The following is a 72,089-nucleotide window of genomic DNA, read 5'->3' as shown; positions in this document are numbered from 1 at the left end:
ACAGCAGGACCAACCCCAGTCAAATTTGTCAGGGGCTGGTCCTGTTGTTTTCTAATCCTCTTGAAGAGCGAAAGAGAACGAATGTCGCCGTGAGGTGCTCTATGGGATCTTGCAGATCTTTCTTTCCTTCGGCGTCGGTCCATATAGCCGTCCTTTTCCTCAACAAAAATTTGAGGGCAATGTTTACAAATCGTATGAGTATGAGAATTCGATTAGATTATGTTTTTGATGCAAGCCTCTATGATAATATCCTCCCATCGACGCTCACCTAGGGGCAAGACACTGTGCAAACGAGAGCAACTCTGAGAAATTCGGAGTATTATGTTTCCAGTTCAAAACCGAATTAGCGACATTTTTTCTTTTACTTGCGCTGCTGTTGCCTTGCGTTAAACACAATGTCGGAAGTGGGGCGTTGTATTGTACACCTGGTATTCTGTACAGCGCCCCACTTCCGACATAGTGTATAACGCAAGGCAAAAGCAGCGGAAGTAAAAGAAAAATTGTCGCTAATTCGGTTTTGAACTGGAAACACAATAACTCTTTTTATCGATGATCGACGAAATTTGTTGAAAGACATACCAAAATTGCAATTTTCATTCAGCACACGCAACACTTTGCAGTTAGACATTGGTGCCAGACTACACTTTGGTATAAATGAGAGAAAACCTGAGAAACTGAGGAATCCTGAACAACACTTCGAACATAGATTTTCTCTCGTTAAGGTCCCATTATACGTGACAAATATTTGGCCAAACAAGCCCAACAAACGACCAACACAGCCTAAATCATAGCAACCTTGGATAAATGTCGGACTTCAATGGCAAATATTTGTCATAATGACAAACAGTCTAATAACACCTTATTAAGCGCTCACTGTGTAAAAAATGTCTTTTTTTTCAGATATATGTCGACGAAGATCATGATCTGACAAAAGTGAAACAGCATGTATATCACACGATGGAGTCGTACTTCGAAGAATGTTTTCAGATCATTGATAATGATTGGACTACTGCGTTTTTTCTCACTAAATCGTAGCACCAGAGAATTAATATAGAAAGCATCAGTGATACAAATTTGTCAAACAAGGTCTAATAAATAAATATTGCTGCTTGGGATGACCTGGATAAATACCGTTTTTTAAAACTGATGACAATTAAATATCTACTGGCTCATTCAAACCTGTTACGTATGTACGATCACAATGAGCTATTTTACGAACCGATAACAATGTTGATGATGATATTGCTTATCCAGAGAAATCTTCCAACCTGGCGGAGTGAAGAAGACAAAGAAGACCTGTTCCGCAAACGTCAAACTGCTGCACACTTCAAAAAGTATGCACACAACCTTGAAATAAAAATAAATACATAGTTGAAAATCTAAATTATGTTTAATGGCGTACAGCTGCATACTAAAGTGCTAAAACTACACCTAATATAGTTTAGAAATAAGTTACATGTTGTGGCAGCAATTGCGATTACATAAACCATAAATGAAACAATTTTCATTATTTTTGAATTTTATGGCAACCAAGTGAGTGAGAGCTTTTTAGCGTGAACCGAGCACTTTTGACGTTTGCGGAACGACTGCAGCGGTCGAAACCACCGCAACCCCGTTGGATTTTTTCTATTTTACCGCAGTACTTGCTTTCAGTCCTGCAGAAAGCCGAATTGAAAGATTTCCATCCTGGGCGCAGTGAAGCCACATGCACAGATTTACCTACACTGGGAAAAAATCTTCATTCCTTCTATGTGTCCGTGACATGGATTTTTGCAATGGGGGTAAACAAATACAGTATACGTCTATAGAAGTTCTGTCGGTGCAAACGGTTTAACTGCAATGCTTTTTAACTGCAAGTCCGGTAAGTGCAACAAATTTGCAGTTATCGCACCGCCAAACGTCAAAATGGTGCGCCATGTTAGCCCAAATGAACAGTCGGATCACGTTCACGGTTATTTTTTGCCATTTGACAACTTGTTGACATCTGTCAGTCGTTGCAGTTACCGAATTTCGTTCGCTAAGTGAAACGTAAACATGTTGCAGTTATCGAACGTCTACTGTAATAACGAGCCTGGATAAAACAAAGAGGAGAAACGTCAAAATTGGAACAGACGATCTAGTGTCATCCCCATAGTTCCAATCGAGCAGGAGACCTGTCAAAACGACAAGGATTCTCCACTTTGGTATACTCGAGACACTTTAGTTGGTAAGATTTAAAGTGTCTCGAGTATATCAAAGTGGAGAATCGTCTGTTCCAATTTTGACGTTTCTCCTCTTTGTTTTATCCAGGCTCGTTAGTAAGATTGTTTTTTCTCTTCTGCTGTTTGACAGCTATCATCAGGGCGTCAGCGCCCTTCAGTAATTCCTCCTACAGTCAGTACTACAGTCCGGATTCGCTGGTTGGGTCACGACTGCGCCCCGATTAGCGAATCGTGTTCGTTCGTTGGGGCAACTGACAACTGATCAAAATGCTCTAGACACACGCAAGTGACGAGAAATACGTCACGGAACACTCACATACTTGCGTAAACGTTCTGTATACAGGAGCTGTGATGCGACGGCGGTCAGACGTCAAACTCGTTTTGACATCTATTTTGACATTGACAGTGCTTTTTAGTTGGGTTTTGCCCCAACCAGTGAACATTCAACCATCGAGACAGCCCATCTAACGAGCTCTCAACGAACGAATCGTCACTGTATATAATGTGTAATTAACGAGCCTGGATAAAACAAAGAGGAGAAACGTCGAAATTGGAACAGTCGATCTAGTGTCATCCCCATAGTTCCAATCGAGCAGGAGACCTGTCAAAACGACAAGGATTCTCCACTTTGGTATACTCGAGACACTTTATGTGTAATAAAGAATAAATTTCGTCATTTACGCTTTAAACCTACTTTGTTCATTAATTTATAAATTCTGTTCAATGGATGATTGAAATGCTTTTAGTCTTTTTTTGACATAGATTTTGATTGTTTGTAAAAGTTTAACAAACTAACCCGTGAATAAATTTAGTTTTTATAAACATAAACGAGAACATAAACAAAATTTGCCGTAAAAGCTTAAAAGCAATTCAATCATCCATCGAGCAAGATTTTCAATTGTTTACGTCGTTTTCCTATTACACTGCATCGTTTACATCGTTATTGAGTACGTCGATTTTTTTTACATCGGAAGAATTATAATACGTTGGATCTGTTTATTTCGTTAATCGCCGTTGTGTACATCGTGCTGTGTAATATCACTCGACCGATGTAACGATTTGGTTGCAGCGATTTCGATGTAATATTCAACAATATTTTTTGCTGTGCAGGTATAGGAAAATAACGTGACATAGGGGGGAGGGGGGTCTAGAAATTCAATAGAGGTAATAAACTATAGAGGAAGAATGTCGCTGGCGTCGCTACCGGAACATCTTTTGCTGGCGGGGATTGGCAGGGATATAAATGTCAAAGCGAAAAAGTATGCAGTTTGACAGGTATACCTATAGATACCCGGGATGTTTGCGAAAGAGAACAAAGGGAACAACAGCGACATTCGTCCTCTATAGTTTTTTAACTCTATTAGAAATTCCGAAAAACGATGGACGTAATAAATGAATCTTCCCTTAGGAGAAACGGGAGAAACATTGATTTTCACGTGCCGGGGACGTACACAAATTACGTCACGCTATTAGGGGGGAGGAGGGTTTTTTGCAAAACGTGACAACCCATACAAAAAAAAATTGAGGTCCCATACAAAAAGTGTGTAGCATGCGTTTGTGAACCACTGTTAAGCCAAAATCATAAATGATAACCATAGTCTAAAGGCCATCCGCCTTGGACCGACCAATGTACTCAAAATGCATAGCAAAGTAATTACAACCATATGTGACGACAAAAACAAACCCATCGCTATGAGCCTCTGTACGAATTTGCCCTGTCCTGCTCACTCCCACAGAAAATTTGAAAACACCGCGCACAGTAAAAGTCACATTTGACTTTTACTGTGCGAACTGTTTTTCTGTGGGAGTGAGCAGTACGCCAGATTCGTGCAGAGGCTCATTCTCCTTTCTGCCGTACCTCTCCGCGTGCGGTCCGTACCCAAGCGCATTCGAAACGAAAGGTTTCAAATTGCACAATCGGGTAGGTCCAGCAAGTGCGCCTAAAATGCACTGACCTAACAATTTACACGCTAGGGCAATCACTCCAGTCGTCTCCTTTTAGCATATGTAAGATATAGGATAGGAATAATTCTGTCAGCCTTTATAAGCCAAAAGGAAATCAATAAAGAATCAATCTTTGACCGAGAACCTACTTGGGTAGTCGTTTGGTCCGAACCGGAGGTTACTTCTCGAAGCCCTCCCTAGTTCGGATCAGTGGCGTAGCAAGGGGGGTGCGAAGGGTGCGGTCCGCACCGGGCCCCCGAATTCAGGGGGCCTCCAAATCAAGAAAGGTTTCTAACACTAGTTTGAATAAAGTTCTCTAAATAGCGAAAGTTTCCTATAAGTATAAGTTCAACACTTCGGCAGAACTGTATGTGGGGTCCCCTTCGTGATCATCAAGATTTTTTTTTGGAATGGGGCACATAGGGGCCACAAAATTACAAGAAAAATGTGTTAGAAATTAAAATTGGATTTTGCGAAATTCATTGCCGATTTGGAAGTAAAATTTATGAGCATTGTGGAAACGTCCCTGATATCCTAATAATAGGATCAAATATAGTTTTTGACTTAGCTTAGAGAAGCAGCTAATACTCAGGGGCCGCATTTATGAAAATTATGATCTAAACACAAGTCAAGCCAAAACCGTAATCGTGAAAGTCTCCTAAATAAAGACAAATCAATCAATCAAAACCGTAATAACAATAGTTTGTCGTATTTTTTTTTTTTTTGCTTTTGTGTGAAAATAAGTGCAATCAACGTATTCCAACGATTTCATCAAGAACAATGCTTCGTAAGAAATCCTTGAAAGGAATTCAAGAAAAACCCTTTGAGGCATTAAAAAAACCTTGCAGAAATTTCTGACGACAAATCTTGAAGGAATTTCTAAAGGATTCCTCTAAGAAATTTGCTCATGGGATTATGTGGGGTAGCCCCAAAGAAATCTTTTCTTGAAATTAAAAAAAAAAACTATTTATCAAATTCTTGGGAACACATATTACTGAAGAAATTGCTTCAGAAATACTTGGAGGAGTTCCCGAAGCAATCGCTGTAGCAACTTTCGATGCAAGTCTTGAAGGAATTTTGCTTTTGTGTGAAAATAAGTGCAATCAACGTATTCCAAAGATTTCATCAAGTATTTCTTTCCAAGTATTCCTTGAAGGGTTCCTGTAAGAATTCCTTCGGGCAAGATAAATACTTACCTTGCCTTCGGAAATATGTATTGCGATTTATCAAGCAGTTACTTCAAACACTTCTACAAAAAAAATCTTAGATTTACTTCCGAACTTTTTTCATGGATTGCTTCAGAAATTCTTCTAAGCATTGATTTTGAAATACTTGAATTGATTCCTTTAGGAACACCTCCAAGAATTTCTTCAGGAATTTCTTCAAAAATTTGTTAAGGGTTCCTTTAAATATTTCTTCAAAGATTACTTTGAATTGCGAATTTCTTCAAGCATTCCTTCAGAAATACCTCTTCGGATCCCTTCATAAAGTCCTTCAAGGATTATGTCATGAAATCCTTTAACGAAACCTTCAGATGAACCTTAAAGAATTTCTCCAAGGATTCTTTTAGAGACTTCTCCAAGAAGGAATCTTGCAGGAGTTCCTCAAGAAAAATATGTATGATGCATGATATGTATGATTCATGAATTTCTGAGATCATGCTTGATCAGGTATGGCTCCTAAATGGACCCTTGTGAGATTTTCTAAAGGAATTTTAGAATTCCCGAAAGAATCCTTGTAGAAATGCTTGCAGGAACTTTTGGAGGCATTTTCAAAGGAATCCTCGAAGAATCTTCTAGATGAACTCTAAGATGTATTCGGAAAGAATCATAGGGTATGAAGTAGTAGTAGAAGTACTAGAAGTACTATAACGAATTATGTGAAGGATTCTTGAAGATATTTTGAAAGCAAAGGGATTTTTGGAAGAATTTATTATGAAATGCCTATATTATTTTTCAAAGAAATCAATGGCATTAATCCCTTAGAATTCCTCTCAAATTCGTTGATGCAAATCAAAAACCAATTTTAAAGAATTCTTATAGATTTCCGTGGAGAAATTTCTGCTGGAAGCCTTGGGGGAATTTCTTTAACATCTCTTGAGGGAATTTGTGCAGGAATCCATTGGGGATGAATGTGTTCGCCCTTGTAGGATTATCTGAAGGAAAACTTTGAGAAATCCCTGAAAAAATCTTTGTAACGTAGCTTGAAAAAAATCCTTCGAGAAGAAGATTAAGTCTTTACTAGAATTTCTTTAAGAATTCGTGTGGAGCGGACCTGGTGTGGTGGTTAGAACACTTGACTATCACGCCGAGGACCTGGGATCGAATCCCACTCCCGACAAACTCACAAAATGTGGGTTCTTCATTCGGAAGGGAAGTAAAGCGTGGGTCCCGAGATGAACTAGCCTAGGGCTAAAAATCTCGTTAATACAGATAAAAAAAAAAAGAATTCGTGAATGAATTGTGAAAGAGGAGTTTAAAAAATGCCTAAGGAATCTTTGGACGATTTCATACAGCAATTATTGGAAGAATTTTTGAAGAAATCATTGAAATGCTTGAACAATGCTTCGTAAGAAATCCTTGAAAGGAATTCAAGAAAAACCCTTTGAGGCATTAAAAAAACCTTGCAGAAATTTCTGACGACAAATCTTGAATGAATTTCTAAAGGATTCCTCTAAGAAATTTGCTCATGGGATTATGTGGGGTAGCCCCAAAGGAATCGTTTCTTGAAATTAAAAAAAAAACAATTTTCAAATTCTTGGGAACACATGTTACTGAAGAAATTGCTTCAGAAACACTTGGAGGAGTTCCCGAAGCAATCGCTGTAGCAACGTTCGATGCAAGTCTTGAAGGAATTTGTAAAGAAGTCCTTGAAGTGATTCCTAGATGATTCATAAAAAAATATCTAAGAAAAAGTTCTTGGAGTTTTTTATTTGGAACAAATGCTTGATGAAATCATTAGAAAAAAAACGTGATGGCAATCTTAATGAAATTGGTGTTATCGCTAAGTAAATCTTTAATGGTATCAATAGATGAAAGCCTTGGAAGAATACCTAAGGAATTTATAGAAAGAATTCCAATAACATTTCTTGGACGAATTTCTGTGAGATGTCTTGAAAAAATAGATTTAGGTTTTCATTTTTATTTTTATTTAGGTTTTTATTTTTGAAAATATCTACGGCATTTCGAATCTTCACCGGCTATACCTAACAATTACTTATGCAATTCTTTAAATAGTTCCTTTCGAAATTCATTTGGTAGGTACCTTGAAAATTCTTTAGTCAATTCGTTTGTAAATTTAGGCGGCAATTTTAGAAAATTTCTCTAGTAGTTCCTCGGAAAATTCCTTTGGTAATTCCTCTAGAAATTTCATTTTATAACTCCTGCGGAAATCCGTCTATTGTTACTTTTGAAATTCTATGAGATACACTCTTGCGAAATAGAAAACCAAGAATTTACAATGGAACGGCCAAAGAAAATTTAAAAAAAAAATATTTAAGGAATTTCCAAAAATCTAAGGAAGTTTACAAACAATTTCCTAAGAAAAATCCTAAAAATGTTGGAAGGCATACCAGTAGTATTTCTTGGGGGAATTTCTGTGAGAATGCTTTAAAAAAATATTTGTATCAGCTGAAGCTTTGGAGAAATTGTAAAGAATTATTGGATAAACGAATAAAAAAATCTTTGGAAAAACTCCTGAAGGAAGTTTGGGAGCAATTTCAAAAGGCCTCTTTGAAGGAATTCCTTTAGAATTTTGAATAAAACATTGATAGAATTCTTAAAGCGATCCCTGGAAAAACCCAAAAGTAATCCTCTGTAGAGCTCTTGGAGAATTTATTGAATAAATTAAGCAAGGAATGCTTCATCCGAATTATGAAACCTTTGCAGAGGTTCCTAACAAGATCTTTGAAAGATTTCTTTAAGAAATATTTAAGAAATCCTTGTAAAAAATCCCGTTGGAATTTTTGAAGCGAATCCTGAAGAATTGTATTGGAAGATGGAAATCGTATATGAAGTCTTCAATTTGCATCAATCACTTTAAAGGTGCTTCTAGGCATTCTTAAAGAATTCTTGAAGAAAGTGGCAAAACAATCTTAGGAGGAGTCCTTGGAGAAACTTATTTGAAATTACATATTTGATTTTATCTTATCAAATCAGGCATCTGTTCCTTTACTATATAAGCATATATGCTCCTGTTTTCATCCTACTGCAAACAAAGGAATGAAGCGCTTGTTTGTTTGAAGTAGTACAAATTATATCAAAAATTACGTAATCAATCGGTGCCGTAATCGCTTTGTTTTCGCATAAGATGAATTTGGGATTGTAAGATTACTAAGGCACATTGACCCTACCAGGAATCCTCAAGAGTTTTTTTTTAAACAAATTTTCGGAGGAATTTCTGAAGACATCATTCGCGAACCCTGGAGAAATTTCTGATTGAGATGGGTTGATGGAAACTTAGAATGGTTTTTCAAAAGGTTTTTTGAAAGATTTTTAGGAGTCTTATCAAAAGTCGCAATAGAAATTTTTAGAAGAGTTCCTGGAGGTATGCTAGCAAAAATTCCTTGGGGAAACTCCTAGAGTAGATGGATATTTCAGAATATCCAGAAGGATTTTTGGAAGAAAATCCTACAGAAGAAGAATTTTCTTGGAGGAACTCCTGTAGGGATCCTTGGAGGATTTTTTAAAATTATTATTCAATGGATTCTTTGGAAATTTATTGGAGGAATTCTAGGATGAATCTCTTAATAAAACTTTAGAGAAGTTCCTTGGAGAATCCTTGCATTTTTTTTTCGTGTGAAGAATTAGCTTAAGCTAAAATTCACAAATAAAAAGAAATTAAAAAAAAAAAGATTTTTTTCGAAAAAAAAAAGCGTCGCAATAATTCTTGAAGGAATTTCTAAAGGAATCCTTGGAAGACATTCTTAAGAAATCTTCAAAGGAACGCCAAGATGAGTAATGAATGCTTGAGGAAATGCCAAGATAAACTCATGGATAAATCTATGGAAAAATGCTTGAAAAATATCTGATTCTGAAAAAAATCATTGGCGAATTTTGTTCTAGAATTTCTTAAGAATTCATTTTGAACACATCCTCGGAGACAACACTGTAAGATTTCCTGAAGGAGTGTTTAGAGAAATACTGAATGACACCCTTGCATTAACCACTTGAACGATTCTTGAAGAGTAATTATTATTCAATTAATTACAAAGATTTTGTTTAAAGAAAATGGTAAAGCAATCTTTGAAGGAATTCCTAAAGGACTACTTGATGCCATTCCTAAAATAAAATGTTAAAACACTTCAACATAATCCTTAGAAAAAAAAAATAATCTTACGCCAATGATGGAATTCCGGGATGTACTTATCCTTGCAGAAATTCCCAAAAAAAAATCATGAATGAATACAGAAATTAATTTTTAACCTTCCGTCATTTAGTTGGCCACCACTGCCAGCATCACGCTAATGCTGAGTACAAAAGTCGTGATTTTTTTTTCAACGTTTTGTACAAAATACAACAGCGTGATCATTTGAGGGTGAGAATGATAGATTTATAATTGTAAAATATGTACATCTGTTATTTTCATGGGGGCCCACAAACTTGGTTCCGCACCGGGCCCCCAAATTCCTAGCTACGCCACTGGATTACACAGTTAAAATTCGAGAAAATATTTCAGACCAAATTCAACCTCTTGAAAATTTCAATATTTTTTCAATTAATCAGACGACACAGACAAATCGCAAAGAAAAATGTATTTCGGAACTGAACTTAAAGGACACACCTCATTACGTTAAAGACAAACTGAAGGATTTATGTACCAAATATAACGACATATTTGCTTTACAGAATGACATGTTAACTTGCAATAATTTTTACAAACAGAAGATTAATTTAAATGACCCGACACCAGTTTACATAAAAAACTACAGAACACCCGAAGCTCCTCCTCTCCTCTCTCTCCTCTTCTTGGCGTAACGTCCTCACTGGGACAAAGCCTGCTTCTCAGCTTAGTGTTCTATGAGCACTTCCACAGTTATTAACTGAGAGCTTCCTCTGCCAATGACCATTTTGCATGTGTATATCGTGTGGCAGGCACGAAGATACTCTATGCCCAAGGAAGTCAAGGAAATTTTCTTTACGAAAAGATCCTGGACCGACCGGGAATCGAACCCGTCACCCTCAGCATGGTCATGCTGAATACCCGTGCGTTTACCGCCTCGGCTATATGGGCTATATACACCCGAAGCTCATAGAACCGAAATAGACCGACAAGTTAATAAAATGATAGACGAACAAATTATCCAACCATCAATTTCACCGTACAATTCTCCTGTATTACTTGTCCCAAAAAAAAATCCGCAAATAACGATAAGAAATGGCGTCTTGTCGTAGATTTCCGACAGTTAAACAAAAAAGTTATTGCTAACAAATTTCCACTTCCTCGAATTGACGATATACTAGACCAATTAGGAAGAGCAAAATACTTTTCAACGCTCGACCTTATGTCAGGTTTTCACCAAATCGAGTTAGAAGAGGAGTCAAAACAATATACATCATTTTCTACTAATTCTGGGCATTACGAGTTCAATCGCTTACCGTTTGGACTAAATATCTCACCTAACAGTTTCCAACGCATGATGACGATAGCCCTTAGTGGACTACCGCCAGAATGCGCATTTCTTTATATCGATGACATAATAGTCGTTGGTAGTGTACTGCGGTAAAATAGAAAAAATCCAACGGGGTTGCGGTGGTTTCGACCGCCGCAGTCGTTCCGCAAACGTCAAAAGTGCTCGGTTCACGCTAAAAAGCTCTCACTCACTTGGTTGCCATAAAATTCAAAAATAATGAAAATTGTTTCATTTATGGTTTATGTAATCGCAATTGCTGCCACAACATGTAACTTATTTCTAAACTATATTAGGTGTAGTTTTAGCACTTTAGTATGCAGCTGTACGCCATTAAACATAATTTAGATTTTCAACTACAGTCCGGATTCGCTGGTTGGGTCACGACTGCGCCCCGATTAGCGAATCGTGTTCGTGCGTTGGGGCAACTGACAACTGATCAAAATGCTCTAGACACACGCAAGTGACGAGAAATACGTCACGGAACACTCACATACTTGCGTAAACGTTCTGTATACAGGAGCTGTGATGCGACGGCGGTCAGACGTCAAACTCGTTTTGACATCTATTTTGACATTGACAGTGCTTTTTAGTTGGGTTTTGCCCCAACCAGTGAACATTCAACCATCGAGACAGCCCATCTAACGAGCTCTCAACGAACGAATCGTCACTGTATTTATTTTTATTTCAAGGTTGTGTGCATACTTTTTGAAGTGTGCAGCAGTTTGACGTTTGCGGAACAGGTCTTCTTTGTCTTCTTCACTCCGCCAGGTTGGAAGATTTCTCTGGATAAGCAATACAAGGAACTCGAGTTTTCAACGCAACTGACGCTATCCCTAGATGAAGTAAATGACGAAGATGAGACAAATCGCACATCTCAAGAACAAGAGGAGGTATCTTTTTCAAGTAATTTCAATTTTCCAAGAATATGTTCACAACTTCTACAAAAGAAAACAGAAATTTTAGTATATTGCCAAAACTTCAATCGCATGAAAAGTGCGTCTAAGATTAAAGAGATCCACAATAGAATTCTAACATGTTCTTTCTCAATAATTCTGGGAACGGAAACCAGTTGGGATGCAACTATTAAGAGCGAAGAACTATTTGCAAACAACTACAATGTTTTTAGAGATGACCGTGATTGTCAAATGTCTGAGAAGAAGTCAGGTGGCGGTGTCTTAGTCGCTGTATCAGCAGACTTAAATGCAGATATTATAAAAATCACAAAATTTAAAGAGTTCGAGCATGTATGGGTTAAAGTTCGCATAGCTGACGAAACACATGTTTTTGTTTCTGTGTACTTCCCCCCAGAAAATGCTCGTAAAATCATATTTGAAAAGTTTTATCAAACTGCTCAACACATCATTAGCACTTTTCCTCCCGAAATTAAAGTACACATTTATGGGGACTTCAATTAACGTGATATCGATTTCTTCCCAGATATTGACAATGAGAGTATCCTGCTTCCAATTGTTGGTGAAAACGAAGCTTTGCAATTCATATGTGATACATCAGCAAGCTTGGGTCTAAATTATATTAACCATGTGAAAAACCAGAATAATTGTTATTTGGATCTTTTAATGACGAACACTGATGAAGACTTTTGCGTAGTAGAATCACTCACACCTTTATGGAAAAATGAATCTCATCATACCGCAATTGAATATTCTTTATTCATCCATGAACACAACAGACCCGAAAATTGTGATTTTGAAGAGGTTCATGATTATCAATCAGCTAATTACGAAAATATAAGTAGAAAAATGAGTCAAGTAGACTGGCAGCATATTTTGAGGAATGAAGAAAATGTTGAAACTGCCGTTGACACTTTTTACAAAATACTTTTTGAAATAATACACGATGAAATACCTTTAATAAAAAGAAGACGGCACCGTAGCTCAAAACATCCCATCTGGTTTACCAATGAGATTAAAAATCTAAAGAATCGTAAGCAAAAAGCCCATAAAGCGTACAAAAAACATAAAAGTAATGAATATTTGACTAACTATTTGAATATTTGTGATCAATTAAACCTCGCCATCGATATCGCATCTGAGGATTACAATGCAAAAACTGAACGAGAAATAAAGTCATGCCCAAAAAACTTTTTTAATTATGTAAAAACAAAATTGAAATCAGACAACTTTCCATCGGAAATGCATCTTGATGAAAAATCTGGCAACAACTCCGAAATAATTTGCAATCTCTTTGCTACTTTTTTTCAAGATGTTTACACCACTTTTTCGGAGGAGGACCGGGACCGTGAATATTTTTCATTTCTTCCGGAATTTTCAAAAGACATACAAATGACCCAAATTAAAGTACATGATATTATGGATACACTTAAAAGTCTAGATGTTTCTAAAAGTGCAGGTTCTGACGGGATTCCACCTGTCTTTTTAAAATTTCTATCAGCGGAACTAACCATCCCGTTATTTTGACTTTTCAATATGTCGCTGCAATCTGGTGTATTTCCGAAAACATGGAAAAGCTCTTTCTTAGTACCTATTTTTAAAAGCGGTAAGAAATCTGACATACGTAATTATCGTGGAATAGCTATTATCTCTTGCATTCCCAAAGTTTTCGAAGCAATAGTCAATAAAACTTTATTTCATATGGTGAAGAACAGAATAACTAATAATCAACATGGGTTTTTCAAAGGACGCTCAACATGTACAAACTTACTCGAATTCGTAAATTATTCTTTAACTGCAATGGATAACGGTAATCGCGTAGAAGCCCTCTACACAGACTTCAGTAAAGCATTTGACCGCATTGATATACCAATGTTACTGTTCAAATTAGAAAAAAATGGATTCGAACGAAGTCTTCTAAAATGGGTAGGATCATATCTAACTAGCAGACAACAAATTGTTAAATTCAAAGGGTCAAAATCAAAACCAATTCAAGTTACATCAGGAGTTCCTCAAGGATCTCATTTAGGCCCTTTACTGTTCATTTTGTACGTTAACGACATTTGCGTTATCCTTAAACATGTAAAAGTCCTCATATATGCCGATGACATGAAACTCTACTTAGAAATATTAAACGATGAAGATGTGAACATTTTCCCAAGTAGCACCTGCAACTAAAATGGAAATGATCATCGTTGCAAACATGTTGCAACTGAGTTTTCATGAAACAAACAAAATTAAAACCTATTAAAATCCTGTTGTTAATGCCAAACTGAGGTATAACATTTTTATAACAACTAGCAAAATGAAAACAAATGTCATCATTAGTCGAAACTTGCGAAACCAATTTGTAACTGAAGTATAATCTGATTGTTTCAACGAATCTTAGTTACAACCGTTTACAAACCAAATCAACCAAAACATTGATTCTGATTGTTTTAAACATGTTGCACCTGGGACTTATTTAGAACATAATGAACAATTTTGACAGGAGAGATAGAAGTTCCAAAATGTGCGGCAAAATGTTTTTGTGATCACGCAAAATGTAAAATGCACTATAAAAACCAAAATGTTTCAAAAATAACGAAATCATGTACAAATAAAATGTAACCTTTTCTTCATAAATTTATCGACATATTCAAAATTTTATAAAACCACTTTGTAAAATAGAAAAAAAAAATCAGATTGGAAGTATAATATTGACCCAATAAAAAAACTCTGCCTCATTTTCGCAGTACTGAACGACTGGTACCTACCACTGGGAAGATTTGAATATATGGGGTTTTGAGAAATCTAACGTAACGTACAAAAATATTAGGAGTTTCCCACGTAAAATTTTACAATGGGTTTACATTTTTTACAAAGAACGTGAAATTTTCGGTACGTAATAATTGGCCTCTTGTCGACGTAAATGGGAAGTACACGTCCAAATGTCTGCTTTTTTGGTTATTTATTTCCTACACGGATAATTCAAACTACCTTATTTTGGGTCGATTTTACCTTAAAATGGGTATATCAAATTGATTTGTTACCCAAAATTAGCTTGTTTTTCCTCTCTCCCCCACAGATGTTGTCGTAAATAAACAGAGATGCGTCTATCCAACGGGGGTCCTTGAGGCCAATAAGCCAATTTTGGGTAAATGTAGATTTACCCAAATTTGGGTTGAACGAAGGGGGTCTTGGGTTGAATTTACCTACTTTTGAGTATATTTTTAGTTGGAGGTAAAGGCAATTTACCTTGCTTGAGTTTAATGGATTCACTCAAATGTTGACTTATTGGACTTATAGGATTGCGTCAAAAGAATCCAATTTTTGATAGTTTGGCGGTTCCGTGTACCGCGTGCAGCATTGTTGTACTTTGTCAATACGGATTCCCATAGACATGATTCAGAAAATAGTATCTTTCTAAATTCTAAAATTAATTTTCAGCACTTTATGGGTGCATTAAATAAGCTGCTGAAATGCACTCCGCCAAAGCAATATGGCGAGTTAATTTTACCACAAATGCCTAAATTTTCACTCGCAAAATGATAGGTAGACTTAGGCGCGTTGAGAATGCGGAGCTAAAATGCGTAACTTACCGATAAATCTGGAACGGCACACAAATTGACGATCTCGGTCAGCCTTATTTGCGGTATATTTATGCACACAATTTATTTATCTCATGAACGAAACTGTTGATGCATAATAACTGGCAGTGACGAATATGATGACTAGCTGACTAGTTGTCGAATCGGTCACCATTTTTTAAGTCGACTATAAGTTGTATCTTGATTATAATTCGATTGCGAATTAAAACCGTTTGTATAACGAATGGATGTTTTATATTGGCTCCACCTCTTGCGCTTTTTTGGTTGCAATTTAGTCGTTAATGAGACGATTGGTTCAAATGGCATAACTTTCAATATAGTTGCATACAAATTACAGGAACTTATTAATGTCCAAGTGTGTTGCTTGGGTTCCAAAATGAAATTTATATATTCTATGATTGGTGCATCAAGAGTCTACTACAACTAAATGTAAAAAAATGCAACTCTATAGAGTTAAGCAGAAAACGTAGTACATCCAATAGGACAATTTTTCTAGGAAATCAATCTGTGGAAAGATGTACAAGAATAAGAGATTTGAGAGTGTTTTTAGATTCCAAACTAACATTCATAGACCACTATAATACAATTATCAATAGAGCAAACAACATGTTGGGTTTTATTAAACGGTTTAGTTATAATTTTTATGATCCTGCTTGCGCACATAGAGCGTTCCGGAAGTCCGCGGTGATATCGTCACTAAAACGCACTATTTCGCGGGTCGAACTAAAACAATTTTATTACGGAAAACAAACGTAGTACCGAGCGCGGCGGTGGTGTATTTCTAACTAACTAAACTGTTTACAATCTGCTGCCTCTATCCCGCAGAGATGGATAGGGAGCGAGCCGATCGTGAATCGATCGGTAGCCGTACACATACGGACAATAGTATGCGACGGTCAGCTGTTGCTGGTGATAGCAAACACGGAGAGTGAGTGACCACATACTAGGGTGGCACTCGCAACATAATTAAAATATTAACTGTTGGCGCAGACATAGCCGGCCGCCTTGAAACCTACGGATTTCAAATTGGTTTTCTGATTCGCTATTCTAATTCACTTCAATTGAATTCAACGGTTCAGATGCTGCTCTTCGTCGGTTCCGGTTTCGGTGGAGTTGACATGGGATGTTGCCGGACCACTTCTTCGGTCGCCCTGCGCTACACGGCATTCGGACGTTCCTCCTGAATTCGGTCTCCTACTTCGGACGCTACGTACGGAGGACTTCAAGGGATCCTGTTGACTTGACGACAGGGGTTGGATGGTACGGTGCGGAACGGGTTGATTTTCCTGGTACATCGATTGACGACGCACTTCTTCAGGGATGTCCTGCGGTTGTCCTCGACCGCGAGGGAGGGGATTTTCACGCGTTGCTGCAGATGAGAGGGTGCTTTTTAAACTGAATTTGTGAACACTAAAAAGACTTGCCTGGAACGGAGGCCCTTGTGGCCTCCGCAGCCGCTACCAGCGGCGGTGACGATGAAACGGATGCTTAACGACCAGATCGACTGCCGAGGGTCTCCTGACGGTTGCGGTGAACTCCTACCGCTTCGAGGGTGCTACGATCCGGTGGTCACAGTGCCGATCGTGGAGTTGGCCAAACTTCAACAGACGCTAAAGATTGCTGGATCATAGGAGGGTGTCAGGTTGTACCTCGACGAGACGAAAAGGTAAGCTTCGGTTGAGTCGGTGGACCCAGAAACAAACGGAATGCTCCACTACTAGGGGAGCCTCAATTGGACGGACGAACTTCAAAGGACTTCAACACAGCTACCATCACCAACGCATGCAGATACCTCAAACTTGGAGACAAGGACTGGTTGACTTCGGAGGTTGGAATGTCCCGGTGACCCGGGACCGGGTAGAACAGCGGCTATGGGGTATGAAACTTTCGGTTACTTTTTGGAATTGAATTTACATACAAAAACTTACTGGAGTGCGGAGGCCACAAGGGACCTCCGCGAGTGCCGAAGCACCACCGGTGGAGGCGAGTTATGCCCCTTCGTTGGAAGACTCTACGTTGTCCCTGATCGGGATCACGCAAGTCTTCGAGATTAGTCTCCGAAAGACCCCAGTGCTGATCTGTACTTCTACGACTCGGATGTTTCCGTCCGAGCCTCGGAAAACCTCAGTGACACGGCCGAGGTTCCACTTCAACGACGGAAGCCGTTCGTCTATCAACAAGACCATTGTCCCAACTACGATGTTGTCACGTTGTTGCCTTGTCCACTTTGTCCGGATGTGCAAGTCGGAGAGGTACAGCATAGTCCGCTTCTTCCGTACCTTAACCACGAGGCAAACGAAGACTGCTATTAAGCATTTTACGGGAGGACCACGGGACGTCGGATAGGAAACCTGGAACGGATCGCAGTAATCCACTCCAACCTTGAGGAATGGCGGTGCCGGAATCACTCTCTCCGGCGGCATCAATTGTTCCTGGCATCGTGGTCTCATTCGGAAGCATGTGACACACTCGTGGAGGACCTTCCGTGCGAGTTTTCGAATGTTCAGTATCCAGAACCTCTCTCTGGTGCTGGCGATGACGACCTGCTGCCCGGAATGGAGCATCTTCAGATGGTAGTGCTGGATTATCATCGAGGCGAGCGGATGACGGTGGTCGATAATCATCGGGTGCTTCCGGTCTTCCGAAACTGGTGCGTTCCGTAGCCGGCCGCCAACGCGGAGTACTCCTTCTTGCAGCTTGGGAGTCAATATTTTTGAAGAATCTATAACCTGATCCTCCCGGGACAAACTTGCTATCTCCTGCGGGAAGCATTCCGCTTGAGACAACCGCACTAACTGGCGCAGCGCATCCTCATACTCCTGCGAGTTGATGAACTCGGTCTTCCTGGAATTGCGGTCCACTCTCAGCGAGTTGTGCCTGAATCGACGTATCCAAGCAACCAGCCGGACTAGGGACGAGCGCAGCGAAAAGATTTCGCTGGGAGGGACTGCTTGCACCGGCAACGCTACGACCTTTCGTTCTTCCAATGGTGCTGGATCTAAGAAACCGTACCATTCGGTGGATACCGAGTCCTTGGCGAAACCGATCCATCGCGGGATGCTGATGGATTCGAGTGGTCTCAAATGTTGCTTTTTCAGCTGCGGGCTTGTAGCGAATCTTCTCTCCAAGTTCGTGAACCTCCTTTCGGCGCTCTTCCTGGAATCTCTCAACTGTGCAATGATGCTCTGCTTCCTCAGCAACGGTTCTTGGTCTTGGGACTCCGCCGTACAACACAGCGTGGTGGTAGTCACTGGCACGGACGCAGTAGCTTCGGAGATTCGACCAGACACGATCCAACCAAATACCGTGTTTTGGAACGTTGGTCCATCTTCGCTCAGTCGGAATCTTCCCTCCTGCAGCAGATCGAGGTAGTACTCGGCACCGATGATCATGTCGATGTCCGACGTTTGGTAGAACTCGGGATCTGCTAATACGATGCGATCTGGTAGATTCCACCGACTTACGTCAAAGCCATCACACGGTAGTGGAATCGTCAGCTTCGGCAACACGTTGAAACGTATTGCTTCCTCGAAATTGGAGATGCTTGCGAAACGTGGACTAACCGTGCCAGTCACACACCTTTGAGAAACGCTAGCTGAACCTCCTATCCCTTTCACTGTTAAGTGGTTAGGGAATTCCTTAAGGTTCATTCGTCGACAGAACTCGGATGTGACGAAACAATACTGCGAGCATGAATCCAGCAACGCTCTGGCCAGCATCGTGCTTCCGTCGGCATCACGAATTCGAACAATGGCAGTGGATAGCAGGACTTGCCTTGAGGAAGGTCTTATTTGTGACGGAAGGGAGACAGTGTTTTGCAATGTGGGTTGTTGGTCTGTGGCGAGTTGTGGGTTTTGCGAATGTGTGTGGATGATGGACAATGAAGTGGATGGTTCGTTTTGGTGGTGTGTGGTGCATGCTGTCTGGTGTGTTGGTGTTCCCGGCTGTGCTTGCGCTTGAGATTGACTTGGGGGTTTTGTTGACGTCTGCGGAACGGAGGATATTTTAGCACTGTTTGCTTCGGAGTGAAGCAGGGTATGGTGTTTTCTTCCGCATTGTCGGCACAATCCCTTGCTGCAGCTCCTGGCCAAGTGTCCCGATGACAGGCAGTTTATGCACAAGCCGTTCTTTCTAACAGCATCATATCGCTCCGGTATCGTCATCTTCTGAAACCTTCCACACAGAAACGCTGGATGGAATGACTCTGAACAGAAGCAGCATCGCCCGGTGCTGCTGGTCGAAGGATGGCTCACACTTATCTTCGGCTTCTTCATCTCGACGACGGAGTTTCTACTCGGACCGACGGATTGGAGAACAGCGCAGTGATTCTTCAGGAAGGTGATAAGATTTCGGTATGTAGGTACTTCCTTCGAATTATGCGCCGCTTCCCAGAATCGCAGGGTAGCACTTTCAAGTCTCGAGCAGACCATGTGCACCAGAATCGTGCTCCAGCTATCGGTGTCCTGGTTCATCTTCTTCAACATCTGCAGGTTGTTCTCGAAGTCGCTGATGAGCTGGCTCAGCGCTTCGTAGCTCTCTCGTCGCATGGACTCGATTCGGAAGATGGCATCGAGATACGCCTTCACGATTAGCTTTCGGTTGTGATAGCGATCCTCCAGCGCGTCCCACGCTACCGAGTAGTTGGCAGCGGAAAGCTCGATGGAACTGACTTCCAGGAGTGCGTCACCGGACAACGATGATCGGAGGTAGGTGAACTTATCCATGTCCGTGAGCTCCCGGTTCCGATGAATCAGGCTTTGGAACGCGTCCCGGTACGAAACCCAATCACGCAGAACGCCGCTGAACGATGGGAGCTTTATCTCCGGAAGCTTCACCCTCGAGAGAACCGGCTGTGCAGCTGGGACCGCAGAACTTGGATTGGCAGGTCTCATCTGATTCTGCCACTTCAGCAACGCAGCCTTCGCCTTGCAGTAGCAGTTCTCCACGCTCCTCGAAACAACGGCGCTTTCAGCTTCCCGTTTCTTCGCCGTATATTTGAGCCTCGCTTGACGGTCCTGTTCCGACTCCTCTGTATCGACCACTTCATCTTCGTCGGCTTCATCCAGAATCACGTCAATCTTCTCACGCACTTCGTGAAAGTCATGGAATGCACTTTCTAACAGCTGCAAACGAACTTCCACCTCATCTTTGTCTTCTTCTTCTTTGAATTCACGCACAAATGAAGCCACGGAGTCCAAACTGTCCCGTATGCGCTTCTCTCGCTTCAGCAAACCACGCAAATCGTCCGTCATGACTCACTAATTAATCACTGAAGTCACTAGTCAAAGAATGTTCACAACACTGAGGAGTTCGTTTGCACTGTGCACTAACACCGCACTATACGCTGCCGCACAATTCACTGCCACACTGTAATACTGCACTTGCTGCTGCTGACTGCGAATCGACTCAACGCGCCGCGAGACGAACCACCCAAATTGACAGACACAGCGGAGGGGAACCCAACCAGCGAACGATCCAAGCCAACCAGAACCAGCGGAATCCAAGATCGATGAATTACGAATACCACAGGGACCAGATCCACTTTATCCAAAACACAATTTCGCATGCAAATATAGCTTTATTGCAATCAACCGCCAGTGCAATGGCTACGCTACTCACCAGTGGCCTTTCTTCATGCAATTTGCCACCGACCCAACATGCAATACTGTACTTCCCTGTGTTTCTGCAATCCGTCCTGAATGGTCTTGCTCGATAGGGTTGAATCCTGGTTTCGTACACGTCCTGTCCTCGTTCCGTAGTCGGTCGTTGCCTTCAGAAGAGATGCACCGATCTCTGATTCGTCAGCAACCAGCACACACAAAATCCACCATTCGATTTCTCCGCCGCGCCGCAGTGCGATGGCGATCAATTCTCGGTACTCCACAAAGCACTTTTTGTTCGGCCAACTTGGCACTTTCACCCGCGAAACGGAGCACAAATCGCGTGAAATCAGTTCACACCGCGTATGATCCGGCTCGAAGGACCATTTATGCTTGCGCACATAGAGCGTTCCGGAAGTCCGCGGTGATATCGTCACTAAAACGCACTATTTCGCGGGTCGAACTAAAACAATTTTATTACGGAAAACAAACGTAGTACCGAGCGCGGCGGTGGTGTATTTCTAACTAACTAAACTGTTTACAATCTGCTACCTCTATCCCGCAGAGATGGATAGGGAGCGAGCCGATCGTGAATCGATCGGTAGCCGTACACATACGGACAATAGTATGCGACGGTCAGCTGTTGCTGGTGATAGCAAACACGGAGAGTGAGTGACCACATACTAGGGTGGCACTCGCAACATAATTAAAATATTAACTGTTGGCGCAGACAGATCCATATACTATAAAAACGTTATATATCGCCTATGTGCGTTCAATTTTAGAATACTGTAGTATAGTTTGGTCACCATTTTCAGTAACACATGAAACACGCATAGAATCAATTCAAAAACAGTTTTTACTTTTTGCACTCCGCAAACTAGGCTGGACAAGGTTGCCTCTACCATCCTATGAAGCACGATGTATGCTCATTAATATTCAAACACTTAAGCAACGCCGAGGATTTGCAATGTTATCGTTTGTTAATGATATGGTTTCGCAGCGTATCGACTCGATGGAACTTTTATCAAAATTAAACTTTTATGCTTCTTCTAGACCACTACGGAAACGTAGCATTTTTTCCACCAACCATCATCATAATGATTACGCAAAATTTGGCCCTTTAAACCGAATTATGTCTATATACAATAAACATTGCCAAACCATAGACTTTACAATGACAAAAACAGAACTGAAAAAACAATTTATGTTAAATCGTAATATAAATTAGTTTAAGTAAAAACAATATATAATAAGCTTAAAAATGTAACGAAACGGTCTACTTCTGATTGACGTCAATAAATAAATAAATAAATAAATAAATAAATAAATAAATTTCCCATCATTTGAATAATATCGAATGAATTTTTCAACGCCTAAGAAAATTTAATTTAAAACTTAACCCAGCGAAATGTAAATTCTTTTGTGCCGACGTAACATACCTAGGACACCATATTTCAGCAGAAGGCATCCAGCCTGATAAATCAAAGTATTCATCAATTCTCAATTACCCAATACCCCAAACTGCCGACGATGTTAGAAGATTCGTCGCATTTTGTAATTATTATAGACGATTTATCCCATATTTCTCAGACAAAGCAGCTCCATTAACCGCATTACTCAAAAAGAAATCCATTTTCAATTGGTCAACTAAATGCCAAAACTCATTCGAAACTCTTAAAAATGAACTCCTACGCCCAAGAATTCTTCAATTCCCAGATTTCAAGAAACCATTTATTTTAAGCACAGACGCATCAAAATTAGCATGTGGTGCGGTGCTCGAACAAGAACATGATGGCATAAGATTACCTATAGCATATGCCAGTAAAAAATTCACAAAAGGTGAAAGTAATAAATCAACAATCGAACAAGAGCTCACTGCAATCCATTGGGCAATTTCTTATTTCAGACCATACCTTTACGGTCGAAAATTTACAGTCAAAACAGACCATAACCCACTAGTACATCTATTTTCAATGAAAGCTCCATCGTCTAAATTAACAAGAATGAGACTTGATTTAGAGGAATTCAATTTTGATATCGAATACGTTAAAGGAAGAGAAAACGTAGGGCCCGACGCTCTTTCACGTATAGATATTGATTCTGAAGTTCTTAAAAATATGTTAGTTCTACCAATGCAGACCAGATCTTAAACCAGAAGGACGACACAAAATGAAATTACGAAATCAATAGCTGACAAGACTGATCACCTTCAAGCTTATGATTCAATTGACAACACTGATGCTTTTAATTTACCTAAGCTAACTTTCCAAGCCTCCAAAGAACATTTGAATATAAGTATATATTAAAACAAAAAACCTGAAAGGAATTATTGCTCAAGGGCAAATATTCCAACAAAAGGGAATGATTTGTTTATATGAATGCATGAAATTATTAAATGAAATGGCCAAATATTTATGCATTCATAAAAAGAATTGCGATCAGTGTAATGGATCCAATCTTCAATAATGTTTCCCGGGAACAATTTAAACAAATATGCAATGAAAAATTAAGTGACGTCACAGTAATATTATATACACCAGCAAAGGTGATAACGAAAAACGATGAAATCAATCAACTTATAGGGTGCGGGCACCGGTTTTGGCCAGTCTAAGGGAAATCATTTTTATAAAAATAACCAATAATCCTATGAAAACAACCAATGCGTCAAATGAAAGGTTTCAATCTATATTTTGAAGGAAAAATGCAGAAATCAAGCCAATACTTGATTTTTGTATTAAAAGTGGCACTGGCCAAAATAGAAGCTCTGCCGCAGTTTTGGCCATATTCTTAAGTTTGGTTTCTATTTTGGCCAATCACGTGTATTTCTTATGGGAGTGGCCAAATTAGAAGCACCCTGGCCAAAATAGATATATGGGAGCTGATTTTTTAAGGAAATATATTTTTTTCATCCAGTTTTTAATCAAAATGTGTGGTTTCCACAGCTGTAATCATCATATTGTATTAGGATCTACTAGTAAAAAATAAATTTACGCCGATTTAGATATCAACAGGGTCAATACCGCACTATGGCCAAAACTCCGGACTGGCCAAAACTGAAGCTTCTACCCTATGTAAAGGAAAACCACGATACCCCTTCGGGAGGACACGTAGGTATTAACAAATTATTACAAAAACTTAGACGTAATTTTTATTGGAAAAACATGAAAGACAGCATTTCCAAGTACGTGAAAAACTGCACCTCAAGTAAACTAAATAAACATACAATAAAAACTCAAGAAAATTTCGAGAAATCAACGACTCCAACAAAACCTTTTGAATTAGTTTCAATTGATACCGTAGGACCACTTACTAGATCAAATAAAGGAAATCGTTACGCCTTAACCATACAATGTGATCTAACGAAATATATAATTACTGTACCAATAGTAGATAAACAAGCGAGTACACTAGCCAAGGCCTTAGTGGAAAACTTTATTTTAATTTATGGTTGCCCAGAAGCAATCAAATCCGACATGGGTACTGAGTATAAAAACGAAATATTCCAACAAATCTGTAACACGCTAGCAATAAACCAAAAATTTGCCACAGCATATCATCCAGAAACCATAGGAGCTCTCGAAAGAAGTCATCGTTGTTTAAATGAATACCTTAGGCAATTCATCAATGAGCAACATGATGACTGGGACGCCCGGTTACCATATTTCACATTCTTTTACAACACAACACCACATACTGAACACTCTTATGCTCCATTTGAACTTGTTTTCGGAACTCAAGTAAATTATCCACCAAAGCTAAAAAAATATCACTATAGTCGACCCAATGTATAATTACGAATCATACTTAAAGGAATTGAAATTTAAATTACAAACAGCAGCTCTTAAAGCAAAAATTTTACTAGAAAAATCAAAAGATAAGAGAATTGCGAATCAAAAACAAAAATCGAACCCATTAGAAATCCATTTAGGAAGCAAAGTTTGGCTAAAGAAAGAAAACCGAAGAAAATTAGACCCAGTCTACTCAGGACCATTTATTATCACTAACATTCAACACCCAAATGTCACAATAAAAAAATCAAATTACAAATGAAACCCAAACTGTACATAAAAACAGAATTATAAACTAAAATCATTTACGTTATTTTCAATTACACACTCATTTTTCAAATTTCACCTAATATTTTTCTACTAAACATAAACAGTGTTAATTTAAGAAGGGATTATATTAAGACAACCGAGCCTAACCTCTAAAAAATAATAAACGAAAAAAAAGTGAAAAAAGAGGAAGGTCATAAATCTAACTTTGATTTATTTTTTTTTTTACTTGTTCGTTTATTTGGGAGGCTCGGGCGCCACAACTTTGATTTAGAAGTGAGAAATTCGGAAATTAGATACAGTCATGACCCGATGGTTGGGGGTTTAATAGTTGGGTGACTTTTTAGTTGGGGCTCCGTTAGTTGAGCTGTCAGCCAACTAAAAAGTACCTGGATGTCATAATTCAATGTCAAAATGAAAATGACAACCAATCTGTAATTTCGAGGGGCGAGCTAATGAGTTTTTGGTTTCTTAAACTTTACTGATAATCGAAAAGAATTTCTATTTTATATTTCTTAACAAAAAAAAACAATATGTACAGTGACCCCACACCGATGAATCACCTTAAATTTTGTACACTATTTATGAATCACCATGTTAATCAAATGGAGTGATCCATAAACTGTGGTAATTTTTGCCGATTCATAAATTGTGGGGTCACTGTACAATTACTTCGAACAAATGCAAAACATTGGCAATCTTTATTTTGTCGATCAATGAAAGCGTTTTGTGCTTGTACTTTGGTCCGGGTGGTTTCCAAAACATCTATATTTACACTTCACCGACTAAAAATGGGTGAAAATAATTATTTTTCGCATTGGCCATATATGTATACTGCAAAACGTATCAGTTTTGCTCTAAATGTAAAACAAATTGAAAAATTTTATTTTTTACTTCCAACCTAAACATGATTTGAAAAAACAATGCGCACGCCCCTTGTGCTGCTGTCACTTCACCCAACTAGCGAATCGAATTTGTTGGTTGGGTGGAGGTTGTGGCTCAACGAGCGGGTTCCGACTGTATCATTTAAGGATACATAAGTAAGGACTGTTCATTTTATAAAGAGGACACCTTATTTGTGTGATATCTTTTTTATTTTTCAATAAAACCATTATCGGTTTTTTGCATAAATTTTCATAGCTATTCTACAGTGTAGGAAAAATATAACATTATACAAATTGTCCTTAGTTATGGAACTGAAGCGGTTTTCGTTAAAACTCAATAAAACCCCATTTCTCAAAATTCTACACAACTTTCCACATACATAACTTTAAAATTTTCATGAACTTTTCAATGTGTTGGGATCTAATACTATTCTTCTAAAGGTAGACTGTAATAGTTGGTCAGTAATAATGCACCAAGCATTAGGGTAACCAATATAATTTGGACCCCCATATATTTTGGACCCCCTGAGTCGTATTATCACAAATTTCACAGATTTAATGAAGAGATGGCGAAAATTTTTAGAATCATTCGCTAAATTAGATTGCTCTGCACGGGCAGCAATCATTTCCGCACTGGAAATAGCATTATTTGCCTTGAAATTCATTTTTATCAATCTCGTCATCCGTGTCAGTGTCGTACCATGTTTACAAAAGGAGATTGCGGTGCTGAGGAAACTTGCAGATGTAAACAAAAACGTTTATCATTCTAGCGCATTAAATTCGCAAAGTTCGTCTAATCAGCCTTTGTCAATCAAGTAATTAGGATGTGATCCAGCATATTAAAGTGGCAGATTGGCAGAAAATAGTTTCAAACGGGTTTAAACACCAGGTGTCCAAAATACATACCTAAGAGGGTCCAAAATATATTGGGGTGTCCAAAACAGTGAAAACTGGTGCTTCAAAAATAAGTTATTTTCATCAAATTTTCAGCCAGAAATGACCTTGTGGACATTTTTAACGGACAGTGGAGGCTTTAACGATCATACGAACATCATCATAATGTGTAACATTCTCTGAATATGTAAGTTTGTGACTTAAATTCAAACTAATGTCCTCTAGGGGTCCAAAATTCGACCGTTACCCTATAGGGGTAACAGACGCAATGTGGAAAATGGAGAAGATACCGCCGCAGCATCCTGTAGCATCACCAAATAACATCCCGATTAAATATTAAACACAAAGCCGACGAGGTGATGCGTGTGCGTATAGCGCATTTAGTTCACCACTGGACTATCGCACTAGTTTTCACGAGTGCGAAAACGCAAATAAAAGTGCACGATTGCATCAAATCAACTCGGTGTCTTCAGAGCACTTGTTCACCATAGATTGAAGAAATAGTGCGCCGAAAACATCAACCTGATTTGATGCAATCGCGCACTTTTGTTTACGTTTTCGCACTTATAAAGTCGCAGTTCGCAGTCCAGTGGTGAACTAAACGCGGTATATTATAGTGAAACAATGTCGCGAAAAATGATATTACGATTTCTGGCCACCTGAGTTGCCATTGTGCCAACTGTTGTTTTGATATGAACGGCCTGAAGGCTGCTGCGATGCTGCTGGGTAGGTGACAGTATCTGTTCGATTTTGACATTGCGTCTGTATCGCGGGTATCTCTTAGCGGCCATATCGCCGCCGCCCAATGTGGATTTATTATGAGCGCCGCAATATTTCGAATTTTCTCATTATTCCTTTGTTTTTCAAGTTCGAGTAAAGTACAATTCCGATTAGAATACCAAGCTTGATCGTATTATTCAATATAAGCGAGATTTCGTCTTTAATTTTAGGACCCTATTGAAGAAGGTTCAAATCGGTCCCTCTGGACGGGTTGAGATTAACGGATCCGGTCGAACAACTTTTGGCGTCCCCGTTCTGTTGGAAAAGCCCGGTCCGGCGGAAAATCCCTACCGGTATTGAAACAAGGGAAAAATACGGAATTAAGAAGTGAGCGCGGCTTACAACGTGATTAGATATTGTACGTGCAGTTGAAACCCGGAATTTTCGACTAGCGAAGTTGGATTTTTCTCCAAATCCGTGCGTCGGACCTAACTTCGGAAGTGGTGCGCTGTATAGCGGACCAGATTTGCTATACAGCGCACCACTTCCGAAGTTAGGTCCGACGCACGGATTTGGAGAAAAATCCAACTTCGCTAGTCGAAAACTCCGATTTTCAACTAAATTCAGAATATGTGAATAAATAAAAGATAAAACGCGTTATTTTCATGTCTACTTGAGGACATTTTTCCGAAATGAAAGATTTTGAACTTCTTCCTATTTTTTTGTGAAATAGCGTTTTTTACCCAAATATGCGTAAAATTTGCTCAAAATTCAATAACTCATATATGGGTAAATATTACCTATATTATTCGTAGACGCATCATACCCAAATATGGGTAAAGCGCCCTTACTCATAAAATGCGAATGTGCACTTTTCGACGATTATGGGTAAAATTTACCCATATTTGGGTAACCTGACCTTAGCGTGAAAACTAGAAATCCTCTACATAGAGATAAGCGGAAGTTACATATGTCGATTCGGCAACGCTGTTCATTTTGTTTACATCAGCTGCCAACACTTGCTGCAAAGCTAGATGTTCAAACTTTGTGCGTGACTTCGTAGTGGTTCAAGTTGTTTTGTTTACATTTTCTAATTATAATAGATTTTTTTTCAAAATTTTGAGAAAAAATAGCGGAGCAATCGATGAAATCTGAAATTTATTGTAAAGTGTTAAGCTAAACATATCGGCTAAACTTTCGTCATACTTTTGAAAGCAGAATTAATTAAATTCTATCTTTTTACTAAACTTACATATACCGTCAATTTCTCGATATTAAAAATAAATAATTTTAATTTATTTAGCTCGGATTGCAATACCGTTCAATCGACGCCCTCTTACGAACGATCAGCCTGTTCATTTGGCTCACACTTTGACAGTTCTCTCTGCACGATTGGCTTACAATGGCCGCCTCCGCAGATCTCTATGTAGGATTACTAGTGAAAACCATCAACAACGAAGCGCGAAACCGCTGAGACTCCTATTACACGATTATTTTCAAAAACCATTAATAGGTAAAAAACCATCATTTTTTTTATTTACACTCTAAGTTCAGTTTCCCTATATTTTATTTAATCAAAATAAATCTAGATTGAGTTTAAATAAGGGCGAAAGTAACATGAGAGAGTTCTCTTCATCGACTCTCTCTTCTTCAAATTAAAGTGACAAGATGCAAATTCAATCGAACTTTTTTACACTAAGACCACAGACAAACAGACGTAACACTACGAACATTTTTCGATTCAAATCATAGTCCCGAAAACATGTTCGCCCAATGCTAAAAGGACTGAGTTTGGCCGACCATGAACTAGGTGGCGGTAGTGGGCAATCGTCAAACTCGAACAAAAACGATGCGAGCACCACGGGTGGGCAGTTGGCCAACTATCAAATCTTTAAATAGACCGTTAATTCGGTGTACGATGGGAAATGTCAGAGTGTTACGTCTGTTTGTCTGTGCTAAGACGCTAGATTGCATCGCAACCTAGCGATTTATGACCAAAAAATTTAACCATACTTGCATCTTGTCACTTTAATTTAAAGAAGAGAGAATCGATGAAGAGAACTCTCTCATGTTACTTTCCCCCTTATTTAAACTCAATCTAGAAATATTGTTCGTGCAGTTGAAAATCGTTTTTTTACAGGGGTGATACACAAATTATGTCACACAAAAATCGACCTTTTTCAACCTCCCCTCCCCCCTATGTCACACTTGTGTTGGGCGCCGCTGCTTTGAATTGGAGAAGGCTTTCTTTTCGGTCTAGATGGTATCCGAACTAGGGAGGGCTTCGAGAAGTAACCTCCGGTTCGGACCAAACGACTACCCAAGTAGGTTCTCGGTCAAAGATTGATTCTTTATTGATTTCCTTTTGGCTTATATAGGCTGACAGAATTATTCCTATCCTATATCTTACATATGCTAAACTGAGACGACTGGAGTGATTGCCCTAGCGTGTAAATTGTTAGGTCAGTGCATTTTAGGCGCACTTCGCACTTGCTGGACCTACCCGATTGTGCAATTTGAAACCTTTCGTTTCGAATGCGCTTGGGTACGGACCGCACGCGGAGAGGTACGGCAGAAAGGAGAATAGCGATGGGTTTGTTTTTGTCGTCACATATGGTTGTAATTACTTTGCTATGCATTTTGAGTACATTGATCGGTCCAAGGCGGATGGCCTTTAGACTATGGTTATCGTTTATGATTTTGGCTTAACAGTGGTTCACAAACGCATGCTACACGTTCCGCCTTTAAGAGAATAATGAAACGGAATGAAATGAAGTGTAATTATTCTAGCAAATCTTCTCCAGAAGTCTCAATTTTACATTTTTTTCTTTTTCCATTATTTGTTTTACAATTTTTATTTGTTCTTCGTTCTGTTTTTATTTGGTTTTCGATCTAAGGACTGTTCATTTTTTAAAGAGGACAACTTTGCAAGGCTATAAAAAGAAAACGCGTAGTTCAAATTTGAGCAGCCTTGGTTAGTTGTTCAGTACATTATATTAGCAGATAATAATTATAAATAAATTGGGTTAAAATTATTGAACTTCATAGAAATGTGGCAAAGTGTTTCGAGAGATCAATTTTTCAATTCCCAAAAACTAAAGATAAACACAAAATTTCTGTAAAACATCGGTGTAACGTTTTTAATTGCATAAAAGTATTCGCCATGCTGCAGCAGTTTGAGTGATATATATTCTGGCAAAATATAAACCTAATCGGAATAATGGTTGTTGAGATATAGAAGTTACAAGTTGGACTCGATTTTCAGACTAAAATTTATTTCTTAAACAAAAATGTATAAAAATATTAAACTTTGAATGTTTTGAATGGATCTAGTCAAAAGTACTAATAATGCAATTTCAAATGCAGAAAACCGCTTCTTGATAGCATTGTTGGCTTGGTTACTGTGCTTCATGGCAGTTACCGGAGATAAAACCGCTTCGTTCTTTGAAGGTTCTTCTAAATTACGATGTACTCTATTGCAAATACAACTAAACAATGATGTCTAAAATAAAAATTAACATGTAGTTAGTTTCAAATAAGGTATATAATCACATAGGGTCAGACCTTGCTGAAAATAAATAATAATAAGCTTCTCTAGAATCAAAAACTTCTTTTTATGGAGCAAAAGATATGCAATTTTTCATTATGGCCATCATTAAGTATTAAATTTATGATGAAGAATGTACTTTAAAGCATATTTTTTTTCGGTATCATTTAGAATGCGATTCTCTTCTATACTGGACAAATTTTGAACTGATTCCGTAGTGTTATTGCATCACTGGACTTAAATAAGTATTTTTTATCAATTTCATTGATAACAAGGCAACTCACTATATCAAGCTGTAGGGTAACCAATATAATTTGGACCCCCATATATTTTGGACCCCCTGAGTCGTATTATCACAAATTTCACAGATTTAATGAAGAGATGGCGAAAATTTTTAGAATCATTCGCTAAAGAGCGATTCCAAGCAACAGCATCAAAATTAAGCAAATTTTTTAATTCATGATTTTCTATTGAACTGAAACTTTGCACAGTTTTTCAGTTCCATCTAAATCGCCATTTTTCGATATCAAATTTTAATTTTGAATCACGACTAACTTTTCAAAAGGGTGTATGTGAAAATGGTTCAAAAATATTCAAAAATCTGCACAGCCAAAATGGTTCGTTCGATTGCTATGAATTTTTCAGCAAAGTTAGATAACTAAATGGTGATTCCTAAGAAAATATACACTGTGAAAAAAAATCTTTTTTAACATTAAAAAATATCATTTTTGCCACAAAAACTCAAATATCTCAAAACCCTATCTTTTTACCAACGTAATTTTTTTAGCGAAGACGGTCCATTATATTAGCAATCTACCATAAAAATTTGGTGATGGTAAACTAATAAACAAAAAAGTTATAACATTTCAAACATTTCACAATTTTCACATTTGGTAAATATTTTTTTCTGTGTAAATTATTTCGGTCAGAAATCGCAGTTTGATGCTGATTTTATTGTTAAGCAAAGTTAGATAACTAAATGGTGATTCCTGAGAAAATATACACTGTGAAAAAAAAATCTTTTTTAATCTTAAAAAATATCATTTTTGTCACAAAAACTCAAATATCTCAAAACCTCGCTCAAAACCCTATCTTTTTACCAACGTAATTTTTTAGGGATCCATTGTATTAACAATCTACCATAAAAATTTGGTGATGATGAACTAATAAACAAAAAAGTTATGACAATTAAAACATTTCACAATTATCACATTTAGTAATATTTTTTTTAAGTGTAAATTATTTCGGCCGGAAATCGCAGTTTGATGCTGATTTTATTGTTAATGGTCGTGCGTGAGTAAAACAAGCTGTTTTTATTATGTATTATGTATATTATATGTACAGTAATGTTCCGATTTTATCACGCCCTCCGCGCATTAGTCGTTTAAGGTACACCGGAGCAAGTTGAAATGGGTGGGGCAAGATGAAACACGAAGTTTTGAAACAGATTTCAATACAATTTTGTAATTTATCTTTCGTTAAAAGATTGTTTGAATCAAAAACTATGCGTTACGGCGATCAAACTATTTATTATCATTAGAAAACATCATGTTGCCCCACCCGTTTCAACTTGCCCCGGTGTACCTTATTCATTAATTTGCTGTTACATTTGAGGACAAGTGTTTTCCCTCTTCTTCAAGATGAATGTTGAGAGCGTGTTTTGCAACGTTAAAAATATTGAAATGGGTATAGATGTTGAAGAATATTCCAAAACATTTTTGAAAAGGGGCGTGATTAAATTGTTTAAACAGATGTCGCTGATGGTGCGGTGGCATGACTCTCTGCACTTAGCACTTCTGGCAATTTCTCAGTTGTTGTCGTTTTAGAACTTCCTGCGCCCTGCTTTACCGATGATATACAGATGGCTCGTTTGTCAAAGTCTAGACGGCAGGACGTGCAAGTAAATTTGTATTCAATGTGGGCATTTGGGCATAACGAGTCTCTTTCAGTTTATCTATGGTGCTTTCGGTGAGATTTCGTAACTCTTTTGAACATTTTTTTTTTTTCATCAAACGGTCTACAAGAGAGCGTTGAGTTGAAGACCTTTGAGAAAGCGACTGTTCATGTTGTTCGTTAGATTATAATAAACAAAATCACTTATTAGTTTTAACTGACTAGTTTGGTGTTGTTTGCTTGACTGAAGAAAAAAATTACTAATAATCAATTTAATATCCATAGCGAAGTATTTCTTTGCTTTTTCGTGAGCATTGTCATGGTATGTATACAGACACACAAACGTAACACTGACGAAATTTTCATTGACCACGCCTTTAACGATCATTTTGAATCTTGGTTGTGGCTTTCATAACCAGAAGAGCGCCCATCGTGCGTTTGACGTTTCACACCAGCGCCTTCTGATGACGATATTGCACAACGCAGTGTTTCGTGAAACATTTCCACCAGGTGGTGTTAGTGTGAACTGGGCGATGGATTTTCACGAAAATTGTTCTAGGCGTTTCGTCTGTTTGTCTATGGTATGTACCTCTCATGCATTTGTTGTTGTTGAAGTTACTCACATTCTTCCGATCATAAAGTCTGTTCTTTAAGAGGTATTTTTTTTTTTAGATAAACTAGACGTATACGCGTATATAAAACTTTTATTATACAGCTTTTCTCTTAAAAATAAGTTTAATTCCATTTTTCTTATAATCAACAGCTTTTCAACACTATCAAGGGATTTTTTCACCAGTCACGTACAATAAAAAGTATGACACTCTCAATGTTTTTGATCACAACACTGGATCGCGTCTAAGTTTCAAATAGATACTACAGCAATTATGAATAATCAAACAAAAATATCATGAAAACAATTTGTTTAATTCAGGCGGTAGCCTTTACAATAAAATCAACATCAAAATATATATCTATAGAGATCTGCGGAGGCGGCCATTGTAAGCCAATCGTGCAGAGAGAACTGTCAAAGTGTGAGCCAAATGAACAGGCTGATCGTTCGTAAGAGGGCGTCGATTGAACGGTATTGCAATCCGAGCTAAATAAATTAAAATTATTTATTTTTAATATCGAGAAATTGACGGTATATGTAAGTTTAGTAAAAAGATAGAATTTAATTAATTCTGCTTTCAAAAGTATGACGAAAGTTTAGCCGATATGTTTAGCTTAACACTTTACAATAAATTTCAGATTTCATCGATTGCTCCGCTATTTTTTCTCAAAATTTTGAAAAAAAATCTATTATAATTAGAAAATGTAAACAAAACAACTTGAACCACTACGAAGTCACGCACAAAGTTTGAACATCTAGCTTTGCAGCAAGTGTTGGCAGCTGATGTAAACAAAATGAACAGCGTTGCCGAATCGACATATGTAACTTCCGCTTATCTCTATGTAGAGGATTTCTAGTTTTCACGCTAAGGTCAGGTTACCCAAATATGGGTAAATTTTACCCATAATCGTCGAAAAGTGCACATTCGCATTTTATGGGTAAGGGCGCTTTACCCATATTTGGGTATGATGCGTCTACGAATAATATAGGTAATATTTACCCATATATGAGTTATTGAATTTTGAGCAAATTTTACGCATATTTGGGTAAAAAACGCTATTTCACAAAAAAATAGGAAGAAGTTCAAAATCTTTCATTTCGGAAAAATGTCCTCAAGTAGACATGAAAATAACGCGTTTTATCTTTTATTTATTCACATATTCTGAATTTAGTTGAAAATCGGAGTTTTCGACTAGCGAAGTTGGATTTTTCTCCAAATCCGTGCGTCGGACCTAACTTCGGAAGTGGTGCGCTGTATAGCAAATCTGGTCCGCTATACAGCGCACCACTTCCGAAGTTAGGTCCGACGCACGGATTTGGAGAAAAATCCAACTTCGCTAGTCGAAAATTCCGGGTTTCAACTGCACGTACAATATCTAATCACGTTGTAAGCCGCGCTCACTTCTTAATTCCGTATTTTTCCCTTGTTTCAATACCGGTAGGGATTTTCCGCCGGACCGGGCTTTTCCAACAGAACGGGGACGCCAAAAGTTGTTCGACCGGATCCGTTAATCTCAACCCGTCCAGAGGGACCGATTTGAACCTTCTTCAATAGGGTCCTAAAATTAAAGACGAAATCTCGCTTATATTGAATAATACGATCAAGCTTGGTATTCTAATCGGAATTGTACTTTACTCGAACTTGAAAAACAAAGGAATAATGAGAAAATTCGAAATATTGCGGCGCTCATAATAAATCCACATTGGGCGGCGGCGATATGGCCGCTAAGAGATACCCGCGATACAGACGCAATGTCAAAATCGAACAGATACTGTCACCTACCCAGCAGCATCGCAGCAGCCTTCAGGCCGTTCATATCAAAACAACAGTTGGCACAATGGCAACTCAGGTGGCCAGAAATCGTAATATCATTTTTCGCGACATTGTTTCACTATAATATACCGCGTTTAGTTCACCACTGGACTGCGAACTGCGACTTTATAAGTGCGAAAACGTAAACAAAAGTGCGCGATTGCATCAAATCAGGTTGATGTTTTCGGCGCACTATTTCTTCAATCTATGGTGAACAAGTGCTCTGAAGACACCGAGTTGATTTGATGCAATCGTGCACTTTTATTTGCGTTTTCGCACTCGTGAAAACTAGTGCGATAGTCCAGTGGTGAACTAAATGCGCTATACGCACACGCATCACCTCGTCGGCTTTGTGTTTAATATTTAATCGGGATGTTATTTGGTGATGCTACAGGATGCTGCGGCGGTATCTTCTCCATTTTCCACATTGCGTCTGTTACCCCTATAGGGTAACGGTCGAATTTTGGACCCCTAGAGGACATTAGTTTGAATTTAAGTCACAAACTTACATATTCAGAGAATGTTACACATTATGATGATGTTCGTATGATCGTTAAAGCCTCCACTGTCCGTTAAAAATGTCCACAAGGTCATTTCTGGCTGAAAATTTGATGAAAATAACTTATTTTTGAAGCACCAGTTTTCACTGTTTTGGACACCCCAATATATTTTGAACCCTCTTAGGTATGTATTTTGGACACCTGGTGTTTAAACCCGTTTGAAACTATTTTCTGCCAATCTGCCACTTTAATATGCTGGATCACATCCTAATTACTTGATTGACAAAGGCTGATTAGACGAACTTTGCGAATTTAATGCGCTAGAATGATAAACGTTTTTGTTTACATCTGCAAGTTTCCTCAGCACCGCAATCTCCTTTTGTAAACATGGTACGACACTGACACGGATGACGAGATTGATAAAAATGAATTTCAAGGCAAATAATGCTATTTCCAGTGCGGAAATGATTGCTGCCCGTGCAGAGCAATCTAATTTAGCGAATGATTCTAAAAATTTTCGCCATCTCTTCATTAAATCTGTGAAATTTGTGATAATACGACTCAGGGGGTCCAAAATATATGGGGGTCCAAATTATATTGGTTACCCTAATGCTTGGTGCATTATTACTGACCAACTATTACAGTCTACCTTTAGAAGAATAGTATTAGATCCCAACACATTGAAAAGTTCATGAAAATTTTAAAGTTATGTATGTGGAAAGTTGTGTAGAATTTTGAGAAATGGGGTTTTATTGAGTTTTAACGAAAACCGCTTCAGTTCCATAACTAAGGACAATTTGTATAATGTTATATTTTTCCTACACTGTAGAATAGCTATGAAAATTTATGCAAAAAACCGATAATGGTTTTATTGAAAAATAAAAAAGATATCACACAAATAAGGTGTCCTCTTTATAAAATGAACAGTCCTTACTTATGTATCCTTAAATGATACAGTCGGAACCCGCTCGTTGAGCCACAACCTCCACCCAACCAACAAATTCGATTCGCTAGTTGGGTGAAGTGACAGCAGCACAAGGGGCGTGCGCATTGTTTTTTCAAATCATGTTTAGGTTGGAAGTAAAAAATAAAATTTTTCAATTTGTTTTACATTTAGAGCAAAACTGATACGTTTTGCAGTATACATATATGGCCAATGCGAAAAATAATTATTTTCACCCATTTTTAGTCGGTGAAGTGTAAATATAGATGTTTTGGAAACCACCCGGACCAAAGTACAAGCACAAAACGCTTTCATTGATCGACAAAATAAAGATTGCCAATGTTTTGCATTTGTTCGAAGTAATTGTACAGTGACCCCACAATTTATGAATCGGCAAAAATTACCACAGTTTATGGATCACTCCATTTGATTAACATGGTGATTCATAAATAGTGTACAAAATTTAAGGTGATTCATCGGTGTGGGGTCACTGTACATATTGTTTTTTTTTGTTAAGAAATATAAAATAGAAATTCTTTTCGATTATCAGTAAAGTTTAAGAAACCAAAAACTCATTAGCTCGCCCCTCGAAATTACAGATTGGTTGTCATTTTCATTTTGACATTGAATTATGACATCCAGGTACTTTTTAGTTGGCTGACAGCTCAACTAACGGAGCCCCAACTAAAAAGTCACCCAACTATTAAACCCCCAACCATCGGGTCATGACTGTATCTAATTTCCGAATTTCTCACTTCTAAATCAAAGTTGTGGCGCCCGAGCCTCCCAAATAAACGAACAAGTAAAAAAAAAAATAAATCAAAGTTAGATTTATGACCTTCCTCTTTTTTCACTTTTTTTTCGTTTATTATTTTTTAGAGGTTAGGCTCGGTTGTCTTAATATAATCCCTTCTTAAATTAACACTGTTTATGTTTAGTAGAAAAATATTAGGTGAAATTTGAAAAATGAGTGTGTAATTGAAAATAACGTAAATGATTTTAGTTTATAATTCTGTTTTTATGTACAGTTTGGGTTTCATTTGTAATTTGATTTTTTTATTGTGACATTTGGGTGTTGAATGTTAGTGATAATAAATGGTCCTGAGTAGACTGGGTCTAATTTTCTTCGGTTTTCTTTCTTTAGCCAAACTTTGCTTCCTAAATGGATTTCTAATGGGTTCGATTTTTGTTTTTGATTCGCAATTCTCTTATCTTTTGATTTTTCTAGTAAAATTTTTGCTTTAAGAGCTGCTGTTTGTAATTTAAATTTCAATTCCTTTAAGTATGATTCGTAATTATACATTGGGTCGACTATAGTGATATTTTTTTAGCTTTGGTGGATAATTTACTTGAGTTCCGAAAACAAGTTCAAATGGAGCATAAGAGTGTTCAGTATGTGGTGTTGTGTTGTAAAAGAATGTGAAATATGGTAACCGGGCGTCCCAGTCATCATGTTGCTCATTGATGAATTGCCTAAGGTATTCATTTAAACAACGATGACTTCTTTCGAGAGCTCCTATGGTTTCTGGATGATATGCTGTGGCAAATTTTTGGTTTATTGCTAGCGTGTTACAGATTTGTTGGAATATTTCGTTTTTATACTCAGTACCCATGTCGGATTTGATTGCTTCTGGGCAACCATAAATTAAAATAAAGTTTTCCACTAAGGCCTTGGCTAGTGTACTCGCTTGTTTATCTACTATTGGTACAGTAATTATATATTTCGTTAGATCACATTGTATGGTTAAGGCGTAACGATTTCCTTTATTTGATCTAGTAAGTGGTCCTACGGTATCAATTGAAACTAATTCAAAAGGTTTTGTTGGAGTCGTTGATTTCTCGAAATTTTCTTGAGTTTTTATTGTATGTTTATTTAGTTTACTTGAGGTGCAGCTTTTCACGTACTTGGAAATGCTGTCTTTCATGTTTTTCCAATAAAAATTACGTCTAAGTTTTTGTAATAATTTGTTAATACCTACGTGTCCTCCCGAAGGGGTATCGTGGTTTTCCTTTACATAGGGTAGAAGCTTCAGTTTTGGCCAGTCCGGAGTTTTGGCCATAGTGCGGTATTGACCCTGTTGATATCTAAATCGGCGTAAATTTATTTTTTACTAGTAGATCCTAATACAATATGATGATTACAGCTGTGGAAACCACACATTTTGATTAAAAACTGGATGAAAAAAATATATTTCCTTAAAAAATCAGCTCCCATATATCTATTTTGGCCAGGGTGCTTCTAATTTGGCCACTCCCATAAGAAATACACGTGATTGGCCAAAATAGAAACCAAACTTTACAGCTTGTAGGCTTTATATAGGCTTACAGGGCTTAATTTAGTTCTTACTGGTTATAGTGCCTATAAGTATTAGGAAGGCTTATATAGAGCTACTTAGCACTGAAAAGCTGTTTAATGGCCGTTATAATGCTCAGAACAGTGCTTAGTGGTTACCTGGGTAGTTTTGCCAACCCAAAAAACCTCAAAAAAAGCTGAAAAAAGCCCAAAAAAGTCGCTAAAACCCGCAAAAGTTTTGCGGGTTTTACCGGGTTTTTTCGACTTTTTTCGGCTTTTTGTGGGGTTTTTCGGCTTGGCAAAACTAGTGTCGCTCCCCCCGCTCAAAGTATGTGTTATAAGCTAGGGACAAGACAAAAGGCTAAAAAAATAAAAATTATATATTTTCAACTACGGTTAATAAAAACGTAAAAAAATGAGTAAATATGTACTCTTGAACCATATATTGTGGTTTAAAACAAGAATCCCGATAGAACTTTAGGAGCCTATTCGATAGAAGTTCACCGGAAAGTTGCCGACAGCTGAAAAAGTAGAAGAAAAAGAACGGTATAGCTGGACTTCTCCCTTTTCTGGAGGTGTGCTGAATACTCACTTTCTTGACCTAGTGGCTATCGTTGAGGGTTTTAATCCGGAAGCTTATTCTGCAGGACCCGACGTTTCCAGTGTGGTTCTCGCTGGGGGTAGTCGGTGATGTTTCTGTTCCGGAAGGGGTTTTCCGCCGGACCGGGCGATTCCAAAAAGACGGGGACACCGATAATTGTTCCGCTGGACCCAATAATTCCAAGGACAAATCGTAGGCGGGAATGTTGTTCCGCCAGTTGGTTCCTAGCGTGTCCGGAAGAATCGATTTGGACCTCGTTCAATTCGGCTGGAGTTTGCCGGGGACGTTCCTATTCCGGAAGGGGGTTTCTGCCGAACTGTGCCATTCCAACAAGGCGGGGACGCCAAAAGTTGTTCCGCCGGATCGATTAATCTCAGCCCGTCCAGAAGGACCAATTTGGATCTGCTTCAATTCGACAGGCGTTCATCGAAAAGTTGCTGACAGCTGAGAAAATGGAAGAAAAAGAACGATTTAGCTGGAATTCCTCCTTTTCTGTAGGTGTGCTGAATACTCACTTCCTTGGCCAAGATATCAGGCTATCGTTGAGGGTTTTAATCCGGGAGCCTTGCCGGGAGCTTATTCTGCTGGACCAGACGGTTCCAGTGTAGCTCTCGCTGGGGGTAGATGGTGACGTTTTTGTTCTGAAGGGGTTTTCCGCCAGACCGGGCAATTCAACAAGAAGGGGACACCGATAGTTGTCTCGCCGGACCGGAGTTCCAAGACAAATCGCAAATCGTAGACGAGAATGTTGACCATTCTGAGCGCGTTCAGAAGGGCCAATTTGGACCTCTTTCACTTTGGCTGGTGTTTATCGGAAAGTTGGCGACAGCTTCCAAGCTGGAAGAAAAATAGTATGACATTCTAGCGAGGATTCTCCTTTCTCTGGATAATTAAGCATGAAACTCACCTTCTTGGGGGCCGTCCAAACTTCTCAAACTTCTTCAAAGTTTCAAAATACATGTAGGGATCTAACTTATTAACTTTTTTTTGTAGGTTCCTTTAAAATTTAAGATGATTCTAATGGATGTAAAAGTCTAAACCTCGGTGTGGAGTTTGGGATTTCTCTGGGAAGGAATCACCCCTCATGTGCAGCACACACAACTTACCCAGGCTGACGTTGGTTCGCAAGTGGCAAGAGTGAACGCGGTTGGGTGACGCCTGGAGTTGTTGCTGTGCAAGCGGTGATGCTAACATTGTCTGCTTGACAGTTCGCATCACATTCAAATGCGCTATATCGCCTGCTGTGATCATTCTCTTTATCACAGCTTTATTCAGTACATCTTATATCTCACATCCTTCTTCTACTCTGAAGAAGTTTTACACATTCTTAACATAAAATTGAATTTCCGTATCTCAATTTTGAGTATTTACTTACAACCATTCAACATAATTAACTGTTATATTACATCGTCACATACGTTGCAGCTGCTGCCATGGCTGCCGAATACAGTTTTCATTGTGAGGTACCATTCTGACTACCCAAGTAACCACTAAGCCGTAAAAATTGGCACCAAGTTGGTTCTATATTCACATGAAGAGCAATGTTAACAGAGCTTACCAGAACTACATCCTATAATAGATCTGCTTAAAAGCCAATTTTGGCGAAATATTCGGCTGATATACGGCCAGCTTCAATCTGCGTACCAAGTCTCTGGTGGAAGAGTTGTCAAATGAGAGTCAGAAAAAAAGCAAAAAAAAAGAAAGTTATTTACCTTCTTTTTTTTTTGTTCTGGATGTTTTTTCCATTGAAGTTTTTTTTCGATTTTTACGGCGTTAACGAATCGTCCGTAGTATCACGCCACCTGCGGCACCAATCAGCAGGTGGGCTGCATCGAGTGCACGGTCAGCACTTTGATGTTATAAAAGAGCGACGACAGCGTGGCCCGTCCTCTTTTCTTCAACGAGTTTGGAATAACACCGGTGGTGCAAGCGCAGTTAGTGTGAATAAAGTTTGTGCTAGGTTAACATTAGTGTTTTTTAAAAAGTAAGTGTAGTGCTTCACATCCCTAATTGGTGTCAGAAGTGGGATACTGTGAGGTGTTGAAAAAGTGGAAACATCCCGCCGCACATCGACCAGCAAGAAGGATCCGAGACCCACCCGTGGATGCAGCCGTTACTTTTGTAAGTAGACCATCAATCTTAGCAAAGCACTCATACTTGTGAAATATTCATATACATATACTATGCCTGAAACCAGAATGTCGGAGATGGAGGCGCTTAAAGCCGAGATGCAGGAGCTTAAAGCGATGTTGACGATCGGAAACAGCAGCAAGTTCTGCATTCCCGATCCGATTAAATATTTATCGGAATTTTCCGGAAATAAGAAAGAACTGTCTAGCTGGCTACGTGAAGTAGACCAAGTGTACGACATGTTTAAAGTGAAGGGCGCCAATGGTGATCCTGACTCAATTAGTTCTATGTATTTGAGAGCTATTAAAAATAAAGTGAAAGGAGATGCCCGCGCAATTCTATGCGCTAATGGCGATCCGGACACCATCAGTGAAATAAAGCAGATACTCCTGGAGCAATATGGAGACCATCGCGATTTCGCAACTAATGTGTCAGCATTATTTAACATACGGCGTGGCGATAAAAGCCACCTCAAATTCTATGACGAATGTAAAGACATAAACACTCGGTTAAAAGCAAATTTGTCGTCTAATCCAATAACTGAGCGGCAAATTATAGAAATTTTAAGTGTCACAAGGTATCTCGATAATATTGGAGAACCACTCGCCTCTATAATAAGGCAATCTAAGCCACAATCATTAGAGGAGGCATACGAAGCCGTATGCACAAACCAAAATGCGGAAACTAGAACAAAACCATCTAAGTTTCAGTTTCAACCCAAATCACAAAGCTACTCTAGCAGCAACAACGCGAATAATAACAATACTAACAACCATAGCAAATCATATGCAAACGCGGGTAAAGGTGCTTATAAAAAACCGATGCAACAGCATAAACCTCGCGTAGAATACAACACCAATAAAGTGAACGTGGATAGTGACGACGATGACGACGACGAGGGCAATATGATAAACCGTGAAGTGCGAAAAGATGAATCGGATTTTTACGACGAGGAGGCTCGCGAAGCAACAACGTGAACAATTTTATTCCATATATTCGTTACCGGTCTAACAAGGGAATGCTCAAATTTTTAATTGATACCGGAGCAAACAAGTCTTATATTAGTCCGGAGCACGTACAAAATGCAAAAACAACAGACCAACCCGCGATAGTTACAAACAAAAATGGTAAATTTATCATTGAAAAGATGGTGCAGATAAATATTTTTCCAAAAGTTTTTAGCAAAGAGTTACCTTTCCACGTATTCAAGTTTCATGAGTTCTTCGACGGCCTCATTGGCTATGAAAATTTAGCAGAGATGAAAGCCAAAATAGACTCGGGCAATCATCGAATAATAACACAGCGTAACAAAAATTAACTTTTTCTCTGTCTCAAGAGCAAACTTATGTGTCTCCGAAGGATTTTGGGCCGCTGAATCCGAATCCGGGCTCAGATTTGCTCTAACACGTCACAATTTTGAGCTATACCTCAATTTATAGGGCAAAATATGCGATTTTGGGCTTTTTTGATTGCAAGCCACTAAGCAAGGAAATATTTTTTTTTAAGCAATCAAAAGGTTAATTTCTCAATTAACATCTAAATTAACGACTCATGCAAAATATTTTGTTTTACCACATCGAATTTGATAGTTTTAAACGATTTATGTTAGGTACGATATTTCCCATACAAGTCATCCTCCAAAAGTTGCATGCAAGTTTTCATACTAACATAAAATGCTTAAATCTATCAAATTTGATTAGGTAAAACGAAATATTTTGCATAAGTCGTTAATTTAGATGTTAATTGACCAATTAACCTTTTGATTGCTTAAAAAAAATATTTCCTTGCTTTATGGCTTGCAGTCAAAAAAGCCCAAAATCGCATATTTTGCCCTATAAATTGAGGTATAGCTCAAAATTGTGACGTGTTAGAGCAAATCTGAGCCCGGATTCGGATTCAGCGGCCCAAAATCCTTCAGAGACACATAAGTTTGCTCTTGAGACAAAAATATGTTGCGCTGTGTAATAGGAGATAACCAGTATGCGTTTTCCAAATATTATCCGCGATCATGGAACTTCCATGAACAAACTGAAAATTTAGTCGAAATTGGCACCAAATCTAATGGAACTTTTTTAATCGAAAGCGAATTAAACATAGCGACCGGCGTCACATTACAACCTGGGTTGTTTTGAGCTTTGCAAGGATTTCGCGACGATCGTGCAAATTTTCAATCTTTGACAGCACAATGTTCACACATCCAACAACAAAGGAAACAGTGCATAAACAAACCGATTAGTCGAAACACCACCCCAAAATAACGCTGCGTTACTGGAAAACTGTAGCGGCGACATCAACCAATGTATGCTGAAACCGGTGTGCATATTTTGTGGTGGGACAATTTTATTTGCCTGTGCGTCGTATTTGGCGCAAGATCGTCAATACGCAGCCAAAGATAATCGCGCTACGGTACATTTATTTACCACCAAGCAGGCCAAATTGAACGAAATAAAACCACTCGAGAATGAACGTTTTTTTCTGAACCGGCATGAGTCGTGCGCACAGCTTAATTTTCCAGCCGAACACCTAAACAAAGAAGAAGTCAAGTGTTATGGCAACACTGAAAACCCTCTCTCGCCTACCGAACCTGGAGCTCAAGCTTTAGGTGACACCTCTCGTGAGTGACGTGGATATCTGTCATCAGATTGTCATCGGGGTGAAAAAGCATATTGACGATCTTGCGCCAAATACGACGCACAGGCAAATAAAATTGTCCCACCACAAAATATGCACACCGGTTTCAGCATACATTGGTTGATGTCGCCGCTACAGTTTTCCAGTAACGCAGCGTTATTTTGGGGTGGTGTTTCGACTAATCGGTTCGTTTATGCACTGTTTCCTTTGTTGTTGGATGTGTGAACATTGTGCTGTCAAAGATTGAAAATTTGCACGATCGTCGCGAAATCCTTGCAAAGCTCAATAGTCACTGCGACAGACTAACAGCGTGTTTGATGTTCGTTCCGCAAAATTATAATTCCATGAAATTCGTTCCTTAGATGTACCTATAATTACCTTATTGCTAAATTTCTTCTACACTACGTTGAGAATTCGTGAATTGATTATAACAAAGTGAATTTATAATACCGAAGAGCAGTTAAATTTTGGGTAAAATGAATTAGGTTATATTTAGCATCGCAAATTGTAATCTACTTAATCTATTAGGTTTAACGATAATAGCGCTTCATTGAATTGGCAGAACGGCTAAGCTAGCTGACGATTGCGTATCGGTAATAAGCTAGAGCCAGGTAAGACGGCAGAGATTCGTCAAGATTCGTTCTCTAAACTATGTTATTATAGATTTCTCCCACGAGTAAAGCGCTAACGAAGGCCCTCTAAAATTGAGAGGAACGGTCAAAGACCATGTAAGCAATAATACTAATTCCAATCTATTATTAAAATTCTAATGATTAAATACATTTGCAGCTTTAAGCTGGCGTTGAGTAACTCCGCTGCTAGAAGACTTTCACCAATCCGAACAATTACTTAAAGATGAGCGAGGATGCCGCTACCCATAACTGCGGAGCCTGTAGAAACCCCGATTCTGCTGATGCGGGCATGGTAGCATGTGATGATTGCTGCGTCTGGTTCCATTACTCTTGCGCAGGAGTATCGCCCGAAGTAGCCAAGCGACCGTGGAAGTGTAAAACCTGCCTTGCCCCACTCGGGACGACTCCACTCAACACCGGAGCGAGCAAGAAGAACCAGAGAACCGCCCCTACTGGTAAAAAGGGCGACGATGGAAAAAGTGTTCGCAGCAATGTAGGTGCTAAAGCAGGTAAGAACGGTGCTAGGAACGTGCCTCCGCTAAACAGTGCCGATTTGAACCCGAAAGACCCAGCAAAGGATGTCGGCATAGCGAAGTCTGTGAGAACCACTTCGTCGAACGCCAGATTACAAGCGCAGTTAACCCTACAGCGCTTGGAGGAAGAAGCCTTGCTGGAGAAACGGAAGATGGACGAAGAGCGGAGACAGTTGGAAGAGGAAAGAGCCTTGATGGAAAAGGAGCGAACAATCCGCAGCAGAGAAATTGCAGCTCAAGAGAAGTACATTCAAGCGAAATTTGAGCTTGAAAGGCGCCTTGCGGAAGAAGACGGTAGTGCCCGACTTAGTGTTGCAGCCGGCCCGGCAAAAGTTCACGATTGGCTAAAAGCGAATCAGATGCAGCTTGGTGCAGGTGTAAAGGTCCCGGAGGACGAAAAGGAACCGAAGCCGGTCGAAAGCCTGAAGGTGCCATTGCTAGAATACGATCTACGTTCTGAATCGAGTCCGAAACTGTCAGCGATTCCCGATTTTGTTCCTGAGCAACGGAACCTCGTAAGAAGACCCGAACGCGAAGAAGAACTGGAGGACCAGGGCCCGTATTTCGGTCAAGAATCGCCGAGCTTCGCTGGTTCAGTGGCAAGAAGTGTAACGAGAGAAGTAGGGCCCACAGCCGAGCAGCTATCGGCGCGACAGATATGGCCAAAGAAGTTACCGAGTTTTTCTGGAGACCCGGAAGACTGGCCGCTATTCTATAGCAGTTTTGAGACGGGAAACACGGCTTGTGGGTTTTCAAACATCGAAAACCTGATTCGACTACGAGAATGCCTTCATGGTCCGGCTCGAGAAGCAGTCCTGACGAAGCTTATGTTCCCTCACAGTGTCCCTTCGATCATGGAAACATTACGCCGTTTATATGGAAGGCCAGAGCTACTAGTGAAAAATCTCTTACAGAAAGTGCGACGTTTGGAGACGCCTAAACCGGAGAGGCTTGACACTTTGATGGCCTTCGGGATGGCCGTTAATCAGCTGTGCGACCATCTAGAAACAGCTAACCTGCAAGGACACTTGTTCAACCCCACACTCCTCGAAGAACTAGTGGAGAAATTGCCGGCCACTGTGAAGCTAGAATGGGTTCGGTTCAAGAGGTTGTTTAGGCACCCATCGCTCAAAGAGTTCGGCGAATTCATGGAGACATTGGTAGCCGACGCTAGCGAAGTTACCACTCTAGTTCAACCAAAACAAGGACCCTCGAAATCGGACAAACAGCCACGGCGGGAGAAGGGGCAAATCTACACTCACGCTTCCACCGCCAAGGATAAGGACAGTTCTGAGAGACAACCTTGTCCAATATGCGCCGGAACTGACCATAGGGTTCGGAATTGCGACAAATTTCAGCAAATGGACGTAGACAACCGGGCTAAGGCGGTCGAACGATGGAAGCTATGCAACGTGTGTCTCTATGATCATGGCAAATGGAGATGCCGTTCAAAAATCCGTTGTGACGTGAATGACTGCCAAGGACGACACCATCCGTTACTGCACAGATCGATCACCCTATCGCAGGGTGTCGTACAAATTCACGAACGATCGAAAAAATCAGTGCTCTTCAGGATCATACCGCTAACGCTGCATCACGGTTCTCGCAGTTGCAATACGTATGCATTTCTGGATGAAGGCTCTAATATGACACTGGTGGAAGACAGCTTGACTCATCAGCTAGGAATTGAAGGCGTACCGGAACCCCTGGAGTTGAAATGGACATCGGACATCGGACGAGTGGAGTACGCTTCACAACGTACAGACATAGTCGTCACCGGCGAGGGGCAAACAAGCTGTTACCGTTTAAATTCAGCCCACACCGTTGGCTCTCTCAATCTACCGCGTCAGAGTCTGTCGATAGAGAATCTGCATGAACGATATCCCTACCTGCGCGATGTCCCAGTGGCTTCGTACGAAAAGGCTGTTCCACGGGTACTGATTGGACTCGATAATATTGAGCTGTTCTCGCCTCTAGAATGTCGAACAGGTGGATCTGGCGAGCCAATAGCAGTTAGATGCCTTCTTGGCTGGACAATCTACGGACCGGTCTCGACCGGTTCTGTTATTCCTGGAATCGTCAGCGTTCATAGATGTGGCTGTGATGGTGACCAAGAATTGAACGATTTGGTTCGAAAGCAATATGAGCTAGAGGAAGCAGGGATTTCGTCTTTTCCTTTGCTAGAACCTGCGGAGGAAAGGCGCGCTCGAAAAATGCTGGAGAGCACCACGGTGAAAGTCGACGGGCGATATGAAACTGGACTGTTGTGGAAGTCGGACAACACACAATTGCCAGATAGTCGTTCGATGGCTTTGTCCAGAATGCGAAGTTTGGAGATCAAATTGGCGAAAAACCCTGAGTTGCGCTCGAACGTACACAACCAAATTAATGAGTACATCAGCAAAGGGTATGCTCATAAGGCCACAGAAGAAGAGCTTGCTGCAATGAATAAACATCAAGTTTGGTATCTACCATTGAATGTGGTATCCCACCCTAAGAAGCCCGGGAAGAAACGACTAGTTTGGGATGCTGCCGCTTGTGTGAATGGTATCTCACTCAATTCCCAACTTCTGAAAGGCCCGGACCAACTCGTTACGCTTCCCTCGATTATCTGTAAATTTCGAGAACGCAGCATTGGATTCGGAGGGGATGTGCGAGAAATGTTTCATCAGCTAAGAATGAGACAATCCGATAAGCGCTTTCAGCTGTTCCTCTTCAGATTTGACAACAGCAAACCCCCCGACGTGTACGTGATGGACGTTGCGACGTTTGGGGCAACGTGCTCCCCTTGCTCTGCGATGTACGTAATGAGGTTGAACGCGGATACCTGCAAGGAAGAATTTCCGGATGCTAGTGCGGCCATAAAAGAAAAGACCTATATGGATGACTACTATGATAGCCTCGACACACCACAGGAAGCAGGGATACGAGCTGTACAAGTGAGGGAAATTCATGCACGTGCTGGCTTTGAAATGAGGAATTGGGTTAGCAATAGCCCCAAAGTCCTCGGAATGTTGGGAGAGGAAGACGCGAAGAAATCACTGCAAATCGCCACGGATACGCAGATGTCAGAAAGAGTGCTTGGCATGACCTGGGAGCCAACAGAAGACGTGTTCTTGTTTTCTATTGATTTGCACGAGAGCTTGATAGATTACATACAAGGCAGCCGACGTCCGACGAAAAGAGCAACTTTGCGGTGCATTATGAGCTTTTTCGATCCTCTTGGGCTTTTGTCGCCCTATCTGATCCATGGCAAGATTATCATGCAGGATCTGTGGCGTGCTGGTACGGATTGGGATGAAGAGATAGGAGACGATTTGTTTTCTAAATGGTGTGAATGGACCAAACTTCTTTCCAAATTGAACTGCGTGAAGGTACCCCGATGCTATTTTGGGCATGTACGGCCCGAGGACCTGTCGGATTTGCAATTGCACGTCTTCACAGACGCCAGTGAGCAGGCCTACGGATGTGCTGCGTATTTGCGATCCGTTTCAGAAGGAAAAGTGCGATGCACATTGGTGATGGCCAGGAGCAAGGTAGCACCGCTCAAGGCCATGTCGATCCCTCGAATGGAACTACAAGCGGCGGTTCTTGGATCGAGGCTTATGGATAGTGTTTGTACCAATCACTCGTTGAAGATAACAAAACGCTATCTGTGGACAGACAGCAGCACAGTGCTAAGTTGGATTCGTTCTGACCATCGGAAGTTTAAAACATACGTCGCACACCGTATTGGAGAGATTCTTTCCCTTACTCAACCGGAACAATGGAATTGGATTGCGTCGCAGAAAAACATCGCGGATTGCTTGACAAAATGGTGCAAGGAGACGGAGCCTACGTCCGATGGAAGATGGTTCAATGGTCCGGACTTTCTTTATACCCCCGAAGAATGTTGGCCGACGAAGGATACTGGACTCTCAAGAGCAGAAGAAGAATTAAGGCCTCGTTTTGTTCTGCATCATACCACCTGCCCCATGCCAGGCGGTATAATCGATGTGAGCCGCTTTTCCAAGTGGGAGACTTTGCTCCGAACAGTAGCGCTAGTCAAGCGATTTATCTCCAACTGCAAACTGCGACTCAAGGGGCTACCAATAGAAGCTGTAATCGTGACTGAAAAGGTGCTGAAGTCTGCGACCTGGTCTGTTCCCGCACTCCAGACACCTTTGCGGCAGAGGGAATTTTTGGAAGCAGAAAACCTGTTGTTTCGAATCGCACAATCGGATAGCTATCCTGACGAATCAGAAATACTGCTACAGAATCGAGACAAGGCAAGTGACAAATGGCTGAATTTGGAAAAATCGAGCGTTCTGTTCAAGAAGTCGCCATTTGCGGACGAGTATGGTGTTCTGAGGGTTGAAGGAAGAACCGCGCATGCCATGTACGCTGACTTCGATGCTCGCTTCCCCATTATCATGCCAAGAAATCATCATCTAACCTTGTTACTGCTAAACCACTATCATCGCCGATATGGTCACGCGAATAGAGAAACTGTGGTGAACCAGGTTCAGCAGCGGTTCGAGATTTCTAATCTGCGTACTACGATCGATAAAGCAGTTAAAGGATGTCAGTGGTGCAAAATTAAGAAGTGCAAGCCGCAACCACCTAGAATGGCGCCCCTACCGGAACAACGTTTGACACCGTACATCCGTCCGTTTAGCTACGTGGGACTGGACTATCTAGGGCCACTAGAGGTAGTTGTAGGAAGACGCAGGGAGAAACGTTATGTGGCGGTCTTTACGTGTCTCGTGGTCCGCGCAGTCCACCTCGAGGTAGCATATGACCTGTCTACACCGTCCTGCATAATGGCAATTCGGCGGTTTGTTCGGAGGAGAGGATCCCCAGTAGAATTTTTTTCTAATAATGGGACCAATTTTGTCGGCGCCAGTCGGATATTAGCGGAGCAAATAAGAAGAATCAATCTGGACTGTGCAGACACATTCACGGACGCCAAAACCAAATGGACCTTCAATCCTCCTGGTGCGCCCCATATGGGTGGCGTCTGGGAGCGCATGGTCAGAAGCGTAAAGGAAGCAATGCGGGCATTGGACGACGGCAGGAAACTCGATGATGAAGTTTTGGTAACCGTTCTGGCTGAAGCAGAAAGTTTCATCAATTCACGACCCCTTACATATATGCCACAAGAGTCGGGAGGTACTGAGGCATTAACCCCGAACCATTTTATCTTCGGGAATTCATCCGGTGCCCACAATCCACTAAGGACTCCAGTGGACTTAGCTGAAGCACTTCGCAACAGTTACATGCGGTCTCAGTATCTATCCGATACCATGTGGGACCGCTGGCTGAAGGAGTATTTCCCTGCAATGAACAAAAGGTCGAAATGGTTTTGCGACACCAAGCCGGTGGAAGTCGGCGATTTGGTCTACGTAACGGAAGGCAAAAGGAGGACTTGGGTTCGTGGTAAGGTTGAAGAGCTTATTATCAACAAGGACGGGAGGGTACGTCAGGTCATGGTGAAGACTGCTTCAGGTACGTTTAAACGACCAGTAGTGAAACTGGCAGTAATGGAGATTTTGGACGACTGTGAATCCAGAGCTAACCGTCGGGAAATACCACCGGATTCACGGGGAGGGGCATGTTATGGCAACACTGAAAACCCTCTCTCGCCTACCGAACCTGGAGCTCAAGCTTTAGGTGACACTTCTCGTGAGTGACGTGGATATCTGTCATCAGATTGTCATCGGGGTGAAAAAGCATAGTCACTGCGACAGACTAACAGCGTGTTTGATGATCGTTCCGCAAAATTATAATTCCATGAAATTCGTTCCTTAGATGTACCTATAATTACCTTATTGCTAAATTTCTTCTACACTACGTTGAGAATTCGTGAATTGATTATAACAAAGTGAATTTATAATACCGAAGAGCAGTTAAATTTTGGGTAAAATGAATTAGGTTATATTTAGCATCGCAAATTGTAATCTACTTAATCTATTAGGTTTAACGATAATAGCGCTTCATTGAATTGGCAGAACGGCTAAGCTAGCTGACGATTGCGTATCGGTAATAAGCTAGAGCCAGGTAAGACGGCAGAGATTCGTCAAGATTCGTTCTCTAAACTATGTTATTATAGATTTCTCCCACGAGTAAAGCGCTAACGAAGGCCCTCTAAAATTGAGAGGAACGGTCAAAGACCATGTAAGCAATAATACTAATTCCAATCTATTATTAAAATTCTAATGATTAAATACATTTGCAGCTTTAAGCTGGCGTTGAGTAACTCCGCTGCTAGAAGACTTTCACCAATCCGAACATCAAGCTTCTAGCCAAAACTCTACAACCATATAAAAGCATTTTTTATCAAGAGGGACATAAACTGGACTTCACCCACCAAGTAAAGCATAACATTGATACCGGTGATAGCGCACCGATCCACCAGAGAACGTATGAATACCCATACCATTTGAGAGAAATAGTCAGCCAACAAATCCAAAAAATGCTGGACTCCGGCATTATAAGGGAATCATCCTCTGCCTGGACTTCACCCATTTGGGTCGTCCCCAAGAAAACCGATAATTCGGGCGTGAAAAAATATCGCATAGTTGTCGACTATAGGAAATTAAACAAGGTAACACCCGCAGATCGTTATCCTATACCAGAGATAAGCGAAATTCTTGATCGTTTAGGGAAAGCACAATATTTTTCCGTACTTGATTTAGCTAGTGGATTCCACCAAATAGAGGTAGAATCAGCGGACATTCCAAAGACAGCATTCAATGTTGACAATGGAAAATATGAATTTGTGAGAATGCCGTTTGGGCTGAAAAATGCGCCCGCGAAATTCCAACGCCTCATGGATTCCGTTTTACGAAAACATTTGGGAATAAGATGTTTCGTCTATATGGACGATATCATCATCTTCTCTAATTCATTGGAAGAACATATGAAAGATATTCAGAAAATTTTGAACACTCTAAAGGAGGCTAATTTGAGAATACAATGTGATAAGTCGGAATTCCTTCGTAAGGAAGTAGAATTCCTCGGCCACGTTGTAACTACGGAAGGAGTAAAACCCAATCCGACGAAGGTCGAGGCAGTTAAAAATTGGCCGCTTCCAAAGACACCGAAAGAACTTAAATCATTCCTAGGCACTATTTCATATTATAGACGTTTTATACCAGGTTTTGCACAAATTGCGAAACCCATGACAAGTATGCTAAGGGGAAAAAACAAACTCATAGTTCCCAACCCGGAATATGAGGAAGCATTTGTAAAACTGAAGGATATTATGAGCTCCGAACTTTTACTGGCCTACCCGAATTTTGACCAACCGTTTATTTTGACAACAGATGCGTCAAACTTCGCGATTGGAGCAGTTCTAACACAATTGATAGATGGACATGAAAGGCCGATTGCATATCTCTCCAGAACCCTATCATCGGCAGAAGAAAAGTACTCCGCTACAGCAAAGGAACTTTTAGCTATTTATTTCGCGACGAAAAAGTTTAGGCCATACCTGTACGGCAACAAATTCACAATATATACAGACCATGAGCCATTAACTAAGGAGATAAAATTGACTGATGCCACAGGCCGATGTAGCATTCATATTCAATCTCACAGCATAAAACTAAACCCTATCACATCACATAGTCACATTCCAGAACTTTCCACAACTTTCTCTTTATTTGCATAATTGAGCGACGACCTCCAAACGTTGCAGTTCTTTTCTGCTTTCCTTTTATTGTTGTCATAAAAGACCATTAAAGCAAAACACCCTCGACGCAACCCTGACCATTTTCTTAATGCTGATGCAAGCGCAACTCAACAGCTGCGCGACACATTGGTACGTTTAACCCTGACGACCGACGCATCACGCTGGCTCTGTGTTTTAGTTATACCTACCCTTTTTGTAAACTAGTTATAAAACATTCAAGCACCAGAAATACAGATTCATTCTGAAACGCAACGTTCTTCGTGTAAGTTCTTTCATTTCGGTCACAAAGCCTTCTCCGGCACCATGCCACGATTTGGCAACCGTGAACAGTGAGCCCGAGTGAAAACCCAAAAACCAAAAGTGTCTAACGATTTTAGACCGGTGAAAAGTGTAACGATTTTAGAAAAGTTACTAAGTGTGAATCAGTTCAGTGAAGAACTTTAATGCTCAGTGCCATAATTATGAGCTGGTTTTCAGACACCATTATCAACAAGACTGAAGTAAGCCTGAGCACGACAGAGGCGAGAATCATAGCCGGCACCATCGTTTTTATTGCATCAGTGCTAGCCCTGTTCCTGTGCCTGCGTGCACACAGTAAATTCGCGAAAGCAAAGATGCGGCAGACGGCGCAGCGAGAAATTCGTTTAAACAACGTGAACAGCCAACAGTGAGGAAATCCGTGAAATCAACTGAAGATCTAGTGCTAAAGTGCAAATGCACAAAGAAAAAATACAAATCGATATCAACTGCAGGCGAGACCACTGCCGATAACCATCGGCAGGCGGGTTTGAAGGACGAAATAGTAGTGGATGATGCAGATCGACGACGAGAGTACCTACCAGGCCGCCGATGTTCAAAGCTGAAGAAAAAAAAACGTAAGTGGAGTGCAATAATTTTAGTAGCCTAATTGATGGAAGTAATAGAGGCCAACATCGAACATTTGAGAAAAATTGAAAACAATTTCAAAAAGGCCCGCAATAGAAACTATTCAAAACCATTTCTAAATCAAAAGTTGGACCAAGTTAGAGAGTTAAGGAACATAATTGTAGACGATCTTGCTATTCTAGAGGATGTTTTATCTCAAAAATACGTAGATTCCAAGTACGTTGAAGTAAGAACGGTAACTAGCCGAATTTTTCACTTTATCGAGTTACGTATTGGCAGTGCACGAAATACAAACTACACATTTAAAACCCTTGCTCGTCTTGCGATAATCTGTAGAAAACTTAGAAAAGATCCAATACAATCCAATACAATGGCAGAACAATTTGACATTAAAACAGCAACCGCTATCGTACAGACGTACGACGGATGCTCCGCCAATTTAAATACATTTATTGATGGAGCTAACCTCCTCAAAGAATTTACAAGTCGTAATCATATGGAGATGGCAGCAAAATTTTTAAAGACACGCTTGACTGGTAAGGCAAGACAAGGCCTACCTGAGGATGTAAAGACAATTGATGATGTTATTGCAGATGTGAAAGCACGCTGTACCGAAACGATCACAGCACAAAATATTATGGCCAAACTTAAAGCAAGTAGCCAAAAGAACGATCTAGAAAAATTTTGCACGGATGTTGATTCGCTAACCACTCAGCTCCAAAACATATATGTGTCCCAAAAAATACCGACAGAAATTGCTAAATCAATGGCTGCTAAAGCAGGTATTGATACATTGATAAACGGTATCAAAAATACCGAAACTAAAATAATCCTGAAAGCTGGCAATTACTCGTCAGTAAGAGAAGCCATTCAAAAGGTGAACGAAAACACTACACAAGAGGCGTGCGAAAAACAAATATTCCACATGGTTGGTCAAAAGTTTACCAACAGGAATCGTCAGTATTTTAATGCTCAACGCGGAAACTATCGTGGGAGATATGTTAACCGCAATACAAGATTCAATAATAACAACAACCATCACAACAATAATAGGCAATATTCTGGAAACTACGGACGGGATCAAAATCGTTACAATCCAGAAAGCCGATACCGTAACAATGACTACAATAGACGGGGTGGTAGTCAACGCAATCATCCTAACAGAAATGTGTTTTACTCGGAAAACGGCAATCAGCCCTCGACTCAACCCCAGGTCGAGGCCTACAAAATATTGAACAAAAATTTAAAAAAGGTCTTGACACGAGAGTCAAGTACTCAAGTACCCAATCTAACAAACATGTTCGAACAAATAGAGAAATGGGCAAAAGAATTGAATGTTGAAAAAATAGCTCTAGCGCTATCTAGTACAATATTCGAAGTTATTAGTGTACACGAATTCAAAAATCAAGCCAATGAAACGCTTCAAAAACTACAAATACTGCTGTATATCCCGCAGCAAGACATACAAGATACAAATATTATAACAAAAATTATTGCTGAAAACCATGAATCTGCATTTGGCGGACATGTCGGCATAAACAGACTATATCGTAAACTGAAAACAATTTACAAATGGCCTAATATGAAAGCCACTATTACAAATTATGTTAATCAATGCATAACATGTAAACAACACAAGCACACAATTAGAACTAACGAAAATTTCATGCATACGCCTACTCCGCTAAAATCATTCGAATCAATAGCCATGGATACCATTGGACCTTTTCCAAAGTCTAATTCAGATAATAGATACGCCTTGACAATTCAATGTGATTTGTCTAAATACGTCATAGTAAAACCAATCAAAGATAAGCAAGCATCGACATAGCAAGCATTTATTGAAAATTGCATTTTGATATACGGAACACCTTCGATCATACGAACAGATCAAGGAACCGAGTACAAAAATGAAATATTCAATAAAATCTCTGAAATGTTGCAATATACACATATCTTTTCAACTCCATACCATCCCCAAACTATCGGAAACTTAGAACGGAATCATCGCTGTTTAAATGAATATTTGAGACAGTTCGTTAATGAATCTCAGACCGACTGGGATGAATGGATTCCTTACTATGCTTTTTGTTATAATACCACACCATGCACAGATATCCCTTATACACCATATGAACTCGTTTTTGGAAAAATGGCAACGTTACCCAATAACTTAAAGAATCCAACACGTATAGAACCAATTTATAACTATGATCAATATTATGCAGAATTAAAATATAAATTACAAGCAACTGCAATTAGAACTCAAAATATCATTGACAAGGTTAAGAATAATCGAAATACAAAACAACAAGTCACATCAAAACCAATAAACATTGAAATAGATGATCACGTAATGCTAGAAAATCCAAATAGAAATAAACTTGACAAAGTATATAAAGGACCCTATAAAGTAATCAATATACCACATCCAAATATAACAATACTGGATGAAGCAACGAATATTCAGCATACAGTTCATAAGAACAGAGTAATCAAAATTTAATTCATTTCTAGGCTAAGTGTAAAATGTAACGTAATGGTGAAGGTAAAATTTTATATTATTAGCATTTAAATTATTTGTGAAACAAAAAGCGTGTGGCTTCGTGGTCATGCGGCTAACGTCACCAAGCCTTTAGTCACATCGTGCTAAGGAGCGCGGGTTCGATTCCCGCCGCAGCTGTCAGGAAAAGTTTTCGGCTGTGCCACTGTGCGTTGCATGCTAGTCCGTTGTCTAGTGTCGTGCTTCCTTCAAAGAGCAAATAGCTCACTGGAAGCATTGAACGTGTCCGTGTCTTTTTAGAAAAGCCAGAGAGACATAAACTTTTTCAAGACTGGTTACACCACTCTTCCTTCAGGGGGGAGGTGTAGCATTCATATTCAATCTCACAGCATAAAACTAAACCCTATCACATCACATAGTCACATTCCAGAACTTTCCACAACTTTCTCTTTATTTGCATAATTGAGCGACGACCTCCAAACGCTGCAGTTCTTTTCTGCTTTCCTTTTATTGTTGTCATAAAAGACCATTAAAGCAAAACACCCTCGACGCAACCCTGACCATTTTCTTAATGCTGATGCAAGCGCAACTCAACAGCTGCGCGACACATTGGTACGTTTAACCCTGACGACCGACGCATCACGCTGGCTCTGTGTTTTAGTTATACCTACCCTTTTTGTAAACTAGTTATAAAACATTCAAGCACCAGAAATACAGATTCATTCTGAAACGCAACGTTCTTCGTGTAAGTTCTTTCATTTCGGTCACAAAGCCTTCTCCGGCACCATGCCACGATTCCGAGTAACTCGTCAAAGGCTGTATCTGGAACAATTCGACTTCGAATTGATTTATAAAAAAGGAAAACAAAACGTAGTAGCGGATGGGCTCTCACGGATACCTAAGGTAGAAAAATCAGAGTTGAACCTGCTGGAGAACGAACTTTTTGAAAACGATCCTATCTATGGGTCTGAAATTATTAATAAATTCAAAAATCAAATTATTATATACACATCCTCAGATAAGACAAAGCCACCTCACATATTTTACTCTGTATTTCCAGGTGCTAGCAGACATATATTCCACTATGAGGAATACACTGAAGACCGGTTGATACAAATTCTCAAAGACCACTTAAATCCCGGAATAACAAATGGGATCTTCGCTGAACCTACGGTCGCAAAATTATGTTCTAAAATCATTAACGATCATTTTAAAGGGATGAAAGTTCACTTTTGCAATATGAAATTACCAGATCTTCTTTCAAAAACAGACCAAGACGAATTTGTTCGTAAAACTCACAATTTCAATCATAGAAATTGGAGGCTCAATTACGAAGAAATCCGTCAATCAGTCTATTTCCCGGATATGTTACCGACTGTTAAAAACTTCGTCAAAAACTGTCAAGACTGTAAATTTGCAAAATACGAGCGACACCCATTCAAAATTCCAATAACGCGGAGAATTTACGAAAAACCATTAGAAAATATCTATATAGATGTATATGTCAAAGAAGGAGAGAAGTTTCTAACAATCGTTGACGCCTTTTCAAAATTTGCCCAAATTTACAAAATCACAAATGAAACAAGTGAAGAATTGATTGATACACTGATAGAATATTTTAAAACTTTCGGAATTCCAAAATTGATCACCTGTGATCAAGCCACATCCTTTCGAAGTCAAAATTTCAAAACCTTTTTGGATGAAAACGGCGTTGCCATTCACTACGCTAGCAGTAGCAATAGCAACGGCATAGTCGAGAGGTTCCATAATACTCTCCTAGAGATGTTTATGGCAAACCGCGACAAAATTATCAATCTTACTCTGTACCAAGGACTCTCATTAATTACTGCTCTATATAATGACACAAAACATTCTACAACGAACCTCACTCCAAGACAAATAATTTTTGGGAATTCGACATCGCTTGATCTAAAAGATATCAACATGACAAAACAACAAATATTACAAACAGCCAAAGACAACATTGCCTACGTAGCTAAGCGACATAATTCAAAACTAATTCAAACAAATCACGATTACTCTGACATCCGTGACCAAGAAATACTAGCCAAAACGAAAGCAAAGCCATCCCCATATAACAATAGATACAGATTGGTTGAAATAAAAGAACAAACTGACAAAACCATAACTGATACCACGGACATCAAAATCCACAAGAAACATTTAAAAACGATGTGACTGACAAAATACATTGACTTTATTTCAGACTATGTGTCCTATTTTGGGCACCGACAGCTTGGACAGCCATCCGCATTTACGACCTGATACACGACCCCATAGCGATCATACATCTTGGCGAAGGAAGGATAAGTAACAGTTTTTTTAGAGTGATTCACCCCATAAACTTAACGACCATTAAAGAAACCATAGAATTGTTTAATTTTGCTGTTAATAATTCAGATTTAGAAGATTCATTGTTCGAGCACGTAATCAAGAAAAAAATAGATAAAATTAACTTGTCTTTTAATAGAATCATTCCTTCACGACGATACAAAAGATGGGAATCACTCGGCAAGGCTTGGAAATATGTATCAGGCAGTCCTGATGCAGATGATTTGAAGGTTATCAACTCGTCGATTAATTCCTTAACTATTGAGAATAACAATCAAATTCATATTAACAACGTATTCGAAAAGCGAATGAACAATCTTACACGAACCTTCAATTTTTTGGTAGATAATGAACAGAACTTAGAAAATGTTACTTTTAAAAGCTTTGACTCTCTTAACTTTGTATTTAAACTTGATGAACTATTGTATTACCTTGAAGTTGTCGAAGAATCTATTACACTAGCTAGACGCAGCATCCCAAGCAGCCGTATCATCCTGGGACACGAACTGGAGGCCATACAACAAACTCTCAACAACAGTGGCTTCGGGCTCAACTCGGTCGATAGCATTTTGAATATTGCAAGCGCTTATGCGATGTTCAACAAAGACACCTTCATTTACATACTGAAAATACCCAGAATCAAGGACATACCGTACACACTCAGCTTTATCGAACCAGTAATTGCAGACGGATACCGCATTCATTTGCCAGCACAATACTATCTCAAAGGACAAACATCATTTATCTCGCGAACTCCATGCTCTAAGTTGAAAGCTCTCTTTGTGTGTTCCAGAAGTAACTTAGAACCACTCACAGAATGCCTACAACAGCTAACATCCGGAAAAACATCTAGTTGCCCCATGGAACGGATCTATGAAGGAAAAACCATACGAAAAATAGACGATGGTAATATCGTTATTCATGGAGACAACATCACCCTGACTTCAAATTGTTCTGTCACGCGATTCCTTAGCGGATCGTACCTCATTCAACACCCAAACTGTACTTTAAAATTGGATAACGAGGAATACACCAGCACCGACTTGGACATACAACCGTTCGCACCCACAATCGGAATTAAGGTAAATCCGACAAAAGTGCTAAACCATATCCCGTTAAAACATTTGCAGGAACTTCACCTAGAGCATCGAAATCATATAGAACTCCTTAACCTGACTACGAAAAATATACATTGGAAATTAAATATTTTTGGATGGATGTCCTCAGCTTTAGCGACGACGTTTCTGGTCTTCATACTGGGTACAGCAATAGCCATAATCATGAAACTATTCTTTTGGAAAACACTCTTCGCATCAACCATACCGGAAGGAACCAGAAGAAAGAGTAGCAGTCCTACCGAGGTGCATCCCGAGTCGAGAAGCATACCGCTTATCCCGCAATAATATAAGGAAGCCGAGGACGACTTCCAACTCGAAGGGGAGCCGTTAACGAATCGTCCGTAGTATCACGCCACCTGCGGCACCAATCAGCAGGTGGGCTGCATCGAGTGCACGGTCAGCACTTTGATGTTATAAAAGAGCGACGACAGCGTGGCCCGTCCTCTTTTCTTCAACGAGTTTGGAATAACACCGGTGGTGCAAGCGCAGTTAGTGTGAATAAAGTTTGTGCTAGGTTAACATTAGTGTTTTTTAAAAAGTAAGTGTAGTGCTTCACATCCCTAACTCGGCCTGACCCAGATTCGATCTGATATCCTCGGGATTGTTATTTCTAAGTGGATTTCATCACATTTCCCATCTGCTCCATCGATGAACCAACAGATCGGTTGGCTCAGCACCGTATTTAAAGAAAAGCAGACAAGTTGGTACAGCGTTGATGTTCCGGACGATCCGATGTTCAGATCGGAAATCGGGCACAAAGTGTCCGCATTCGATGTATAAAATGGTTTTATGGATGGCTGAGAGAGATTTGTAGGAGATGCAGCTAGGGAAGTTTGGGAGGTTGACGAGGTTCAATAACTGGATAATCAAAATGGGGCTCATCGCTCATCGATTAGTTTTGGTGTTCGTCTGTGGATGTGGATAAAACGATTGATACTCCACAGATTAACATCCGATGCATTAATAATATAATCGAGAAAGTAGTTATACATTTTCTGTATCAATTCAATGCTTAAAGTGTCTGATAACAAGCTTCAAACACCCTATTGATCGGAAGAAATTTCCGAGGATATTTGATCGTCTAGCTCCGGATCAGTCGGTGGTTTATTTTTGTTTTGCTTGAAATCAGCTTTGATTGATATAAACGTCATGCAGGCCAAGCCTTTTAACAGCACTGTGAGGCTTCTTATTCGGCTCATAGACACTGGGTTTACAAGCACTATAGCATAGCGTCATATACTAATATACGGCTTATTTCAGTGCTTACTATTTATAATGCCTGAGAACATTTGAAAATTTTCTATAGAGCCTATTGACACGGAAAAGCTTTTTTATGATCTTTAGACAGCTTACGACAGGGCTTAGTGGTTACTTGGGTATGCTGCCGTTACTTTGTTTTCCAAAAAGATCGAACATTTTAGTACTTAATTGTAGGAATGGTGTTTTCTGACGAGCAATGGTAGCTTGCACAGTGACGTCATCATTATCTCTCTCTCTCTCTTTTCCTCTCGTTCGGGGTCGCTCGATACAGCACGCTATGTCTGAACCAGCAGATTATAAAAATTGAATGTACATCGGGTTTCTTTCCATAAAACATCAGTATTCAAGCTATATTTTCATTTGCAGAAGGATTTAAAATATTCTATCGGTGAAAATTTTTCCATACATTTTGTATGGGAGAGAAATTAACCGAAAATGAGGATTTCAAGCAAACTTGTATGAAAAACGGTCAAAAAGATGGAAAAATCAAAATTTCCCCGATACAGTCCGGATTCGCTGGTTGGGTCACGACTGCGCCCCGATTAGCGAATCGTGTTCGTTCGTTGGGGCAACTGACAACTGATCAAAATGCTCTAGACACACGCAAGTGACGAGAAATACGTCACGGAACACTCACATACTTGCGTAAACGTTCTGTATACAGGAGCTGTGATGCGACGGCGGTCAGACGTCAAACTCGTTTTGACATCTATTTTGACATTGACAGTGCTTTTTAGTTGGGTTTTGCCCCAACCAGTGAACATTCAACCATCGAGACAGCCCATCTAACGAGCTCTCAACGAACGAATCGTCACTGTAGAATATTTTGAAACCTTCTGCAAATGAAAATATAGCTTGAATACTGATGTTTTATGGAAAGAAACCCGAAGTACATGCAATTTTTATAATCTGCTGGTTCAGACATAGCGTGTACAGCCGTCCTTGCTCTCAAAATAGTTTTGAGGGCAATGCCAATGCTTTAAAATCATATGTGATTTTGTTGAAGTTTTGTTTGTAATGCAAGGCTCTATACTTGTAATATTTAAGAAAATTACCGCTTTGGTACTGGGTGGTTCTGAAAAAAAAATCTTGCTCTTTGAGTCTTTATTCAATCTTATACCGTCTACCCCCGTTGGTTTGACCTCATCTAATTTGAACACTTTTTAATTTGACCCCCTCTAATCTGCACATAGTTCAAACTAAAAATGGTTCAAACGAAATTCTGCTCATGGAACGAGGTGAAACGGAACGCAGAATCAAAACAAAACAGCAAAAAGGATTACCAGCTGTGTGTTTTTCGATGCCCACAGGGTTACTAGAAGTTCAAATTAAAAAATGAACCCCGTTGGTTTGCATGAGGTGTCGTTCAAACCAACGGGGGTAGACGGTACCCAAATTTATCCCATTGCTCCGTCGTTTAAATTCGAGATATCTGATAAAATACATTATATATAATCTATAGATCTATCTATAGATAAAGAGAATGAAGCATTGTCATTCATTAAAACACTAGCCACAGAAAACAAACTGCATCAACATAATCCTTCTTTTGGCTAGCCGACATTGATGGCACCTTTTGATAACCATTCGATCCCACATTGGCACGAATCAAAACTACGAGATTTTTCTAATATATTTTTATTTTGCGTACATTGCTAAAATTTATCGACCACGACAAACAACACGATGTAAGCTTCAGATCCGACATTTGCACGAAAGAAAACAACTCGATCTTGCTAACCAAGCTTTTCGTCAGCGGACATTGTCGGGATTCTCCCTCCACGGCAAACAACATGCTGTAAGCTTCCGATCCGACATTTGCCCGATGCAAAACAACAGGATCTTTCTAACCTAGCTTTTCGTCAGCGGACATTGTCGGGATTCTCCCTCCAAGGCAAACAACATGCTGTAAGCTTCCGATCCGACATTTGCACGATGCAAAACAACAGGATCTTTCTAACCTAGCTTTTCGTCAGCGGACATTGTCGGGATTCTCCCTCCACGGCAAACAACATGCTGTAAGCTTCCGATCCGACATTTGCACGATGCAAAACAACAGGATCTTTCTAACCTTGCTTTTCGGCAGCGGACATTGCCGGAGGTTTTCCCCCACGGCAAACAACACGCTGTAAGCATTCGATCCGACATTTGCACGATGCAAAACAACAGGATCTTTCTAACCTTGCTTTTCGGCAGCGGACATTGCCGGAGGTTTTCCCCCACGGCAAACAACACGCTGTAAGCATTCGATCCGACATTTGCACGATGCAAAACAACAGGATTTTTCTAACCTTGCTTTTCGGCAGCGGACATTGCCGGAGGTTTTCCCCCACGGCAAACAACACGCTGTAAGCATTCGATCCGACATTTGCTCGATGCAAAACAACAGGATCTTTCTAACCTTGCTTTTCGGCAGCGGACATTGCCGGAGGTTTTCCCCCCGGCAAACAACACGCTGTAAGCACAACATAACAGAATCACTATAGCTTTTCCATACCAGTTACTGCCGCTGGTTTATTTTTCTCGTGTTTTATTTCTTCCTCGATAATTGTCCAAGCACAAAAATCATCCGGAAACATGCACCATCCGGAGCCCACGATGAATATCACACCACATTTTTCACTTTTTTGTGTTGTCGTAATTTGCTCACTTTCGCATGCAAATTGAAGAGTGATTCCTCCCAGCAAAACAATAAATTGGTTCGATTTTTTTCGTAATTGAACGAAAAACTGGCAGGAATTCGCCAATGTGGAGTTTGGGATTTCTCTGGGAAGGAATCACCCCTCATGTGCAGCACACACAACTTACCCAGGCTGACGTTGGTTCGCAAGTGGCAAGAGTGAACGTGGTTGGGTGACGCCTGGAGTTGTTGCTGCGCAAGCGGTGATGCTAACATTGTCTGCTTGACAGTTCGCATCACATTCAAATGCGCTATATCGCCTGCTGTGATCATTCTCTTTATCACAGCTTTATTCAGTACATCTTATATCTCACACTCGGCAATACAATGTACATAAGTGACCCGATTTTGCTAGCCCCTTTTCGGAACACATTTTTAGCTCTCTTCAAAAACTTAAACAGTTTTTCAAACTTTTTATTCCTCTATGTTCTGCATCTCAGCTGTCGTTTAATAATAAATATTTTAAATTGCTTAAACTGTGATCGTAAGATAATAATAACAAAAAGTTCGTCACAAAATGGGGCTGACAAAATCGGGTACTTACTGTAGTTGCTGTAAATCTTGTTTTTTTGGGAGAATCTAAGAAATATAATCTTCTCTCTACAAAAATCTGCAATTTAAAATTACCTTAAGTCAACAAAACAATCAGACAATCACAGATTGAACAAACATTCTAAAATACACCGTCTTCAACCAGAGGCTATACAGACTAAACATTGAACAATCACTAACATTAGGCGAAGGACATTACACGAAAAACACCCACTGAAGAATATTCCGTATGACGAAAATTTTTCACCAACTGGAGCAAGAATTGAACCCACACTCTCACAAACATTGAAGCTGAATTAAAAACTTTGTTGAAAACTTGTAGGTACCTATTTTGTGCTACTTGTTTGTATTCTACGTAAAGCTATAGAATATATGTACTTTAAAAAATGTTCAATTATATTTAAGACATTGTTTACGAAGAAAAAAAAACAATATTAAAAAAAAAACTATTAAGAAAAAATTTTAGAAATATAAAAAAAAAACTTTTTTCGGATGTCCACGTGGACATTGGGGAGGGAGGTAGGGGTCAATGAAAAGTCCACGCTTGTCCACGGGGAGGGGGGAGGGGGTCAAAAACCATGATTTATTTGTCCACGTGGTATATGGACGGCCCCTTGGCCTATACAACAGGCAGGCCTCGAGGCAGGCTATCGATTGAACCGCGATTAAGCAATAAAACCGGCACGGTAAAGGCTGGGTATGCTGCGCAATTCAGATCCCATTGTGATCCACTAGCCTCTGCCCAGCAACTCCTATCCCTACCTCCACGCGGTACCGGCCGGAAACTATGAGCAACCTTAGGGAAAATCGGGTAACCAACCCCGGTGGGAACTTTGGTCGTAGGCTGACAGGGAAGGGGGGGTTTGCTTCGGCAAACCTGAGCGTCTGTTCTCCAGGAGGAGCGGCTCACAACAGCGTCTGATCCCCATGTTAGGGGCGGCTGATCTACGTCCGAGTGCCAGGGAAGGACTCTAAGCTCAACTGTGCACTATGGTCCTCCGGAAAGTAGGGGGTTGGTGTCAGGCCCTACGAGCCAGCCGTAAAAAACCATTGTAACGGAAAATCAGCAACAGAATAATACGAACCGAGACCAACGGCAACGACCCCAGCGAACAAAAAGGACTTGCGATTGGAAACTCGGTACGTGGAACTGCCGATCTCTCAACTTCATTGGGAGCACCCGCATACTCGCCGATCTACTGAAGGACCGCGGGTTCGGCATCGTAGCGCTGCAGGAGGTGTGTTGGACAGGATCCATGGTGCGAACGTTTAGAGGTAATCATACCATCTACCAGAGCTGCGGCAACACACGCGAGCTGGGAACAGCTTTCATCGTGATGGGTGATATCGAAGACGGCTAATAACAAGACAGACAGCTCTCACCCTGTCGCAGGCGACATGGTTGAAACGCCCTCAACGATTCACAGGAACATTAAAACATGATTGTGTGCGTGTGCATGCTAACACGTACACGGAAATTATAGCATCGCACGCACACTCATTCATGATGTTGTTCCCTGAAGTCGTTCGCGGCGCTAGTGTGCTTGTAGCTCCCAAAGTATATGGAGCAAGAGGGTAGATGTCTGTCTTGTTATTAGCCGTCTTCGGTGATATGCAGAGGCGCGTGATCGGTTGGTGGCCGATCGACGAAAGAATGTGCAGGTTGAGAATCAAGGGCCGATTCTTCAACTTCAGCATAATAAACGTGCACAGCCCACACTCCGGAAGTACTGATGATGACAAGGACGCATTTTACGCGCAGCTCGAACGCGAGTACGATCGCTGCCCAAGCCACGACGTCAAAATCATCATAGGAGATTTGAACGCTCAGGTAGGCCAGGAGGAGGAATTCAGACCGACGATTGGTAAGTTCAGCGCCCACCAGCAGACGAACGAAAACGGCCTACGACTCATTGATTTCACCGCCTCCAAAAATATGGCCATACGTAGCACCTTTTTCCAACACAGCCTCCCTTATCGTTACACCTGGAGATCACCACAGCAGACGGAATCTCAAATCGACCACGTTCTGATTGACGGACGGCACTTCTCCGACATTATCGACGTCAGGACCTATCGTGGTGCCAACATCGACTCCGACCACTATCTGGTGATGGTCAAACTGCGCCCAAAACTCCGTCATCAACAATGTACGGTACCGGCGACCGCCACGGTACAACCTAGAGCGACTGAAGCAACCGGATGTCGCCTCAGCATACGCGCAGAATCTCGAAGCGGCGTTGCCAGACGAGGGCGAGCTCGATGAGGCCCCTCTAGAGGACTGCTGGAGTACAGTGAAAGCAGCCATCAACGACGCAGCCGAGAGCACCATCGGGTACGTGGAACGGAATCGACGTAACGAATGGTTCGACGAAAAGTGCAGAACGGTTTTGGAGGAGAAGAACGCAGCGAGGGCGGTAATGCTGCAGCAAGGGACTCGACAGAACGTGGAACGTTACAAACAGAAGCGGAAACAGCAGACCCGCCTCTTTCGGGAGAAAAGGCGCCGCCTGGAAGAAGCGGAGTGTGAAGAAATGGAACTGCCGTGCCGTTCCCAAGAAACACGGAAGTTCTATCAGAAGCTCAACGCATCCCGCAACGGCTTCGTGCCGCGAGCCGAAATATGCAGGGATAAAGACGGAGGCATCTTGACGGACGGACGTGAGGTGATCGAAAGGTGGAAGCAGCACTTCGATCAGCACCTGAACAGCGTGGAGAACGTAGGCACGGGAGCCCACGGCAACGGAAGGAACGACGATGCCAGTGCAGCGGAGGACGGAAATGAACCAACTCCCACGCTGAGGGAAGTTTGTACGTATTGTGCTTCGTCCGTCTTTCTTCATTTGTGGTCATACTACTATCATCTACCTTTTCGAGAATTTAACCTTTTTTCATCAACACATATATCTAAAGCGAGACCTGCTCGCTCGGAAATTTCTAGAGACCTTCTCGTTCTATATGAATTTTGGAAAAGGATCTGCTCGCCTGTCGTTCTTATTCATTATTATTCCAGAGACCTACTCGCTCTACTATGTATTTAATTACACCCGATTCTTTTGTTTTGCCGTGCTTTTTTTTATCGTGCTTCAGTTCAAATATATTTTTTTTTCATGGACCCCTTCTTTTCTGCTCTATGTTCCCCCTAGAATTTGACCAGCCTTTCTCCAACTTAGTCTTTTTGTAGCACTTCCACAGTTATTAATTGAAGCGCTTTCTTTTCCTACAATAACGTGAATTTGTATGGCAAGCGCAATGTTACAACAGACATAGGAAAAAAAATCCCCAACCGTCTCTGAATTGGTGATCTTTAACCTTATCCCGTAGGCTAACTTAAGTTCCCTTATTCTATATGCATCTAATGCCAAATCAAAATGGAAACTCCCAAACTGCATCACTTCTATTTGAATTTTCAATTCAACATTTATTTCTCTTCCACAAGATCCGACACTAAAGATGAGGCTTCATACGGTTACAAGTCAACGACCTACTAACTTTATATTAACTTTCTTTATTTGCTTTTTTCCTCCCTATTACTCTAGCCGTCTTGTAGACCAACCATCTCAGCAGAAGATCCTTTTTTGTGGTGTCGACCGAGAAATTTCATCATGTCACTTGCTAAACTTCGTGCTAAACTATATTAAAAATGCAATCGATGCACTTTCTGTGGGTCAGCTATGATGCTATAGTATAAAAGCTGATGAAATTTTCCCTAAACCCAGAAATAAAGCAAGCACGAAATCTAGTTCAACTCAATTTTTCATTGAGTAAGTCACCGATTTTAAGACCCAGCATTTTTTTGGTAAACAAAATGTTTCTAGCAACTAAATGCCGTTCAATTGAATATTAGGCCATGACTTAGACCATAAACAGAAAACCAACATTATTTTTCAATCAGCATTACTTTTACATAAAAACACGTTGCATTCATTAGCTTTCAGATAGACTTCAGATTGTCTAGCCAAAAATTTTATCCGAACCCTATCCATCCATGCTTTTCAGTTTTCACCACATTTCATATTTAACCCATTTCCTGCCGTCACAACTAGATCGATCAAAAAAATGCATTGATCTATAATTCCGTATATCACTGTTCATCCTGACAAAGATAATCAATCACCTCTATATAATTTACACAACTAGAACGATAATTTAAGCGCAATCCGTACAAACATCTAAAGAGCGACAAAAATTTCCTTTCAGAACATATTGTTTTTCAAGTTCCAAATTTTTCTACATTCACGTCACGAACACTGCATCCACACAGCAAAAATTGCTAGTGCCCGAAATTAATAGCTGCAATTTGCTACCATTCTATGCTTTAACTCTAATTCAACCTTACCACAATTTAAAAAAAAAACAATCACTCTGGCCACCTCTGGTCATAGAGGCTTGCAGCAAAAACCTAACCTCATCGAATTCTCATACGATTTGTAAACATTGTCGTCGGCTTTATGGACCGACGCCGAAGGAAAGAATGAGGAGATAATGATGACGTCAGCGTGCAAGCGCTCATATATTGATTTCAAATTATTATGCAAACTATTTTGATTCTACTTACCCAAATCCATACACAGTATACCTTATACTCGTTTTGCATACTCACACCATTTTATTTAACTTACTTACACCATTCATTGATAAAAAAAAGACACTTCCACCTCCGCATCTCCTCCACAATATGTATGCGCAAGTACCTGCGCCCTGGATTCCACGGCTTACCGGCCATTTTCCATTTCTCACACTTCACAGTTCACACATTATTTTTTTCATTCTCTTTCAATCTCATTCAATTTGAATTCAAAACGAACAAAAAGCCCACCGGCTGCGCCATGTAGTATCCGCAGCATTTTCCGCACAATCCGCAGTAAAAACCGACGGTTCTATCGTAACCTGACCGAAAAATCCGTTCATAAACGAACATCCGTCCGACGCAAAAATCGTTAACAAACTGACTCCCCAACTGTTCATGGTAATCACCATTCCGGTCGACCGACGCGAGTGCCGAACCCATGTTCAGCACCACCATGTACCTGTCTCACTCTATCACATCCCTCATACGCATCCATTCCATTCATGCGTTGGTCATACCATTAACGGTTTCTGCTTTCTGACTCAAGCGAATGCACCCGAACCGAAAGCAGACTCGCACAAGCTTTCGTTTCGAAAGCACAACTCAAAGCTTTCCCACAGGCTATGCGATGTTTATTTCGCAAGCAGTACACTGAACAAAACGCGCACAAAACTTATCATTGAAAGATAATTTCAAATTAATTTTTTTTCAGCCACAAATCCAATTTAGTCAAATTTAATAGAAATTTTAGATTCCTTCTTCCTATCATTGATATTAATTAACTGTTCCTAAAATTTGGTTATTATAAATCTTTTTAACATAAAATCTGTGCTCACTACAAAATAGAGCTGGAGCGCTTCGAATTGCTGGTCAATCTTCCAGTTTGCTGTGGTCCAGATCAGTAGATTCATGCCTGCTCCTGGGAGGGGAGTTCGCTTGTTCTTGCCGATTGTCCCGGTTCCATTCCAAGTCAGTCAGATTGGTAAACAAAGAGTTTCGTCGATTTTTTTTTCTTTTTTCTCTCTCAAGATCGACTGTCAAAATTACTTTGGTAAAAATGCACTTTTTTCCTTGACCTCATTTCTTGCGATCTGAGTACTAAGCTTCAAACGGAATCATCTCACTTCCCGAATAAAAAATACAGTAGAAAAACCGAACGTTGTATTGTAACAGTACTATTTAAAACCATATTTTTACAATAGACACTACTGTAAAAATAAAAATACAAAAACAATAAAATGTATTGTAAACACCATACAGTAAATTGTAAATAAGATGTTTACAATATACTATACGGGTGGTTAAGTATCGTAACAATATAAAAAAATATTTTTCTCCATATATATTTTTTTGCAAAACCATACATTGTATTGTAAATGAATTGTTATAAATACTGATACGTGGGTTTTAATAAACCGTACATTGTAGGGTACACATATGGTTTCAAACAATAAAATGTACCGTAAATATATTGTTTTTAATTGTAGTTTCAGTACTGGTTATACATTTAACTAAATGGTTTTGGAATGGTTCTCGAGATACATAAACCATATAATGTTATATTATCTTGTCATTTTCCTCCTGTGAATGGAATCTCAGGCTTACTTGCATTATGAGATACGCTTTGGGAATTCTCCAGAGCGTTTTGGATAACCCTTCATATATTGGATCGCCCACGTCCAAGTCTGAGTTGAGGTCTGAGTAGTCTCTGATTGCATTAACAGTTGAAGCTTAGGCTCCCATGCCCCACCAGCCAGATAACTGGGTTTCGCAAACTAAGCATTATTTGTGGCAACACTTTGAGCGGCATGATGGAACTATGCCGAGCGCGCTAAGTATTATTAGACCACTAATGTAGTTGCATGAAGTGGGTGACGAGGTACATAAGTATCATTACAGCGTGCTTAACCGTTATTGCAATATTGAGGCTTCAGTTTGACTAAAGTTCGAAATACACGGAAATACATAACAACTCATGAAAAAACTGTCAAGTTCGATTCAAGTATAAGTTAGGTTAAACCCGCAGACGAACCTATATTAAAAGTCATTTCAGTGTTCAGTCCAGTCCATGTGTTAAAATGGCTCTACGTCAAAGATAAAGTTTGTCAATCGCATTTGATTCGATTGTGGTCGAAGGCAAGTTCACATGAGAGAAGAGGAGAAAATTCCCCTAAATGCAAATACATAAATAATAGTGTTGATGTTGAACTCATCCACTGATTTACGCTAATCTGACCTGCATCATTCCGGGTTGGCCTACATTCGTATTTCTCTCATCGCACTCTACACACCTAGCCCGCCATATCTCTTGGACCCCTGCTTGGACCTGCAGTTCTTAGGATAGGACATTTGGTTTACCACTGATTTAAACATGTTATTGATTTTCAATTGATGTTTCAACTTATTCACTTTTGTCTTTTTCCTATGAAAGCTTTCCTTTGCATAAAAAAAATCACAAACATCAACAAAACAAAGCACGGAAAAAATGTTAAACTGAATAAATCTGGTGTTCGATTTGAATAGGTCGAATCTGCATATGAATCACAGCAAACATACGACCTATTCAAATCGAACACCAGAAATAATAAAAAATTCACGGAAAAATAATGTTTCGGAAAAGTGAATGGTTCAAACGTAAGAAAAACAGTATAATATATTGTTACATAAAAATCCAATGTAAATGTATAGTATGTATAGCGAACCATTTCATCACAATACACTTTATTGTAGCTGGTACACTGTATGGTGCAGAAATGGTTTTCACCATACACCCTATGGTTAGTTTTTATCCGGGTTGCCCCGTCTAAACCCCCGATTCATGTGAGTTGATTTCAAGTCCTCTTTCAAGCGAGATGAATTCAATTCAGTTTGCTCACGCGCGGCACGAGCTGAACATTGTAAACACTTGCTTCAGGTGAGATGCATTCAAGAGCAT

General features: G+C 39.9%; 2 protein-coding genes and 1 pseudogene across 5 annotated transcripts; all 3 read left to right on the top strand.

Moving 5' to 3' along the window:
• Nucleotides 1-37,475: 37,475 nt before the first annotated feature.
• Nucleotides 37,476-43,886, top strand: LOC115262080 (uncharacterized). Its single transcript, XM_029864033.2, has one exon. It carries the CDS (start codon nt 41,817-41,819, stop codon nt 42,738-42,740), a length of 924 nt encoding a protein of 307 aa, XP_029719893.2. The 5' UTR covers nt 37,476-41,816; the 3' UTR covers nt 42,741-43,886.
• Nucleotides 43,887-44,685: 799 nt separating this feature from the next.
• LOC134285302 (uncharacterized) lies at nt 44,686-51,237 on the top strand. Of its 4 annotated transcripts, none has more exons than XM_062845855.1 (3): nt 44,686-44,865; nt 44,923-45,005; nt 45,058-51,237. In XM_062845855.1, exon 3 carries the CDS (start codon nt 45,250-45,252, stop codon nt 51,229-51,231), a length of 5,982 nt encoding a protein of 1,993 aa, XP_062701839.1. In that variant the 5' UTR covers nt 44,686-44,865; nt 44,923-45,005; nt 45,058-45,249; the 3' UTR covers nt 51,232-51,237. The 4 variants fall into 4 exon arrangements, with proteins under 4 accessions (XP_062701839.1, XP_062701840.1, XP_062701837.1 ...); XM_062845856.1 differs by having other exon boundaries at nt 44,686-45,005; nt 45,058-45,122; nt 45,184-51,237; XM_062845853.1 differs by having other exon boundaries at nt 44,923-51,237.
• Nucleotides 51,238-59,273: 8,036 nt separating this feature from the next.
• LOC115257341 (uncharacterized) lies at nt 59,274-61,516 on the top strand (annotated as a pseudogene).
• The last annotated feature ends 10,573 nt before the right edge of the window (nt 61,517-72,089 follow it).

This window comes from Aedes albopictus, chromosome 1 (genome assembly GCF_035046485.1).
Source record: "Aedes albopictus strain Foshan chromosome 1, AalbF5, whole genome shotgun sequence".
Classification (NCBI taxonomy): Eukaryota; Metazoa; Arthropoda; class Insecta; order Diptera; family Culicidae; genus Aedes; species Aedes albopictus.
Note: the sequence above shows the minus strand (reverse complement) of the source record. Positions and strands in the feature narration are given on the sequence as shown.

Coding starts and splice junctions, on each gene's coding strand:
- LOC115262080 (XM_029864033.2), top strand. CDS start 41,817: ATGCCTGAAACCAGAATGTCGGAGATGGAGGCGCTTAAAGCCGAGATG.
- LOC134285302 (XM_062845855.1), top strand. CDS start 45,250: ATGAGCGAGGATGCCGCTACCCATAACTGCGGAGCCTGTAGAAACCCC.